Genomic DNA, 72,089 nt, shown 5'->3' with positions numbered 1-72,089 from the left:
AAGTAGAAAAAACCTATTTTTTCTAATATAATTAAATATATACATTGTATAATATGAATGAAATTAATAGTATATGTTTATGTGTTTATTTAATATACCACATCTATTCTCTCACATAAATGTATGTAGATGCAGCAGCCCCTATAAAACCAGCCCTATACACTACACGTAATATTCCAATGTTATAAATTTTACCATGTTGACACAATAAAAAATAAAAAGGTGTCTACAATTCTCTGAAATTTGCAAATCAATTTCATAACACAGCATCTCTAAATGGATAGGTGGTCATTTAAATTTGCTTTATCTGTAAGACACTCATTTCTCAGTATATAGACTCTTCTACTTATTTCATCAGTAGACTTGATCTCTTGGTATATTCAAAATACACCAATAGATATAAATGAGAATGAATCTAAATGTCTAGTTTCCTGGGGATAGCCATTGCTATAGGCAATAGCCATAAAAGCAGAATGTAGCACCACTGATCATTGTGAGTGACTGAAGGAAAATTTTCCTACGGCTTCATACACAGATTCTTTTTACACAGAGAAATATCTTCTGAAGTTAGATATTGGCTGTCCTTAAATCTGCATCACTGAATATGGGTAACATTACTCCTAGTGTAGTGTCAGTTATAACAAGGAGGTTGCTACATCCAAACATATAATTAAATATACTAATTTGAACTACACTGATTTGGATTTATGATTATCTTAAAAATGCTGTGGTTGAAGGTTACCTTTAAAAAACATATTCCCTATGTACATATTTGCTACATTAAAAGGACAAGTATTGCATATTTAGGATAAGTAAATACCCTCAATACTCCTAGGCACTATCATAGGACACATGCACACTTGACAGCAAACAAGTGCTGTCAAGCACTTGACAGCTGGATATGTGCTTACCTCCATGGAAAAGTCTATGAAAATTCTGTGTATAGTGCTAGACAATTTGGAATCATTATATAGATGAACACGAAATTACAGAGTCTATTTGAAGTCTTCTACAAATCAAATAGTCAAAGCAATCAAACAACATCATAGTTAGTATTTTTCTAGGAGACACATGGAGGATATTAGCTAATTATTCTTTGATGGTAGATGCAGAAAAGAACTTGAATAGCTTTATGAAGGGATTATTTTGGCAAAGAGAAAATGAATAAAAGAGGAAACTCTTAGTTCACAAGGTTGAAAACAATGAAGATGAGTATGATTGTTGCATTCTATTCCAGTAACTATGAAAACGATTCAGCTACCTTTTATCAAGGATGTGGGTCACTTAAAAGCCAGAAAGATGACCTGAGTAATATCACAAAGTTAGTCCTTTTGTAAGTCTGATGATTGGATGTAGCCATATGTACTCTGATCAGTTCAGTTCAATCGCTCAGTTGTGTCCAACTCTTTGTGACCCCGTGTATTGCAGCATGCCAGGCTTCCCTGTCCATCACCAATTCCCGGAGCCTACTCAAACTCATGTCCATGGAGAGGGTGATGCCATCCAACCATCTCATCTGCTGTCATCCCCTTCTCCTCCCTCCTTCAACCCTTCCCAGCATCAAGATCTTTTCCAGTGAATCAGTTTTTCGCATTAGGTGGCCAAAGTGTTGGAGTTTCAACTTCAGCATCAGTCCTTCCAATCAATGTTCAGGACTGATTTCCTTTAGGATGGACCAGTTGGATCTACTTGCAGTCCAAGGGACTCTCAAGAGGCTTCTTCAACACCACAGTTCAAAAGCATCAATTCTTCGGCGAAAGTCTTAATGATTGGATATAACCATGTGTTTTCTGATAGCCACGGACAAAAGACAGAGTGGAAATACTTCCCTTGAATGGTCTGTCCAGATTTATTTTCTATGTTCTTTCTTTCAGCTGTCTCCACTTTCAGTGATTTCGATGGTTAAAAACACTTTTAAATTTCCAAGTATCCAATACATTTATGGTGTTTTGGCTGAGACCAAGTGTATAAAAAAGCAGGCCAAAAGTATTAAGCAAAATTTTGTGGAATTTTTATAAGTTAAAAGAAGTTAGAATATTGGTAATTTCATGTTTTAATCTAACATAATCATGGAAAAATTTTACTCTTTGAACTGAAATGTTCACAAAGAAAATATCATGTGAAATTTTCAATTTCCAGTGGGAAAAATGAGTTCCATCATGACATGACTTGTCCAAGGTAACAAAAGAAATGATTGGCATAAATGTTAATTCTGTTAAGACAAGGAAATAAGACAAGGCCATAGCATTCATTCTAAACAAATTAATCTCTTTAGAAATAGTTTAGACAATGTTTATTTGTTTATGAAGTGGTTTCTGTTATGTGGTTTTTCTATAATGGGTATATGGAGATAAAGTATATGCTGAATATATTTATATGGCTTAAAATATGCTTAATATATTAATTTTAAGTACAGTAATTTGGAAAATGTGATCATTAGTAAAATGTTAATATTGTGTATTTCCTCCTATACCTTAAATCACATAATACAGGCATTTTCAATTTGTTCCATTATGCTAGCTTTTGAGTTGAAGAAAATATATAATTTATACAGCTGATATTTATTTATTGATGCTTATTAGCAAATAACTCCACTAGGTGGTATGGATAGAAAATTATAAAAATTGTCCCTAGCTCTTAAATAACTACTAGCATGTGTTTTTGTTTGTTTTAAATGAAGCATTCTATTTTTCAAAATGTGAGCTTATTTAGTGAGATAATTAATACTTAAAGGTGTAAAATAAGCCAAATTTAGAAGAGGGAAATTGATACACATGTCTGGGTTAATTCCTCTGATAAAGCTAAACAGCTTTTCATAGATCTTTAAAAGTATTTTTTATTTTTATATAGCTGTTAAAGGTTATTTTCATTTACAGTTATTATAAAATATTGTCAGTGTTCTTCATGTTGTACAATGCATCCTTGAGTCTATTTCACATACAGTACTTTTCACTTCCCACTCCCCCACCTACCTCTATAGCTTCACTCCCCTCCTGACTGGTAACCACTAGTTTGTTCCCTATATGTGTGAATCTGCTTCTTTATTGTTGTCTTCACTAGCTATAGTTTTTTTAAGTTAGTGTAAACTGTTGACTTCTTTCCTCAGAATCACTATAACCAAAGACTGAAATCATGGCAATAAGAATAAACTGAGCTAAAGCCTGGGAAATATCTGTGTATTTTTTGAAATGTTGCAACAGGGAAGATACATCAATTAGAGAATGGACTAGATATATCCATCAGAGAATGATACAGGAAATGAACTTCTAATTCTGCCTACACTTCTCTCCTACCTTGTTTTAGGATAGTGAGAGCTTGTCTTTCAAGTGCCATTTTATCCTTCTGTTTTTAGAACAGTAAACAGTTAAAATGAGGAAAACTTAGAGTCTGGAGAAAATGAGAAATGGAAAAGGAATTTGTGGATTGAACTAATCTTAATCATGGACAGTGATTCTTGCACTTGGATGCACATTGACAGTACCTGGAAAGTGGTTTTGTTTGTTTGTTTTTTGTTTTTTAATCCATACAAATCTAAAAGAACAAAATGAGATCACAGAATCTCTAGATGAAATACTATTATCAGTATTGTTTATACTTCTCCAGGAAATTCCTTGGTGGTCCAGGGATTAGGACTTGGCAATTCCACTGCCAAGGACCCGAGTTGAATCTTTGGTCTTGGAACTAAGGTCTCATAAGCCTCACAGAGTGACCAAAATAAAACAAACTTTCCCATACAGTTCCAGTATTCACTGGAAATTTGAGAAGCACTTATAAGAAGTGCCTCTTCTTAATGTTCTTTCTCCCTGGGAAGCTGAGTGTAAATCTCCCTCTCAAGAAGTTATTATGTGATATGAGGAACAGTGAATATTTTTACTTTGTGCCTATGGATCTTTACCCTAGAAGCTATTTTAACCAAGCTCTTTCTTCCCGGCTACAGGCTTGATGCAAACTATAGTGTATGCTTTGGACCTTAACTAATCTCACTGCAAGAAATAGGAGCTTATAAATAAATCTGTAGGCTATCTAAGGTATACTTTTGTTTCAAAAGAAATCAGCAAACTGATCACACATTCAGTGAGAATCAAATGTTTTGTTATTTTGAAGAACAAATAATAATAAATCTTCATATATTAAACACAATAAGAAAGATACATGAATTAATACTATCATCTATAAACAGAAGAAGAAAAATAATAGATATCAAACCAAAATACATGGGGCAAAAAAAGAGCTGAAATAAACAACACAGTAGATAGGGCAGGTAAAGACTATGTGTCCATGCATGGAAAACAAACTTGAAAACTGGAAGAGCAGAGAATTGAAAAATTGTTGCAGAGTAACAAGGAAAGATCAATCAATAAAAATTATATAAGAGAATTGAAGGGGAATAAAATATAAGACAGAAGTTTTGATATCTGGATTACAGGATTTATAGAATGAGAGAAAAAAATGGGACTCAAAAGGCTTTGAAATAAATGTCCCAGAATAAAAAGAAATATAATATACTTATAAACTTTCAAAGTTAAAGATGCCTTAAAATACTAAAGAGGAGTGATAAGGAACATTTCAGAGCAAATCACTGTAAAAATTTAAAATATCAATGACAAAAATAAAATTATAAAATTTCTTTTTATGTGAGAAAATAGTATTTTTATTAAACATAAATCAAAATTAGAATGTCATAAGATTTTTTAGTAACAACATTAACCAAATGAGAGCAATTGTATAATTATAGGAGAACAAGGTTTTAATAGAACTGTCATTTAAATATGAGGTTATATTAAAAGTATTTTCAAGCCTATAAATTGTAGAATATTTAATATATATGAACAATTGTTAGAAAGCAATTTTAGACATTTACAAAAGGAGATAAATATTCAAGAGATACTTGAAGTAAATTGATCACAAAATTTGTAAGCATAATGATCAAGCTAAAAAAAAAGCTGACATTCTAGAAAAAATACATAATAACAAAAAAACAAAACTAATACATATCAATCTGTATCAGTGTCTGGGAAAAACAAAGGATGTGAGAGTATGTTAATTTCTTTTCTGGAAGGTAGAAATAAAAATATGTAACTTTTTTAAAACAGAAAACAATTAATATTATTTTGTAAAGTTAAAAAGCACATACCTGTATCCAGCAATTCTTTATCTGATGTACATTCTAAACAAGCTTTCTTAAGTTCACCAGAAAGCTTGTAAAAGGGTGGTTTTATAAATACTGTTCCCAATAGCAAGACACAAAAAGAGCACAAATGACAAAAGACTATATAAGTATGTCTCATTTCATTCATACAATTGAAAATGATAAGCTGGTGAAAATAAACAAAAACTAAACACTATAGTCAGCAGTATAGATAAGTCTCAATAACTTAATATAGGGAAAATAGAAAACATATTGCAATACAGTAAGTTTGATATGATTTTGTTACAAAACCATGTACAACTGAACAATATATTGTTTAGAGACATAAATGTAAGTGAAAATGCAATGGATAAAATCTAGGGAATGATAAACACAATTATGGGATGGGATTACTACTAAGGAATGAGGAAGGTAGGCTCCTTCAAAATGATGGGATTTCTAACAATAATGATAAAAGTTTGTTCCTTGGGATAAGTTGCATTTATTAATTTAAATTTTGATGTACTTTTATCACATGTATTTTAAGTCAATTGAACAACATACATGGAGCGATATTCTTTGGAAATCATTCAACAAGAGAAGATGTGAGAAAAATATAATAAAAATATAAAATGCCTATCTATTCCTTGTACTAAGACTCAGTAGACATTAATTAGTCTTCTTCTTCATTTTCAAGGCGGACTATGGGCACGCAGTATTACATTCATTTTACCGAATCACTGTGAGTTAAGGACACAAAAACACTATTTTTATTTTACTACATTCTGAGTCCGAGGTTTGGGGCTCAGAATGGAAGTATGTACTTGGGATATAATTATGAGTTTACAAGTTTTTCAGTGTGGGCCACCTATGAATATTAGCAAGGAAAGCCACCATCAGCAGACCAGTGATGTAAAATATAAAATAAACATTAGGAAATTTTCTCCAGGCTGCATTGCTGGTTACTGTACTTCTTTCACATATTTACTGTGTTCCCTGCATATACTTATTATTGCTCATCCTATTTATTTTGGCTTAGGTAAGACAATCACTGTTTTCATAGTTTTTTACAGTGTGCTCATTTATTTTTATTCATAATTTCCTAGGACATGTTTAAGAGGAAATAACATAAAATCACATGCAAAATAATCTTTTAAAAAAATGTTAAATACAAATTAAGCTTTCTAGGACTTCCACTGTGGTTCAGCTGGTAAAATGAGGGAGACCTGGGTTCAATCCCTGGGATGGAAAAATGCCCTGGAGAAGGGAAAAGCTACCTACTCCAGTATTCTGGCCTGTAGAATTCCATGGACTGTATAGTCCATGGGATCACAAAGAGTCAGACACGACTGGGTGACTTTCACTTTCAAGCTTTCTAAACCAAAGTAAGTTGGTAAGAGGTTAATATCATCAAGGACTTTATTTTTAATTCAATACTTAATGAATTTCATAAAATAAATGAAATATGAATTTTTATGTCACCTAACATATTTTCTTGAAATAACTCTAATTCCTAGAAATATTGTGATTAAAATTATTTTTGCAATTAATTTTACTTTAAAAATAGCATGAAATTTAATCACAAAGCAATGTTTTATTGGAAGGATTTTCATGAATTAACTGTCATTTAGATATTGAGTATGAACTGTGGTGTTGGAGAGACTCTTGAGAGTCCCTTGGACTGCAAGGAGATCAAGCCAGTCAATCGTAAAGGAAATCAGTCCTGAATATTCATTGGAAGGACTGATGCTAAAGTTCCAATACTTTGGGTGCTTGATGCGAACTGACTCATTTGAAAAGACTGTGATGCTGGGAAAGATTGAAGGTAGGAGGAGAAGGGGATGACAGAGGATGAGATGGTTGGATGGCATCACTGATTCGATGGACATGAATTTACTAGAGTTGGTGATAGATAGGGAAGCTTGGCATGCTGCAGTCCATGGGGTCGCAAAGAGTCAGACATGACTGAACTGAACTGAACTGAGCTGATGTTTTATAACATAAAATTAAGCTTTTACTGACTTCATAAATGATTACTGATAAGCAGAGTCATGTGTAAGATATTCAGCCTGTGGTGAAATTTTAGAGTTGCTGGAATATAGACGAGTCACCTAGCATACAAGCTCTCTAATGAAATCAGCACATCTAGAGAAGTCACAGCATTTGACCATAGTGTTTCAAGATTTATTACATTAAAGTGAAGGTGGAAATAATAGTGGTGTGTGTGTGTGTGTGTGTGTGTGTGTGTGTGTGTAGTCAGAATAATGGAGAAGTGAGAAAGATGCAAGTAATCAATTGTTCATCATCTGAAGATTATTAAATTTTCTAAAAATTACTCATAAATTTTCAATTAATGAGAAAGTTAAATGACATGTGAGGATACTATAAATGTGTCTTTGACCTGTGGTTTATGTTCATCAAACTGTGAGGTGACATCAATGAGAATAACAGAATAAAGTAGTCCAAAATCCTGTCTTTCATAAAAGGATGAAGACCAATGGAAAAATGGAGAATCACTGTTTCCAAAATTCTAGAAATTAAATGAAATCTTGTGGCAGTCTGGGGAGCATTATCAAGAAAAAACAGTAATAACAGCAAGGTACATGGCATTTTACCCTGCCATATTCCCATTCCCTCAACCCTAATTACACAGTAACTTGAAAAACAAAAGCAGATAATCATGGTGAAAACCACTGATTTGTGCAAGAAGGCCACTGATACAGCACAATTGGCTAGAACTTCTTCAAAGCCCCCATTTCATAGAATAATTGTTTCACCTGTTTACTGGTTTTCTGAATGACCTCACATCTATTACTCTTTATTTGACTGCATGAATGGGTACTAAGTCACTTCAGTCGTGTCCAGCTCTGTGCAACCCTACAGACTATAGCCTGCCAGGCTCCTCTGTTCATGGGATTCTCCACGTATGAATACTGGAGTGGGTTGCCATGCCCTTCTCCGGGGAATCTTCCCCACCCAGGGATTTAACCCACATCTCTTACATCTCCTGTATTGGCAGTGATTTCTTTACCACTAGCACCACGTGGAAAACCCCATTTGACTGATTAGATCTTGCCAAATATAACATTTCACCAGAAGGCATTGTTGAAAATAAGAGACAATTGATTTATATCATGGCTGCCTGAGATAGCAGACAACAATTTGTTTGCCATCAAACTGGCTAATCAAAATACTTAATAAGAAATACCAGGTAAAAAGCAAGAACCACAATAACAGGCATTTCTCCAAAGAATTGACACAACCACTATAGAAAACAGTATGGAGAACCTTAAAAAACTAAGAATAAAACTATCACATGACTCAACAATCTCACTACTGGTCATATACCCTGAGAAAACCATAATTCAAAAATACACATGTACCCCAATGTTCACTACAGCACTATTTACAATAACTAGGATAGGTAAGCAACCTAGATGTCCACTGACAGATAAATGGATGAAGAAGCTGTGGTACGTATACACATTGGAATACTGCTCAGCTATAAAAGGAACAAATTTAAGTCAGTTCTACTGAGGTGGGTGAACCTAGAAACTGTCATACGGAGTGAAGTAAGTCAAAAAGAGAAAAATGAACACAGTGTATTAATGCATATATAGGGAATCTAGAAAAATGGTACTGATGAACTGATTTGCAGGGAAGGAATAGAGACAGACAGAGAACAGACTCGTGAACACAGCAGAGGAAGGAGAGAGTGGGATGAACTGAGAGAGCAGCCTTGAAACATACACTTTACTGTATGTCAAGTTGAAATCTAGTCAGAAGTTGCTATGTAACACAGGGAGCTTCATCTGTGATCTGTGACTGCCTACAAGGGTGGGACGGGGTGGCAGGTGAGACGAAGTTTCAACAGGGAAGGGACATGTGTATACTTCTGGCTGATTGATGTTGTCATATGGCAGAAGCCAACACAACATTGTAAAGCAATTCCCTTCCAGTTAAAATAAATAAATAAACAAATAAACAATTAAAAAAAGAAATACCTGGTAATGAGATACTCTTCAGGGGCTTTCAAACCTCGGAAATATTCCTGTGAATCTAGAAAGTCATTATTATTAACAGCTGTGATCTTAAATAGAATGGTGCTCATGCTTAGAAAATCCAGAACAGTCCCTAAATTCTTACCTCTGGCTTGATTTAAGGGTCTGTAAAATCACAAAGTAAATCTAAGGCAGAAGGGTAAATTTCTTGCCCGAGTGTAAAAGGTGGGCCTAACAAACAAATTGAGACCCTCAGTTTCTAAGAAGCTTACTGATGCCAAACATTTGAATGAAATCCCTATCTTTAGAAATGGACATGGAACAACAGAAAATTGGAAAAGGAGTATGTCAAGGCTGTATATTGTCACCTTGCTTATTTAACTTTTATTCAGAGTACACAATTTGAAATGTCAGACTGGATGAAGCATGAGCTGGAATCAAGATTACTTGGAGAAATATCAATAACCTCAGATATGCAGATGGCACCACCCTTATGACAGAAAGTGAAGAAGAACTAAAGAGCCTCTTGATGAAAGTGAAAAAGGAGAGTGAAAAAGTTGGCTTAAAACTGAACATTCAGAAAGCTAAGATCATGGCATCCAGCCCCATCACTCAAGGCAACTACATGGGGAAACAATAGAAACAGTGACAGATTTTATTTTCTCAGGCTCCACAATCACTGCAGTTGGTGACCACAGCCACAAAATTAAAAGACACTTGCTCCTTGGAAGAAAATGCATGACCAACATAGTCAGCATATTAAAAAGCAGAAACATTACTTTGCCAAAAAGCTCTGTATAGTCAAAGCTATAGTTATTCCTATAGTCATGTATGGATGTGAACTTTGGACCATAAAGAAGGCTGAATGCTGAAGAATTGATTTTTTTTTTTTTTTTTCAGCCTGTGATATTGAAGAAGACTCTTGAGACTCCTTGGGCTGCAAGGAGATCAGACCAGTCAATCCTAAAGGAAATCAATCTTGAATATTCATTAGAAGTACCGAGCTGAAGTTGAAACTCCAAATATTTTGGCCACCTGATGTGAACACACAACTCATTAGAAAAGACCCTGATGCTGAGAAAGATTGAAGACAGGAGAAGGGGACGACAGAGGACAAATGGTTGGATGGCATCACTGACTCAATGGACATGAGCTTGAGCAAGCTCCGGAAGATGGTGAAGGACAGGGAAGCCTGTCATGCTGTGGTCCATGGAGTAGCAAAGAGTCGAACAGGACTGAGAGACTGAACAAAAACAACCTTTTCACTGGCAGACTACTAAGCTAATCGAGAGACTTTTAGTGACCTGGGTTGAGAAGATACCCTGGGGAAGGAAATGGCAACCCACTCCAGTGTTCTTGCCTGGAGAATCCCAGGGACAGAGGAGCCTGGCGGTTGCAGTCCAAGGGGTCACAAAAGTCAGATTTGACTGAAGGGACTTAGCACTTGCACTATGCAAACAAAAAATAACAACTAAGAGCAACCATAGAAAATCCTGATTTGCAGAGGGGTCACATTATAGCATTTTAAATGTCTAATTTTCAAGGGAAAAGAAAAACTACAAAGCAACAAGAAAATAAGGCTATATATAAGGACAAGAAATAAACCATTCAAGTCATCAGAGCAAATCCCTGCAAAAGACCAGATATTGGACTAACTCTGCAAAGATTTGAAATAATCTGTTTTAAGTATTATTGAAAAAACAAAGGAAGCCATGTCCAGAGAAATAAGTTATGTATGAGACTATCTCACTAAATAGAGAATATCAGTAAAGATGTAGATAGTATAGAAAGAAATAAAATTGAAATTATGTAATTGAAAAGTACAATAAGTGAAATGAAGAATTTATTAGAAGTTCAACAGCAAATATGACCAGACAGGAGATAAAATAAGCAAATATCAGATTGAAGATCAGTTCAAATGATCATATCTGAGGAGGAAAAAGAAGTGAAGAAAATGAAAGGATCCCTGAGACTTGTGAGAAACAATGAAGCATATTAATTATATAAATTGGAAGTCTCAGGCAAGGGGAAATTAAAAACAAAAGAAAGAATATTTGAATAAATAATAGCCAGTCTGAATTGCAAGTAGAATAATTACACAGATATCCACACTTAGATATGCCATAATCAAAATTTGTCAAAGTACAAAGAGAAACTTGAAAGCATCAAGAAAGAAATAATTCATTTTGTACAAAGTATTCTCAGAAAGGTTAACAAAGATCATTTTCCAAGAAAGACTATATGTTAGCTAACAAAAACTATTAATATATGTAAGGGAATTAAATTAGACAAAGTATGTTCTCTGATCACAATGAAATTGAATTAGAAATATAAAACAAAGAGATATAGATTGACAAATATATAAACACTAAACAATACTCTTCTAAATAACAAGTATAACAATAAATGACAAGGAAAATTGTAAAATATTTAGAGATTAATGAAAATGAGTAGAGCAAAGGCAAAAAGAAAAATATGCCCATCTGAATGCAGACTTCCAAAGAATAGCAAGGAGAGATAAGAAAGTCCTCCTAAGAGATCAATGCAAAGAAAAAGAGGAAAACAATATAATGGGAAAGACTACAGATCTCTTCAAGAAAATTAGAGATACCAAGGTAATATTTCATGCAAAGATGGGCTCAATAAAGGACAGAAATGGTAAGGACCTAACAGAAAACAAAGACACTAAGAAGAGCTGGCAAGAATACACAGAAGAACTATGCAAAATAGATCTTAATGACTCAAATAACCATGATGGTGTGACCTAGAGCCAGACATCCTGGATTGTGAAGTCAAATGGGCCTTAGGAAGCATCACTATGAACAAAGCTACTGGAGGTGATGGAATTCCAGTTGAGCTATTTCAAATCCTAAAAGATGATGTTGTGAAACTGCTGCACTCAATATGCCAGCAAATATGTAGAATTCAGCAGTGGCCATAGGAATGAGAAAGGCAGTTTTAATTGCAATATCAACAAAGGGCAGTGCCAAAGAATGTACAAGTTCAGTTCAGTTACTCACTTATTTCTGACTCTTTGCAACCTCATGGACTGCAGCACGCCAGGCTTCCCTGTCCATCACCAACTCCCTGAGGTCACTCAAACTCATGTCCATTGAGTCAGTGATGCCGTCCAAACATCTTATCCCTATTGTTCCCTTCTTCTCCTGCCTTCAATCTTTCCCAGGATCAGGGTCTTTTCCAATGAGTCAGTTCTTCACATCAGGTGGCCAAAGTATTGAAATTTAATTTCAGTATCAGACCTTCCAATGAATATTCAGGACTGGTTTCATTTAGGATGGACTAGTTTGATCTCCTTGCCATCCAAGAGACTCTCAAGAGTCTTCTTCAACACCACAGATCACAAGCATCAGTTCTTGGTGGTCAGCTTTAAAAGTGTTCCCTGATGATAAATCAGTTGGTAAAGAATCCACCTGCAATGTAGGAAGCACTGGTTTGATTCCTGGGTGGGGAAGATCCCCTGGAGAAAGGAAAGGCTCCAGTGTTCTGGCCTAGAGAATTCCATGGACTGTATAGTCCATGATGTCACAAAGAGTTGTACACAATGAGTGACTTTCACTTCATTTCAGCTTTCTTTATATTCCAACTCTCACATTCACACATGAACTGGAAAAATCTTTGACTAGATGGACCTATGTTGGCAAGGTAATGTCTCTGCTTTTTATATGCTGTCCAGGTTTTTCATAGTTTTTCTTCCAATTTCTTTTCTTTTAATTTCATAGCTGCAGTCACCATCTGCAGTGATTTTGGAGCCCCCCAAAATAAAGTTTCTCACTGTTTCCATTGTTTACCCATATATTTGCCATGAAGTGATGGGACTGGATTCCATGGTCTTAATTTTTTGAATGTCAAAACTACTGTACCTTTATAGTCATTTCATATACTAGCAAGGTCATACTCAAAATCCTCCAAGCTAGGTTTCAACAGAACATGAACTGAGAACTTCCAGATATACAAGCTGGATATAGAAAAGAGAGAGGAACCAGAGATCAAATTGAAAACATCCATTGGATCTTAGAAAAAGCAAGAGAATACAGAAAAACATTTATTTTTGCTTCATTGACTATGCTAAAGCCTTTGACTATGCAAATCACAACAAACTTGTTCAAAATTCTTCAAGAGACGGGAATATCAGACCATGTGTCCTACCTCCTGAGAAATATATATGGAGGTCAAGAAGCAACAGTTAGAACCAAACATGGAGCAACAGACTGGTTCAAAATTAGGAAAGGAGTGTGTCAAGGCTGTATATTGTCAACCCCCTTATTTAACTTATATGCAGAGTACATCATGTGGAATGCCGGACTGGATGAAGCACAATCTGGAATCAAAATTGTCAGGAGAAATATCAATAACCTCAGATATGCAGATGACATCACCCTTTCATCAGAAGAGGAGGAGGAACTAAAGAGCCTCTTGATGAAGGTGAAAGAGGAGAGTAAAAAAGCTAGCTTAAAACTCAACATGCAAAAATGAAGATCATGACATTGGTCTCATCACTTCGTGGCATATAGATGGGTAAACAGTGGAAATAGTGGTAGATTTTTATTTTCTTGGGCTCCAAAATCACTGCAGATGTGACTATAGCCATGAAATTAAGATACTTGCTCCTTTGAAAATAAGCTATGACAAACCTAGACAGGTGTGTTAAAAGGCAGGGGCATTACTTTGCTGAGAATGGTCCATTTTGTCAAAACTGGTTTTTCCAGTAGTCATGTATGGATGTGAGAGTTGTACCATAAAGAAGTCTGGATTCTGAAGAATTGATGCTTTCAAACTGTGGTGCTGGAGAAGACTCTTAAAAGCCCCTTGGGCTGCAAGGAGATCAAACCATTAGATCCTAAGGGAAATCAATCCTGAATATTCATTGGAAGGACTGTTGGTGAAGCTGAAGCTCTGATACTTTGGCCACCTGATGCGAAGAATGACTCACTGGAAAGGACCCTGTTGCTGGGATGATAGAAAGCAGGAGGAGAAAGCGACAACAGAGGACAAAATAGTTTGATGGCATCATGACTCAGTGTACATGAGTTTGATCAAGGTCAGGGAGATGGTGATGGACAGGGAGGCCTGGTGTGCTGCAGTCCATGGGATCGCAAAGAGTAGGATATGACTGATTGAGTAACAAAAGTGAAAATGAAAGTACAACATGGCCAACTTATGCAGTAGCTGGGTAGTATTTATGGAAAAAACTATATTTAAACAGAAGAAATATGTCCATGAATGACCTAAACTTTTACATTTAACACATTATTTTTAAAAGCAGAGTAATTACAAAGCATACAGAAGAAAGGGAAAAGTAAATAATAGAACTTACACAATTAAAGTATAGAATGTAAAGATTAATAAATGAACCAATACAACCTGGCTCTTTGAAAAGATGAATAAAATTGAATATGAATTCACTGTGAAAAATTATATGACAAAAAATTAGATAACTGAGGATATTAAAATATTCCTATAAAGACTCAAATTATTAAAATGGCACCAAAAAATGAAAAATTTGGATAGATTTATAACAAGTAAAGAATTAGAATTAGTAAGCAATCTTCTTTTCTTCATGAATAAAAGCACAAAGCCAGGTGGATTCCCTGCTCAACTCTTTCAGTAAGTCCAGTATTACTCTGATACTAGAAACAGAGAAAGATGTTACAAGAAAGGAAAGTGATGAACTGGTATCCTTCATGAAATTAGATATAAAAATACTAAACAAAATATTAGCAAAGTGAATCTAGGGACACACAAAATGTCTTATTTACCATGACCAAGTAGGATTTACACCAGAGATGCATGTTCAATGTATATATGAAAAGCAGTAAATAAATATTCCATATTATTAAGATAATTATTAGAAAAAAGACATAATCTTCTCAATAATTACATCAAAATTAGGTAAAATGTAGTAATTTCATTACCAAAATAAGCACTCAACTAGGAATACAAGGAAGTGTCTTTCTCTGATACAGTGTACATAAGAATACCCTCAGCTAATATATTACCACATGGTAAAAGGTTGAAAACCCTCTAAGATCAGTGTCTGCATTCACCACTTTTATTTAATATTGTGCTGGAGATTCTATTTGGGATAATAGAGCAAGAGAAAGACATAGAATTCATCTAGATAGGGAAAGGAGTAAAATTATCTCCGTCTGTAGGCGCCATTATTTTTTGCATGGAAGATACAAAAGCATACACTAAAAAATACATAGCTAGTACAAATGCTCAATAGCACTGTAGGGTACAAAAATAAATATATAAAAATCCACGCTGTACATGTGGTGGTGGCGGTGGTTTGCTCGCTAAGTCACGTCCAATTCTTGTGGCCCCATGGACTGTAGCCTGCCAGGTTGTTCTGTCCATGGGATTTTCCAGGCAAAAATACTGGAATGGGTTTCTGTTTCCTTCTACAGGGGATCTTCCTGACTCAGAGATCCAACCTGAGTCTCCAGCATTGCAGGTGAATTATTTACTACTGAGCCATTGGGGAAGTCCTTGTTTGTATGTACTGTACTAGCAGTGAAAAATGAAAAAATAAATTTAGGAAATTATTTAAAATGCCCCATTGGATGGCTGACAGGTCCATCATGGTGGCCACACTGCCTTTAACAACAACAAAAATTACTATAGCAAAACAGTGTAAGATATTTTGGAATATTTTAATGAAAAGTACAATTATTGTACACTGAAAACTTCAAGATCATGTTGAAAGAAATTAATATTTTAATAAATTCAAAAATCCCACATCAATGATTTGGCAATGTAACATTGATAAGATAGCAATATTCTCCAAATTGAACTACAGATTCAAAGCAATCTTACTCAAAATGCCAAATGAATTTTTTGCAAAAATTGAAACACTGATTAAAAAAAATCTTATAGAAATGCAAGGGACTCAGACTAGTCAAAAAATTATAAAGAAAAAAGTGTTAGAATACTCTTACATTTTTCTTATTTCAAAACTTAATATAAAGATACATTCATTAAGATGAAGATAGATACAAATGACCAGTAAATATATGACATGCTATATACCATTAATCATTTGGAAAATGCAAGTCAAAATTATGTGATGCCACTTTACATCTATCAGGCAGGCTATAACAAAAAATGTCAAAAATAATATTCATAGGACTTTAGAAAATCTGATCCCACATACACTAAAGGTGGAAATGTAAATTTTCCATCTGCTTTGGAAAACAGTTTTGTAATTCCACAAAAAGATTGAGAGTTATCATAAGTCAACAATTCTACTCTTAGTTATGTACTCAAGATATGAAAACATTTGTCCATGCAAAAAGCTGTACCCAAATGTCCATAGAAATATTATTTATGATAACAAATGCACAAACAACCCAAATATTAATTGATTAGTGGATGAGAAAGGTGGGAAATTAAATGGTATATTATTCAGACACATAAAAGGATAAATTGGATTTTCCACCTGAATGAACTTTGAACAGTATGCTATTGAAAGATTTCAGATACACAGGCCACTTATTCCATTATTTCATTTATATTAAGTGTTCAAAATAGGCAATTCTAAAGAGACAGAAAATAGATTACTAGTTTCTAGGGGAAGGAGGAAGTGGTAATAGGTGAAACTTCCTATGGGTTTAGGATGATAAAAATATTCTGTAATTGCAAAACTTTGCAAAAGAAAAAAAAATTTTAAATAAAGTCATTTTAAAGTTCAATATTATAGTATGCAATTTTTTTTTCAATTAAAAAAAGGGGAAGAAAGAATTTCTGACTGCTGAAAGAAAATGAATTCTTAAGGTAACTTTCTTTCATTAAGCTATTTGAGTGGTATGTTAAACAATCTACACTCTGAGAGGCCATCAAAGAAATAAATTAATGGTAATACACACTTAACACCCAATGATATTGCCAGTAATTAAACATTGTTTGGTTGTTTTCTTACAGTTGTAGAGGAAGAAAAATAATACTTATTTATTTATTTACTTTTATAAGTTTTAACATGTAAGTGGTTATTAGCATTTCTATGTAGTATTTTATATTAAAATCGCATTTTACTGTTTACATGTCAGTTTTATGGGAGCTACTCATTTAATATTTACAGCAACCTAGTAAACTAGAGGTTATTTTTATATTAAATGATTCTATTGAAACACAAACTCATATTGTCTGCTTAAAGTCCACCAAACACACAGTTGAACTGGCAGTCACAAATTTTACTGTAGAGCAGGAATTTTTTTTTTAATGTATTTTTATTGAAGGATAATTGCTTGACAGAATTTTGTTGTTTTCTGTCAAACCTCAACATGAATCAGCCATAGGTATGCATATGTGCCCTCCTTTTGAACCTCCCTCCCATCTCCCTCCCCATCCCACTCCTCTATGGTGATACAGAGCCCCTGTTTGAGTTTCCTGAGACATACACAAATTCCCATTGACTATCTGTGTTACATATAGTAATGTGAGTTTCCATGGTACTCTCTCCATACAGCTCACCCTCCCCTCCCCCCAGTACATACGTCTATTCTCTATGTCTGTTTCTCCACTGTTGCCCTGTAAGTAAATTCTTCAGTACCATTTTTCTAGATTCCATGTATATGTGTTAGAATGTGGTATTTATCTTTCTCTTTCTGACTCACTTCACTCTGTATAATAGGTTCTAGGTTCATCCACCTCTTTAGAACTGACTCAAATGTGATCATTTTTATGGCTGAGTAATATTCCATTGTGTTGCACCACAACTTCTTTATCCATTCATCTGTCCATGGACATCTAGGTTGCTTCCATGTTCTAGCTATTGTAAATAGTACTGCAGTGAACAATGGGATGCATGTGTCTCTTTCAATTTTTGTTTCCTCAGGGTATATGCCTAGGAGTGGGAAGAAAAGGAATATATATATATATATATATATATATATACATATATATATATACTTTAATTGCAAATCAATAAAGAGCAATAAAGTACTAAATTACCCTCAGAAAGAATATATATATCCAAACACCAGGCTCTGGCATTCTTTCTCAGTTTTCACTTTGATTTTTTTTTTTTTTCTATCTAAATGTCTTAGCTTCCCAAAACGTCAAAAATTCTAATTAGACATTTTGGGAGGTATATTTAAGGTGGTGGAATGAGTTGGTTTGAGTATATTCAGTGCCTACCTAGATGATTGAATTCCTGCAAACAATGCTAAATTATTAGTTTCTTCAGCACTAATGTATTGTCTAATTTCTATTAATAAGATGTTCAAAAATAAATAGAGAAGAAAAATGATCCTAAAGTTTTTCTTTAGGTGTTTCAATATATATTTTAATGGATGAAAAGAATATATTATATGATTAGAATTAATTCAACTAATCTTTACAAAAGAATTTTAGACATTCTTTGGAATTTTTAGTAAGCTGAAAAGCTAAGTATCAGTTCAGTTCAGTCTCTCAGTCATGTCTGACTCTTTGAGACCCCATGGATTGCAGCACGCCAGGCTTCCCTGTCCTTCACCAACTCCTGGAACTTGCTCAAATTCATGCCCATCAAGTCGATGATGCCATCCAGCCATCTCATCCTCTGTCATCCCCTTCTCCTCTTGCCCCCAATCCCTCCCTATTAGATACAGTTAAAATGAATTTTAGGAAATATCTAAATAAAATAGTGCTTTGAAATCAATGTTTTAAGTCCATGGAGCTTCAGGAGAACATTTTTCTTTTCTGTTGATGTATATATACTTTGTATGCTCTTTTTTTTTTTTTTTTTTTTTGATCTATCTACAGCATAGTCTTAGACAATATTTGTCAGAAATACAAAAATTTTAAAAACAAAAAAAAACATTGTTCAACAGTGTAAAACCTTTTATATGTAACTGTACACTCACTAGAATATGAACTTCTTTTTCAGATATATATACACACACACACACACATATATTTTTAAATAATAATGAAAATAGTACCACAGGGAAATTTGTGTACATGTCTTTGTACTCTTAAATCTGTGAATGATTCATATTTTTCATTTTCTATTAAACAAAGCTGCTAATGTTTACATTTATTCAGTAAGTAAATTTAATTATGGTCTCAAATTATTACCTTTCATGCCTTCTTAAATACTGAAATGCTTTAAATGAAAATGTAGCAGTATAGGCTAGTGAAAGAAGTCTAACTTAAACCAACAATTTTGATTTTGCTATCTTTGTTTTCCTTTTCTTTTTTGATGTGTGCATTCCTTTTTCTTTTTCTTATTTGGTTTCAAGCCCCAGACACATATTCCCTTTTTTTGTGTGTGGGAAAACTTTGTATGGTGATGAAATAAATCTGGCAAAATATACTTTTCTTTTATACTTACTAGGCAGGACCAATACTAGAATCCAGGTGTTTCTGGAAAAATATATATTGTTTTATCAGATTAGTTGAGCTTATTTTGTGTAACAACAGGTATCAGGTTAAAAGCAAAAAGGAGGAGAATGTTTCTATTTGATTTGGATTGTATATTCTATACTTTTCCCCCTAAAACGACTTGCACATTTATGTGCAGAAATTCTTAAAAAACACACACTTGGAAAATATTATACATTTAATAAAAAGACATTCAGATCAAATTTACGAATAGTAACAGGGGCTGAATACTGGATCCAAAAATGGTTAAATTTAAGCTGTTGTATCTCCAGTACCTCTCGTCTCTCAATCACACTATCTCTGAGACAACCATCAATATTCCCGTGTCTTGTATTAGAAATATTTCACCGAACAAGGAAATTGTATTATTAAAGTTATCTTTCATTTAGGGGAAAAATAATTTTACAATCAAAAGGAACTATGGGTAGGTACAATACTAAAAGGAAAAAGATATGAAGAATCCTAACTTATCCACACACACCTTTGCATTATGCCTACCTCCAACTATAATATAAATTCCATGAATACTCTGATTAATGAACTAGTGAGTTGCATGGAACATGAAAGTGACTTTAATAGGCAAACACTGACACATTAGCATTCAATATCTTCCTACCAGCAGAAACCTAATAAACAAAGGAGTATGCAGAAAGAAGATAAAAGAAAGACAGCATGCATTGAAACAATGCATTTTAAATCACTGGGAGATTTTTCTAATTCTTGCTTTCTTTAATGAAGTCAAGGAACTGTTGTGACTCTTTGCAAAAGAGCAAAAGTTATACTGGTGTAGAGTTATTTCAAATTTTATTCACCTACAGCAAGGTTTTGGAAACTAGTAAAACTGCTGCATCGAACCTAAGAAGACGATTTTCCTGTTACTAATAAATGTCATTCTTACAGCCTTATGGAATAAAATTCATCTTTTCAGGAATAAAGTAAAAGTTTATCCTACAGAAATGTGCTTCACAGTTTTTTGGTGTCAGAGAATGCGTGTGAGTATAATATAAATAAGGCACAAGATTATATATATATATATACATATATATATATATATATAATACTATATATAGTATAATAATTTCATTATATGATTTTTTATTAAATCCTGACTATTTTGACAGACATTTCAAATTTGTCTCATTTTAATGATGCCTCATTTTTCAGTGACCTTATAATGTCATCATATTTTGTTAGCCACTTTGCCTCCTTATGTTTGACATAAGGCTCGCAATAAAATCTGCACCTCTTCTTGATTCCTCTCTTACACATCGTTGGGTAGCCACCTGAACATGGCTCTAACCTTGCTACAAACAGGGCTTTTCTTTCACACAGAGTGTTGCTGTTTGTGGAAGACTTTCTCTGACGATGTTACTAATCTTTCCACAGCCTAATAGGGATTTTCATGCAATCTTTAATAGTAGCTGTGTTTGCATTTCTGTGAAGTGGTTGTGGGGGTTTTTGTGGCATGCCTGCATGTATAATCAGTGTATGATTCTGATATGGCTCTTGGCTGTAAGCCAAAGGGTACATAAGCACATTCCAGCACTCCAAATGACTGAAGCTGGTGGAAGAGATCCACTATCCTGAAGGCTGAAACTCGGGCATATATAAAGTGCATACATCACAGTAGGCTGGCTGATTGTCTTAAGATACTGTGGTAACAGTCTTCTCTCAGTTTTGATGTTTTCAAGAGAATCTATTAATCCAATGTGTATTTGTTTTCATAATATTTAAAATGACAAACCCAGACAGTGTATTAAAAAGCAGAGACATCACTTGCCAACAAAGTTCCTTGTAGTCAAAGCTATGGTTTTCCCAGTAGACATTTATGGATATAAGAGTCCGACCATAAAGATGGCTGAGTGTCGAAGAATTGTGCTTCAAATTGTGCTGGAGAAGATTCTTGAGAGGCCCTTGGACAGCAAGGAGATCAAATTAGTCAACCCTAAAGGAAATCAACACTGAGTATTCACTGGAGGGACCTTTGCTGAAGCTCCAGTAGTTTGGCCGCCTGATGTGAAGAGCCGACTCACTGGAAAATACCCTGATGCTCAGAAAGATTGTGGGCAGGAGGAGAATGGCGACAGAGGATGAGATGATTAGATGGCATCATCAACTCAATGGACATGAGTTTGAGCAAACTCCGGGAAGCCTAGTGTACTACAGACAATGGAGTCGCAGAGAGTCGGACATAATTTAGTGACTGAACAACAGCAACAACAATATTTAAAATACATTTTGTATGTAACAAGTATGTGTGTGTTCTTATCTAAAAAAAAAAAAAAAAATAGAATGTCTATATAGACAAAGTATATATGCTTGTCACTCAGTCGTGTCTGACTCTTTGCAACCCTAAAGACTATAGTCCACCAGGCTCCTCTGTCCATGGGGATTCTCCAGGCAATAATACTGTAGTGGGTAGGCATTCCCTTTTCCAGGGGATCTTCCTAACCCAGGGATTAAACCCAGCCTCCCATATTGCAGGAGGATTCTTTATTGTCTGTGCCACAAGGGAAGTCTAAAAAAAATACATGTATAGGCCAAATATAACATGTGAGCTCCTATTTGTTATTTTTCCTTTAAGATGTATTGGATAACTTCTATTTTATCAAGTTCAGAGAACCTTTTTTGATATTACATTGAGGTTCTCCATGATGACTCTGCCAAAGATTGCAAATTCATTTTAGCCAAAAATGTAGTATTAGTTCAGTATTAAACATGTGGGCTAAAGTCTAAGATGCTTGGATGAAATAAATATATCTGTAGATCATTTTCATAAATTCTCTCATTTCATGGTTTCCACTAAATAATATGTTTGCATCTTAATGCAAAACTAACACTGACATTACTTACACTGATGAACCTAAGATTCCAGGAGGATAAGCAGCATTTATCCTTTGTGTCACACAGCATCTGACACTGTACAAAGAACTTGAATATGACTTGGATCTTACTTAGTTTGAGGCAATGGGTCCCATCTACCAGGTGATATCATAATTGCCATTGTGTGCTCTGTGAAATGTAAGCCATATGTATTAATTGCAATAAAATACCAAAGGGCAAACCTTGACATGTTTGGATAATAGGTCAGGGATCTTGAATAGCACAAAAGTAACTGCAGTTTGCCCATTCTAAAAAGAAAATTGCTTCTGGCTCACAGTACAATCTCTGAAAAGAATCCACTGGCCAAGAATAAAGTTGGGAAAGAGTCCCAGTAGCAACCGGAAATCATAGGCAACTTTTACTTTACATCAATCCACCCTTCTATTACTGAAATAGTGTTACATTGATAATTTAGCTATATAAAATCCCATCTGTTCCTACAATGCTCAGATCTCTGAAAGCAGTACTACATTAAAATCTTTGGTGTGTATTTTTTCTTGGTTTTTCATATCCAATTACTTTAAGAATCCCTAAAGTGATGCCTATATGCCAAGAATTTCAAATGACATCTTTAAGAAAAGTAAAAATCAAGTTTCTCATTACTTCAAATTTCAATTGAACTTATTTGGTCAAAAACATCTTGTTTACAGACAATTGCAAGATAGAAAAAGTGCCTTGAGGACATAGCTTCAAAAATTTATTTCAGTCCAGTCAGTGAAAATTCTACATTTTGACTATAGCAATGAGTCCTTCAACTATTCCACTACATTTCCTCTTCAGAATTTCCATTCATGGGAATATTAATATAACCTGGGAAAATTACAATAGAATATTTAATGTTCTATCAATTAAACAGGTAAGTATCACCTATAAGCAGTCATTGTTTCACTCTAGTTATACCATTACCAAGATTCTTTCTCCATCTTTTTTTGTTTTGTTATTTGTTCTCTCTGTTTGTGTATGTGTGCATGCGTTGAGTTCCTCAGACGGGTCCCACTCTGAGACTCCAGGGACTGAAACCCGCCAGCCTCCTCTGTCCACGGGGTTTCTCCAGACAAGAAAACTGGGGTCAGTTTCTAGGTCCTCCTCCAAGGGATGTTTCCAATCCAGGGACTGAACCTAGGTCTCTTGCATTGCAGGCATATTCTTTACCATCTGAGCCACCAGCAAAGCCCTTGTTTGATTACAGATACAAAATCCCTCCTTTTTGTGAAGCCTTTTAGGGTGTGCCTATGAAGACCACATTAAAAGATTGCATATTTAGTGTAAAGCAAATGAAAAGCAAATTAAAATAGGCTCAAAGAGTATGTGGTACTAACGAACTTTCTAGAATCCATTTCATCCGTGGCTGTGGGGATAGGGAAATCTCAGGAAAGGGGTTTAGGGAAAATCTGGCAACTTAGAAAATGTCTACTAGGAAATACAAAAACTAATTTAATGTATATAGTTGATTAAGTGTTAAGTAAACACTGTATAGAATGTGATTCCAGTGTTAGTTTGCTTTTTCAGTTCATATTGTTTCAATTTATCATCCTTGAGTTTAGTAATAGGTGTAAATTTGTTCCTGAGTAAAAATTTTAACATTGTTGAAACTTCATTGATTCATTAATTTTTTCTTTCAAACATTCTCATTCTGGAGGATGCAAAAAGCTTAGATGCCAATTTTTCTCAGACAAAGAGAATACTGGATTCTAATGACTTGCAGTCCTTTGCTTAAGCTAGAAACTTGGCTACATTTTATCTATTAATCATTTTTGTTGTTATTTTGTTAGCTAAAAAATAGGTAAGCATATGTGTAAAAAGTAGTTTCTAAGTGGTACCTATTAGAAAGCTAAATTAAATGTTAGCAATACATTTGTGGAATTAAAAGTAATTTAAAATAAATTCTAGCATGAGTAATGCTGCATAATCTCAATTTAGCTTTTGCTTTCAAACTAGTCATATGTATTAGTACTTACATGTTGAAATTCATACATTTTCTTTAAAATGAATGTTTTCATTAAGTATTATAGTAAAGCACCAATAATTGAATAAGTTAAGCAAAATAAAAACATTTTTTATAATACTCTACACATCTATCAATTATCTGTGGGAGTTTATTAGAACTGAAATGGAATGGATAGCGATGCCAGAATAAAATAAAGGTAGACATGCGTCCCCCTGAGTATAGAAGAAATAATATTTGATGTAAAAATCTTAGGTGGGAACCAATATTTCATATAAAGGCTATCATAAGAAATAAATTAAATGGAATCAAGTTACACTGAAACTGAATGAGAAATGTATTTTTCCAAAACTTGTACTTTCTGTTGATTGCACTTGGATTGTACTTCAAACCATACTTTTCCCTCATACAATTAGATGAAAAAAGAAAGCTTACATACATTTCATAATTTGGCCAAGTAATATCTTTAGAAATGAAATCAGAGCAATCCAAATATGTGCATTCTGGTCCCTAAATATTTAAGAACCATGTTGATATAGATTTTATTTTGGAAGAGACTAAAGAACAAGTGTTATGAGTGTAAATTTTACCTTAAAACTAAAAATACCCTGAAGTCTCACCAACAGAAGACTATGTCAGAATGAAGTACAATGAATTATAATCGGTTATGATCACTAGTACAAAAGTGCTACAATAAAATCAATTCAAATATTCTTATTAGGATTCTAACATTATGTGATTTTAATAAGCAGTCTAAATTAAATATCCTGTTATTTAATGTTATATACCTTTCATTATATTAAAAAAAACTTCCAAGAAACCACAGCTAATTATGCATATACATAAAGAAGTATTCATGGCATGGGTAGGGTAAGGGAAAAAAATGTGACAACAATTTCAAATTTTAAATTGAAAACTCCCTGGAATATAATGATATTGATATAGTCATATATACATCTAAAATTGCATATGCACCTTTGTTTTTCTCTATATCTGCATCTACTTTTTATGTAAACATGTATATGCTTGAATATATATACACATAGAAACATATTTTACAGCTTTGTTTCACAGTATTTCCAGTTCTGTATACCTATTTTTCTTTTCCTCAGTTTTCCTTAACTTTCAAATATCTGCTTCCATAAAATCAATTTTATTTTCAATGAATATTTATAGATAAACCTAATTATTATGTTTCCTGCTATTTTAACTGTTAGATTTTAGTTGTCCAGTCACTAAGTTGTGTCCAACTCTTTGTGACCCCATGGACTGTGGCACACCAAACTTCCCTGTCTTTCACTATCTCCTGGAGTTTGCTCAAATTCATCTCCTTTGAGTTGATGATGCCATCCAGCCATCTCATTAACTGTCATCCCTTCTCCTCCTGCCCTCAAACTTTCCCAGTATCAGGGTCTTTTCCAATGCCCCAGCTCTTTGCATCAGGTGGCCAAAATATTGGAGCTTCAGTTTCAGCATCAATCCTTCCAAAGAATATTCAGGATTGATTTCCTTTAGGACTCACTGGTTTGATCTCCTTGCTGTCCAAAGGACCCTCAAGAGTCTTCTCCAATACCACAATTCCAAAACATCAATTCTTCCACATTCAGCCTTCTTTATGGCCCATCTCTCAAATCCATCCATGACTACTGGAAAAACCACAGCTTTGACTATATGGACTGTTGTAGACAAAGTGATGTCTCTGCTTCTTAACGTGCTGTCTAGTATTGTCATAGATTTTCTTCCATGGAGCAAGTGTCATTTAATTTCATGGCTACAGTCACCATCTGCAGTATTTTAGAGCCCAAGAAAATAAAATCTGCCACTGTTTCCATTGTTTCCCCATCTGTTTGCCATTGTGATGGGACTGAGTGTCATGATCTTCATGCTTTGAATGTTGAATTTTAAGCCAACATTTTCACTCTCCTCTTTCACCTTCAAGAGGCTGTTTAGCTCCTCTTCACTTTCTACCATATGGGTGGTGTCTTCTGCATATCTGAGGTTATTGATATTTCTCCCAGGAATCTTGATTCCAGCTTGTGCTTCATCCAGCCCAGCATTTCATATGATGTACTCTGCATGTAAATTAAATAAGCAGAGTGACAATATTCAGCCTTGACATATTCCATTACCAATTTGGAACCAGTCCATTTTTCCATGTCTGGTTCTTACTGTTGCTGCTTGACCTGCATACAGATTTCTCAGGAGGCAGGTAAAGTGGTCTGGTATTCCCATCTCTTTAAGAATTTTCTACAGTTTGTTGTGTTCCACACAGTCAAAGGCTTTAGTGTAGTCAATGAAACAGAATTAGATTTTTTTTTTTTTTTTAGAATTATCTTTTTCTATGATGCAACGGATCTTGGCAATTTGATTTCTGGTTCTTCTGCCTTTTCTAAGGCCATCTTTTACACATGGAATTCTCAGTTCACATACTGTTGAAGCCTAACTTAAAGGATTTTGAGCACGATCTTGCTGGCATGTTAAATGAACACAAGTGTATGGTAGTTTGAACAATTTTGACATTGCCTTTCATTGGGATTGGGATGAAAACTGTAAACATATTATCTACTATTTTCATTAAAATCTTCAAATGTGTATTTTACATAGAAATATAATATAATTTTAAATGATACATATTTTTTCTCACCATTTGCTTTGTGGAGAGACTAATCAGTTAAATTCAAATGAAATTCTTGGTCTTCCCTGGTGGCATGGTGAATAAGAATCTGCCTGCCAAAACTGTAGACATAGGTTCGATCCCTGATCCTGGAAGATCCCACATGCCTTGGAACGACTAAGCCGGTGTACCACAATTATTCAGCCTGTGCTCTGGAGCCTAGGAGCCACAACCTCTGAAGCAAGTACAATTTAGAGAATGTAGAGTCTCTGCTCCAAAATGAGAGAAGCTAGCACGGTGAGAAGCCTGCACAGTCACTGGGGTTAGCCCCTGCTCATTGCATACAGCAGAGACGACATGCCACAGCCAGAAATACACGTTTTTAAGAAACAAAAATTTATATGTGCTAAATGTTTGTGTCCCTTCATATCCATATGCTCAAGCCCTAACCCCTCAATGCAATTGCATTTTGAAATAGGACTTTTATGAAAGCAATTAAAATTAAAGGAGGTCACAAGGCTGGAACCCTGATTCCAAAAGATCAGCGTCCTTATTAGGGACAGAGAACTCACTTGCCCTCCCAGGGTACAGAAAGATGAGGTCACACAGGAAACCATAGCAGCCTCCAAACCAAGAGAAGCCTCTACAGAATGAAATCTTCCTTGGTGGTCTTGGATTTCTCAGCCTCTACAAGTGTGAGAAATTAATTTCTGTTTGTTAAGCCACCCAGTCTATGGCACTTTGCTATGGCAATCTGCGCAGAGTAAAACAGAACTACACATAAAAACATGGGATTCCAGCACTAGGAAAACTGCCTTCCCACACCAGACCCAGCTCACAGCCAGGGCACTGTGGTCTTTGAAGGCAATTGTAGACAAAGAGTCAGATTCTTTCTACCGGCCATACTTTTATGTATACCTGAGCTTCTGAGCTCAGATACTTTCATCCACAAACTTCTTTATTCAGGCCCTTGGAGGAAGCCTCTCTTGTGCTTCTGCCAAGATCTTTTGGGAAGGGAGGAGATTTGAAGACCTTTTTCTCCCTAAGAACTGGTACATTACCACTCCCAGACTTTCATTTCTCTCTCCCGTCAACCCCCAGGTACACGAAATAGCAGATGACTTTTGTTCAGAGTTCCCTTGAGAGGAGACAATCTCCCCAACATCTCCCACCCCATCTGTAGTAATAAATCTTACTTTCACCTGCACCCTTCTTAAAAATTGGTGAAGCTTGCACTTTTTCTTCTTGCTTATATCATTGCAATAAGGGATTTAAGTCTTGATGTTGACTTCAATTTGGTCTGTTATTTTAACTGACTAATCAACACCTCTTTGCTCAGCTCTTTCCAGTTTAACTCAGCTCTTGACACTGTATTTCTTTAAAAGATCCTTGTGTGTGTGCATGTTAGTTGCTCAGTCGTGTCCAACTCTTTGAGACTCCACAGACTGTAGCCCGCTAGACTCCTGTCCATGGAATTCTTCAGGCAGGAATATTGGAGTGGACAAGATCCATTTCTCCAGAGGATCTTCCCGATCCAGGGATCGAACCCAGGTCTCCTGCTTTGATAGATTTTTTACCATCTGAGCCACCAGGGAAGTCCAGTTAAAAGATCCTTAAATAACTTCAAAAAGCATTGCTGAATACATAATCTGTTATAACAAAGAAGTTTGATGACAATTTTATGGATTAAAAAATATATATATATGAAAAACCCCATGATATTACAGTGAAAATAGTAAGGCAAATGGCATATTAAAGTTTCACTTATACAATGATCAAATATATACACTCAGTTATGTTTGAAGTTTAATAAATTGATGTTTACTAAATAGCTAATCAATGTACTGATTAATAAGACTACACATGGTAGAGAGTTAAGTTTTCCCTGTTCCCTCTTAAAGAAGTCAGTAAAAGAAGATAGAATTTGTGGTCTTTCTTTGACTCTTCTTTCAAACTGAAAAGAATATAGATGTGTTGGTTGATGACTGAATTTGAGTCGCCATATTGAAATATGAGTGTCATTATGATATGCTAGGAACAAAGGCACTGATTAAAAAAAAAAAATGTGATTCCCTAAACGTTTAGTGAAACTGTCAGGAGCATTGGACTACATAATACCCACAACTCAACATTTTAAGCTATAGAATTAAATGTCATTTAAAAATCACTGCTTATTAGGAATAAAATGAATGCAATCCTCTCTCCTTGCTATAACTCTCTCTCTCTCTCTCTCTCTCTCTCTCTCTCTCTCTCTCTCTCTCTCTCTCTCTCACAGAGTAAATTTATACACATCACAGTTTCGGTACTATATTTTGCAACTTATTTTATTTTCTGTTTTTAAGTTATTAGAAAAACAAAAATTGTCAGAGTATCCGTGCTTAAATAGTGAAAGAACTAGACATACTAGTTATTGACTTTTCAATATATAAATTTTTCACTAGTAAATGGCTGGATGGGAGCATGCTAAGTTGCTTCTGTTGTGTCTGACTCTGCGAGACCCCGTGAACTACAGCCCACCAGGCTCCTTTGTCCATGAGATTCCCCAGGCAAGAATTCTGGAATAGGTTGCTGTGTCCTTATCCCAGAAGATTTTCCCAACCAAGGGATCCAACCCAAGTCTCTTACACCTAACCTGCATTGACAGGCTGGCCCTTTATTACAAACACCCCCTGGGAGATAGAATCAAAAATGGATTTCAATGAAAGTTGAAAGTTCAAACTAATTAATATGTGTGTTAATAAAATGAGAAAACTGTCTATGATAGCCAACTTTAAAAATTCTTTAAAAATAAAATAAATGTTATCAAGCCCATTCACTTTATTTTGGAAAGTTGAAACTTTTCTTAATAATAAATTAACATAAGATTTTAAAAAGATTAGGTCTATGAGTGAGAAACAGCAGTGTTGCTTATGTTAGACATTTTATCAGTTGACTCTTCTGTGGTTGTAATGCAGTTCCCATCTTTACATATACTGGATATTTTAATAAAAATATGTTGAAAAGGTGACTTTACAAATTGTTTATGCAGATAATCCAATCATAAGTGGTAAAAGCTATTGTTCCAAAAAGGCAAATATAGTAAACACTATTTATTGTTAAAATGTTTTTTTTTTTGCAAAATTTTTATAGGTTTATTCATAATAAATAAAATGCCTAAACAACCCAAATGCCCTTCAACAGCAGAATGAATAAATTATTATATAACAATTACTATATTATTACATTTATGTGAAGAAATACATGCATGTGCTCAGTCACTCTGTTGTATCCGACTCTTTTTTTTTTTTTTTCATTTATTTTTATTAGTTGGAGGCTAATGACTTTACAACATTGCAGTGGTTTTTGTCATACATTGAAATGAATTAGCCATGGATTTACATGTATTCCCCATCCCGGTCCCCCCTCCCACCTCCCTCTCCACCCCATCCCTCTGGGTCTTCCCAGTGCACCAGGCCCGAGCACTTGTCTCATGCATCCAACCTGGGCTGGTGATCTGTTTCACCCTAGATATACATGTTTCGATGCTGTTCTCTTGAAACATCCCATCCTCGCCTGCTCCCACAGAGTCCACAAGTCTGTTCTATACATCTGAGTCTCTTTTTCTGTTTTGCATATAGGGTTATCGTTACCATCTTTCTAAATTCCATATATATGTGTTAGTATACTGTAATGGTCTTTATCTTTCTGGCTTACTTCGCTCTGTATAATGGGCTCCAATTTCATCCATCTCATTAGAACTGATTCAAATGAATTCTTTTTAATGGCTGAGTAATATTCCATGGTGTACATGTACCACAGCTTTCTCATCCATTCATCTGCTGATGGGCATCTGGGTTGCTTCCATGTCCTGGCTATTATAAACAATGCTGCGATGAACATTGGGGTGCATGTGTCTCTTTCAGATCTGGTCTCCTCAGTGTGTATACCTAGAAGTGGTATTGCTGGGTCATATGGCTGGCAGTTCTATTTCCAGCTTTTTAAGAAATCTCCACACTGTTTTCCATAGTGGCTGTACTAATTTGCATTCCCACCAACAGTGTAAGAGGGCTCCCTTTTCTCCACACCCTCTCCAGCATTTATTGCTTGTAGACTTTTGGATAGCAGCCATCCTGACTGGCGTGTAATGGTACCTCATTGTGGTTTTGATTTGCATTTCTCTGATAATGAGTGATGTTGAGCATCTTTTCATGTGTTTGTTTGCCATCCGTATGTCTTCCTTGGAGAAATGTCTGTTGAGTTCTTTGGCCCATTTTTTGATTGGGTCATTTATTTTTCTGGAGTTGAGCTGGAGGAGTTGCTTGTGTATTTTTGAGATTAATCCTTTGTCTGTTGCTTCATTTGCTATTATTTTCTCCCAATCTGAGGGCTGCCTTTTCACCTTGCTTATTGTTTCCTTTGTTGTGCAAAAGCTTTTAAGTTTCATTAGGTCCCATTTGTTTATTTTTGCTTTTGTTTCTAAAATTCTGGGATGTGGATCATGGAGGATCCTGCTGTGATTTATGTCGGAGAGTGTTTTGCCTATGTTCTCCTCTAGGAGTTTTATAGTTTCTGGTCTTACATTTAGATCTTTAATCCATTTTGAGTTTATTTTTGTGTATGGTGTTAGAAAGTGTTCTAGTTTCATTCTTTTACAGGTGGTTGACCAGTTTTCCCAGCACCACTTGTTAAAGAGGTTGCCTTTTTCCCACTGTATATCCTTGCCTCCTTTGTCAAAGATAAGGTGACCATAGGTTCGTGGGTTTATCTCTGGCTTTCTATTCTGTTCCATTGATCTATATTTCTGTCTTTGTGCCAGTACCATACTGTCTTGATGACTTGACTTTGTAGTATAGTCTGAAGTCAGGCAGGTTGATTCCTCCAGTTCCATTCTTCTTTCTCAAGATTGCTTTGGCTATTCGAGGTTTTTTGTATTTCTATACAAATTGTGAAATTATTTGTTCTAGTTCTGTGAAAAATACCGTTGGTAGTTTGATAGGGATTGCATTGAATCTATAAATTGCTTTGGGTAGTATAGCCATTTTGACAATATTGATTCTTCCAATCCATGAACACGGTATATTTCTCCATCTGTTTGTGTCCTCTTTGATTTCTTTCATCAGTGTTTTATAGTTTTCTATGTATAGGTCTTTTGTTTCTTTAGGTAGATATACTCCTAAGTATTTTATTCTTTTTGTTGCAATGGTGAATGGTATTGTTTCCTTAATTTCTCTTTCTGTTTTCTCATTGTTAGTGTTGCAAGAGATTTCTGTGTGTTAATTTTGTATCCTGCAACTTTGTTAAAATGTTTTAATTGAAGATTGTTGTTGTGTCTAGACTATATCATTACAAACATTGAGTAAATAAATTTATTCAATTAATTCGACTCTGATTTATATAGCAAGTGCTTTTGAGTCTCTATTATTAAATTATTTTGAATAAATATTTAAGAAAATGTTACTTTAAAATAGTGTCTATTTCATTGATGTCATAATGATACACATATTAAAAAAATTTTAATGAATACTGAGTATTATACTAACTTTTATTATGGTATTTGCAGTCTACACATCAATTTACTGAGTTGTTTGCCTATTGCTCATCTAGTGAACAATATATTATTTTATACAGAAAAGGTGTTAACTTGTTAACTAATGAAATGTGATCATTTACTAATTCATTGTCTAAAATATTCTGGTTGTTAAACCAGGGGTTTTAAGTATATAAAGAAATCAAGAAATGTTTTAACTATATAATTCACTGAGTGATATGAAGGATAAAAATTAGAAAGGAAAATGAATTAATAGTTAGAAAAATCTACAATGCCATTTATATAAAAATAAATATGATTTTATCTAGCTGCTCAGAAATCACAATATAAGAAACAAATTAAAAATTTTGTCCAAAGTTTAGTCAAGAAGAAGTCACACCATTTGATTCTCATAGATGTTTGTTTTGATTTAAACTACATAAAATTGTGAGGTGAAAGTTTCAATATGTAACAGATATCTGGATATGTAAAAGTCTACATATGTAAATGGTATTTAACTGATCAAAGCTACTAAAAAAAATCATATACTAATGACGCATGGTTTATTTTGTAGAATATGAAGATATTTTCCCTTTGATATAAAAATATTGTGAGTTGACATGAATCAGCCATGGATTTGCATGTGTTCCCCATCCTGAACCCCCCTCCCACCTTTCTCCCCATCCCATCCCTCTGGGTCATCCCAGTGCACCATGTCAATGTATGGTAAAAACCACTACAATATTGTAAAGTAATTAGCCTCCAACCAGTAAAAATAAATGGAAAAAAAAAAAAAAGAGGATGAGAGTGTGATGTATACAAAAATAAAAAGATACTTTAACTTGCATGATTATTATGAGAATTAAATATTAGCTCTTGTAATTAAAACACTTGGCATAGTGCTCAGTGACTGATAGTTTTGTTATTATTGTGAAATAAACTGAAAACTGAGAAAAGATTTTGGCATGAAAATAAAAAAAATATATTGTGAATTAAATGAAATCTTATAATATTTAGAAGTGCTGAAATGTTATGAACTACTGTGGGAATGACTTAAAAATTTAATCACAATTACTGAAAGTACCAACATTTCCTTTACATTATTTCTTGACACACTAACTAAATTTTATGCTCCATCTTCTTGTCCATATATCAGTGTATTTACAGATAATATTTGTGTACTTTCTGAGAATAGAATTTGTAACTCAAATGATTAAAGGAACCATGTATGCAAGGCATTGAATGAAGATAAGAAGGTTGATTAAGAATTATAAAGTCTTACTTTTGCTCTTTTAAAGCAGACACATTATTATTATTATCAGTAGTAGTAGTAGTAGTATTTATACAAGCTAAGCATATCTGAGTATCTTACTCTCCCTGAGGAAATATTATACCCCCTTTTAAAATTCTATAGACTTCTTGGTCTATGTGTTGGTTTCAAATTTTGGCAGAGATTAAGTACAAAAATATTTCACTTTTCTCTAATTCGATTAGGATGAAATATATCAAATGCAATGATGAATTTCAACTGAATTTATCATCAGGTTTATCAAATAGTTTGAAGAAGTATGATGAACTAGAGATCATGCCCTGTTTATGAGGGGAAACTATTAACTCGACTCTTACCAATTATTATCTTTAAAGAATATTAGACCAGTGTAGTCAGATAAACCTATTTTACTTTTTCTTTTTTCAGATAAACCTATTTTTCAAGAAAATCTAGAAAGCTTGATTCTTATGGGATATATCTGAAATGTAACATTGGAAAATGTTTAATTAATCACTGATTACTAAGCTGCCAATATTCTACCGTTGACAGAGCACATGTGACTGGATGCTCAGTTCTGCTGAGAAAAGTGTGACCTCTGTGTCAAGGCTGCAAAGTTTATTATCCTTTATCACCTTTTAGAAAAAACCCTGACTTTAAAATTTTTGTTGATTACTACACACTCTTTAACCTCACCCATGATGTTCATATTCTGAGATGAAAAGACAATAAATAAATTCCCTAAGATTATAAAATATGTAAACTGTGGAGCCAAGACTGAATAAAGTCAATTTTCCTGATTTCACAGTCTTTGATTTCCCATTGAGATGTGTACTTCATTCAAAATATACTTGGCTATACACATTCATTTATTTAAAGATAAATTGAGTGAAATATGTCAATTATTTCTGTTCCCAGGGATCTTCACTATCAAGCATTTCAAAAAGTACACCACTACTAGTTCTAAACTAGAACTACTAGTTCTAAAGCTACACATACTACTTTAAATAATTATGCCACAGAATTATTAATATCTTATGGTTTATTTCTCTAATGATCATTAATAATACTGTAGTTAGCAAAATTATTATAACCATAAAACTGGTACTCATTTATATATTGGAAACACATGAATGCAAGCACAAATATTTGTATATACTATGATAGCATCTACACATGTATTCAGTGCTATTTAGGTGGTGCTATGTAATGTAAATAAATTATTCCTTAATTCTCATTTAATCCTTTAATATAATATATATATGTACATATATAAAATTGTACATGATTATATTTGTCAGAAAAAGAGATAAAGAGGAGGAGAAGGTGAAGAACTTAACTATTTTTCAACTCGTCTCTTTGAGTCCATGTGACAACAAAGAATTTTTACTATATTGCACTCAATATTTTTACTGCTTGATTCATAACTTGAGAACAAGTTTTTGTAGGATAGATTCAAACTACAGTATATTCTCCTCATGTAGAATGCAATCCTTGACTTTTTTTTTAATTTAAATGTGGTCAAGATACTTTAACAGATATGTAAATAGCTTCATTTTGAATAAATGATATAAACTGTTATCTTTACTTTCTAGCCTTTGAATTTTAATAGCATACAAATGTATATTGTAGCTTTCACAGATATTTCCAACGGCCTTTGGAGAAAACTCTGTGGAAGAATTCTTTACTGATTCTTGATGAAGTTCAACTTACAGGCTCTTCTCTCTTGAGTTCACAGACATTTAGACATTCCACAAAAACTGCAGTATTTATTAATCATATTGCTCCAGATCTTCAAGAAAGACAATTTTGCTGCCCCTGAAGTAATATTGGGCACGGTTTTTCTCTGGTGTGACTCAGAAAATTGACCATGTTCTGAGAGAATAGCACTGAAACAAGTGTGTTATCAAGGGTGAAACAGATCATCAGCCCAGGTTGGGTGCATGAGACAAGTGCTCGGGGCTGGTGCACTGGGAAGACCCAGAGGGATGGGATGGGGAGAGAGGTGGGAGGGGGGATCGGGATGGGGAACACATGTAAATCCATGGCTGATTCATGTCAATGTATGGCAAAAACCACTACAATAGTGTAAAGTAATTAGCCTAAAACTAATACAAATAAATGAAAAAAAAAAAAAAAAGAAATTTGAACCACGCTTTTATATTATGTTTGACATCAACTTTAAACAATTTTGAGAATAAATTTTTAATCATACTCTGACTTTTTGAAGTTCTACCATGCCACGCATTGTTTAGCAACTTCTCTTTTGACTGAGGCCAAATTTCTGGCATTGTTTCTATTCGCTCTTAATCTACCTTCTCTCCCTGTTATTGTGCACTTTAAAGGCTTATAAAAATAATTTGTCTCTTTGACATCATGAACAAATGTTAATTTCTTTATGAGAAATGTCATTATTTTAACATAGCAATTTATTTGTTGTGTCTTAAAAGAATGTTAATTATAATTAGAATACTTTTAGTAACCATTCATTTTTTATGTTCTTCTCTCCATTATAGTTTAACAAACTTATAGTTAAAGACTCTGTATTATTCATTTAAGCATCACCTTAGGCCAGTATCTAATGGGTTTTCAATAAATGTTCCTTTAATTTAATTTGGGTTTTTCTTTTAAAGATATTCCTTCATTGGATAGGGGCACAGTTCACAATTAAGTTGTTCTAGTATAAATTGGAAATTAACAATACTTTTTCTTTTAATTTGAATGTCATCTTATAGGAAATAATGAAGTTTATTATGAAAAATATATAGGTCATTTAATGAGTGATCTTATTTGAAAAACTAATAATAAAATAAAATGTTCATATTATTAGTACACAACCAGAAGATCCATGTACTACTACACTTTGGTATTAACCAAGTATATTTCAGAATTGAAATGAACTTTTGAAGTTTATATTATTTTCTTCTATGTTACAGTCCTATACCTTTTTCAGTAAAGTTTTTTAAATAAAAACTTCTAAAGAATAGGTGACAATTTGCTCACTGGATATTTTCACAGATTAAAAATTGTAAAATTTGTTAGGAAACCATTAATATCTTCTTTTGGATTAATAGCAACCCATTATTTCTTGACAAGGTATACACTTACTCCTTTAAGTAGAGGAAATGACTTAACTTGTCCTATATGTATGTAAAATAATGGTACCAACAACTATACACAAACTCTTAATTATTGGGACATTTCAAATCTTATATTAATAATTACCATGCTCAAAATATTTACTGAAAATAATGTCAAGGATCAAATATATCACAAAAGTTGTACTTGATCTTATAAAAGCTAGTAATTTTCTAAAATTAAAATTTGCATGTGTGCAAATATTCAGTATTTTATATTAAGTTGAACTTATATAACGTGAATATTTGCTGTACACATTTATTTTATTATGAAGTAAAAATTAAAAGAAACAAACAAGAAAATGAAGCCCAGTGACAGGAGATGTGAAAGAGAGTAACTGGAAAAGTAAAGGAAGAAGATGTTTTCATTATCAATTAACTACTAATTCAAAACAGAAGTATGTTTCATATATAAATTTAACATGAAGTGGAAGACTGCACTGCAGCTTCCTAATTTAAATCTATGAAGGAGGAAACTTTCCTGTCTCATCATCATCCCTAACACAGGCTTGCAAATCAAAATGAATCTGACATTGTGTGACGTTCTTTTTAATCTGTGAAAAGAAATGTAGGATGAAAGCAATATATAATGCAAGCCAAATTTTGAGGTCATCCACACAGTTGTACATCTAAGTATCCTAGCACTATTAACACTTTGTATTGTCACAAACAGCAAAAATCCTATGATAAAAATTATTAAAATAGTCCTTGAAAATTTTGCTCAATAAAAAATTTAAAAACATGAGATAAAATATCAAAGAAACTAAAATAAGGATGAAAATGTATAACAAGTGCATGCCACTTAAATTTGATGTTTATTCATATACTCATTATCATCTCAAAAGAAATTGCTCATTTTATAAGCTATTATTAAATGTCATTAAAATCAGAAAGTGTGAATCTTTAAATATGCTTCTATGATGAATATTTCAACTGTTTCTCAAGTCTGATTTAAGTATTTTTTTATTATTATTTAAGAACAAAAGAGAATAGCTACTTGTTGAATTAATAAATCATAATATTAGTAGGTTACAACAATACTTATAGAGTTAATAAATAACTCACTCTTCCCATTACATTAAACTCAGCACTACGTTTTTATTTTAGAATGTTGTTAAATCTCATGAGCTACCTGCAAGTTTATATGTAAAGCATTTTTGAAATAGTTATAAGAATATACACATCTCTTTTATTCACATTATTTTCCATTAAAATTGTATATCTGATTATACCAACATACTCAAATTTCATTAAATGATTTTTTGAATATGCATTTCCTACATATATCACTTTTAATGGAAGGAATTCTCATTAAGATGAAACTGAGATACCCATATATATAGAGAGAGACATTATATAGAGAGGACCAAGCAAAGAAAATCAGTCTTGAGATCAATATTTATTATTTTACTGCATAAAAAGGAAAAAATTCATACTGTTTAGAGACTACTGATTTTTGCTCATTCTATCATAATTTCTTTTGCAAAAGTTTTAGCAATTTCTCCTTATAATAGCATTTGTTATTAAGGCTTCTAACTCCAAGATATAGTTGTATACCAGCCAAATAGAATGTATTCTAGTAAATTTACACTTATAACCATAATTATCTAGATTATTATTTCTCTAATATTTGATCTGTATTTTCTAAATATGACATAAAGCAAAATATAATGTACAATTTCAAAGAAAATACAAATGATAAATAGTCTTTGCTAAAAGATTGGTTGAAAAAAGATCTAATATACCTCAACTTTATTTGCACATATTTATTTTCTAAAGGAAGATATTAAAAATAAGTGGTACTTTTTATATAGCAGAAAATGTATTTTCATGAGTTATTGTAGCTTGTCTAGAATTTTTATATCACAGTCATATTTCTCTCAATTATCAATGTTTTCTGATTTGAATCATAGTAATTGGTTTGTTTTTCTACAGACTGAATATAAAGAATTTGATGTGTTAGCTATATTGTGACACTTTGCAAAAAATATATATATTTTAAGGTAATCCAAAACACTGTCAAAAATAGTAGAAAGAAAATCTATGTATTGAGTGTTTTCTCAAGAATTCAATGAAAATTTGTTCTTGGAATGTTCTTTTATTTTGTGGAAACTAAATTAATTTTGGCAATCATTTTACTGACTAATATTAAAAATATAAACATGACTAAAGATATTTCAGTATTAAAATAAATCAAAGAAGAATCTATTTTACCCTTAAAATTTTTCTTTCTTAAACGTTAAGTGGCATTTATCAATGTAGAAATTTATTCTGCCTAAATATTGCTTATTTTTAAAACCTGCCAAATACTTTTAAAAACTGTAGACGTTATATTTGGATAACAAATTCTGAAACGCTTGTAAGGTGCGAGAAACTTGAACTACTTTAAGGAAACTAAGTGTCAAAAATTTTTATCAGAATTTTTTGGGAGGTGAAGTAATTTTATTATAACACACTAAGGTACTGTTAGGGGAAGCACAATGATTGAAACCACCCACCCTGGCCAGGCACCATAGTAACCATTTGCAAGAGTTGTTTTACAACAGGAGGTCCTGATAAGGAACAGGGAACTAATACGCCTCCACCAGCCAGAAGAGTTCAGAAAAGGTCTAAAGGAGACATCACCTGTCTGACCACCTCCCAGAATCCTCTCTGGCATCCATCTTGGCTGAACAAGGCTGCATCACCAGGAAGGACTCTGAGTCAGAATGATTGGCTAAGGACAACCCGGAAACTAATCCCATCACCATAATACCCGAGACTGTGAGCCATGTGACAGAGCTGTTCTCCTGGGTTCCCTTACCTGCTGCTCTCTGCCCGGGTGCCCTTTCCCAATAAAATCTCTTGCTTCGCCAGCACATATGTCTCCTCGGACAATTCATTTCTGAGTATTAGACAAGAGCCCAGTTTCAGGCCCTAGAAGGGGTCCCCTTTCCTGCAACAAGTGGCAACTCTGGTGGGGACTCTTCTTCACTGCAACTGACATCTGACCACTCGGGGTACTCAGGGGCCAGCTTGCCTGCCAATGGACCAGACCCAGTGGCCGCAACTGGGACCCTTTGGTCCCTGGTCTCCTCCTGACGCGGACAACTGGCCAGAGTGCCCCCAACCAGTAAGGAACAAGAGACTGTATTGACCTCTCTCCCCTGCCCTCTCTCTTTCCCCTTCTTAGCCCTTCCTATCCTTCCCCTTTTTTCTAGTCCCCCGGTTCTGGACGCAGGAATCTGCTCAAAGGGCCTCAGCTTGAGCTGAGGATTGGAGGCTGATCACCTCCTCTTGGCAGAGAACTCGAATTCTGGTTCTGTTCTGGTCTGGTTTCTGGTAGGGCCGAGTTCCAGTCCTCCCTTCTCTGGAGGCCCAGGGTAAAGTCCCATACTGCCTGGGTATCTGCAGGTGGCAGGAGATGTCTGTAAGGCCACCTCTTTTGCCCCCCTTTCCCACCTCCTCCCCCTTCTCCTTTCAACCTGGCTTCCTTTCCTCCCTTTGAAATCGTTGAAGACCTGAGATATTTTCCTTTACTCTGTTAGTACTTGGATCTGAAGTGCTGTGTCTTTAAGAGAGGTTTTCTGAGACACTGTATTCTTGTATTTAAGGGAGTATCTGATGAAGACTGCCAAGTCTATATGTGTGTTTTAACTCTGTGTTCTGTGTTGTGATATTTGGTGGCCATTTTGCTTCGTCTGGCTACCATTTGGTTTAGACCTCCTGACATTTTTTTAGAACTTGATTTTCTTTCCCTGTGCCTTGAGACCAGGGTTCTCAGGAACACTTATCTAGACCATCTCTAACTCCTGACACTGAGAAAAAATAGAAAAAAGCCTTTAAAAGTTTTATTTATTCCAACTGTTTTTTATAAACTAGTGAATTTTATATTGTAATATCTAATTCATGACTAAACTTAGAAAATGAAGCTAGATCTTGTGTTGTATCTGTCTAAATATGTCTCAGTATGTCTTTATCTCTAGATAATATTTTTGAGATAAATTTGTAAATGAGATCTATTTAATTGACTTAAAGAAAGGTAAATGCTTACAAATCAAATAATTCTAAATGCCAGGTTCATGTGAACTGGTAAATATTTAATATTAAATATATGATATTTAATATTAAATACATGTTGACCTATCTAATAGGGATATGTCTTAGAGTAATTATTAAATAAAATATTTTCATTGTACCTAGGTTTAATATGTTAAATATTATCATATCTGTTACAAGTTTGTCAACAAGGGTATTATCTCGAGTTAAAAAAACTCCTAAAAAATGTAAATGAAACATGAGCTTTTAGATAAGCTCTATTACAAATAATTATGCTTTAGAGATATCTGTATAAAATAGTCTCTCCAGATTGGGGTAACTTGAATTTCTAAAGGTTGTGCTAAACTAAGTATTGGAAGTCTATTAAATATTAGGTCATTTGCAAATAAAATAAGGTTTTGAAACATTTACTATTAAACACTGATTTCCTTTTACAGGAAAACTAAAGAGATTTGGGACTATAAATGAATAATGTTTGGTGCCATCCTAAAATGTTTTAAGAAAGCAAGGTTTTAGAAATTATCACTGGTATTTATGCTCACCAATCTATAAAGTGCTAGCATAAAAGTTAGTTCTTGGTTGCTAAAACAAAGTAGAAGGTGTGTTTTCAATAAGAAAAAGAAAAAGTATTTTAAAAACTACTAAAAAAAATTATGTATGACCAGGATTTTCTAAAATTGGATTACAATTGGTTAGATAAATGGATTTTGTTAGGAATGACACAGCCACAAGAAAACTAGGTCCAAGAGCTGACTTTCACTAGACCTTGAGCCTTGGTATTTATGCCCATTGTGACATATCAACAAGCTAAATGATACACCCATCAACATTGACTAAATCTGACCAAATGTTCTAAACCTTTTTAATTTATCTTTTCAATAAAACTTCCTAAATCAAATTATTTTGAAGTTCTTTTGACCTCTAGCTAAGATTGGGGTGCTTCAGAGGGCCCCTGAGACATCCCAAAGAGAGATATTACACTGTGTTTATTTGGTTGGTTAAATTACATGAAAATGATTATCAAATGAGTAGTAAATCTGCTTATGTTATAATGTATGATAAAATTACTAATACAGATATCCTAGAAATTATATGGAGTTCTTAACATTCTGATATGTCCTGGTATTCTAATGGAAAACCTGATGACTTCACAAAGGTTAACAAAAGGACTGAATGAACCAGCTAATATGCTTATAACTTTTGTGGTTTCTATCTGAAAAATTACAGGTTTGAATCTTGTGTTTTCTGGGAGTAGGAAAACCCTTCCTCTCAAACTAATTATGAAAATAATTTGGAAAAAGTATACCTTATAAACAAAGCAATTATATTTTCTCTCTATCTGACTCCTCCAGAAATTTGAAACTTTTAGGTTTCCAGTAAGTTTATCAAATGAGCTAGAAAGGTTATCTCACTAACAGGTACAAAAATCTCAAGGAATTTTTGAGACCTTAAAAATAGAATTCACCTAGATTTGTTAGGTAAAATCTGTGATAAGCCTTTGGTGTGAGTTTCCCAGCCCTGTTTTATTTTAAAAGTTCAATCTGAGATTCTATAAATGTTTTAGCAAAATAAAAAGTCTATGATCAAGTATGGTTATATAAATCATAAGACCAAAATTAGTAAGAACAGACCTATTTTGCAAACAAGCTAGCCTTAATTTGGTAATATTTGATAAAAATGAGGGTAATTTTAGGGGGAAAAAGGATGTTTCAGTAAATGTTAAATCCCAGTTTGTTAATGGAGGTCTGTATATAGTGAGACTCATTTTTTGGATAGTTCTTTGCTGTTATGTGATATTAATGTAAAATTTAATTGAATTTGTAAAGAATACCCTAAGTGTGTTTCTGAAGTTTATCTCTGTAATCTATCTTTGGATTAAGATCAGATGCCTCATGACTTGCAACCAGGACTGAAAAAAGACATAATTTAAGCGACTGTCTCCAACCTAGATGGAAGGACTTTTTTTTATCAGATACTCTTAACTAGCTCATGCACAATGAAATTGAAGAGAAATTAGCTCTTATATTAATTCCCACTTCCAAAGGCCCCTACACTGGATTGGTCTATAGAGAAGACAGCTGACCTGATCTCACCTTAAAATGATGCTCAAACAGAGGAGAAACTACACTACACCTGGATAAGATGATGACATCAAAGGTAGACAGCTTGCCCAAGATGCTGGACCTGATTTGTATGATCATTTATAATGTTTTCTTGACTTCTTAGACATTTGCATATAAATCAAATACTTTTCTATCATAGGCCTGATCCTGTGCTAGTTTTAGAAATCAATCCAGTTGTTGGGTTTTTGGCCAATTACCTGTGTCTAATTCTAGGTTACCCTGGTAAATTTCTCTACTACAAGACTCTAACCTGTTGGCCCTGAAAAAATTTACTATTTCACCTGTTTTACAAAATTGTTGTTTCTTGCACTACCAAATGTGCATCTGACGCCTTTGGTAAAATAATATATAGTTCCATATGAGATTGATGATGGTAACAGTGTAACTCTAGATATGGCAAGAAGCAACAAGACGAAATATTTTCTTGAACCAAGAGGCTAGTAAGACAGGTGGTCCAGAGAATTTTGGATACTGTTTTATGGCCTAGTCCAGTAACAGCACATTGAGTGGCCTGTCAACAAAATCTTTGCCAAACCTGAGAATGGACATTCTCAGCACCATGGAATAAAATGGTCATGAAATGCCCCCTCTCAAAATCATGATCAAGTTTATGAACAAAAAGGGGCTCTGTCAACTGAAGACTGACACTTGCCATCTACATCTACAAAGATTAAATCATGGCCACTGCAACTGCTGACTTTCAATGCCCCTGAAAGGAGCTCAGGGTGAAAACCAGGATGAGACACTGTGCTCTGGGAAAAACTAGCAGAACAGCCTTCAGATAGTTAGATCTTTTCAGGAGAAGATTTTCTGAGTTCCAATTATTGCATCTTCTCATGCCTAGAGAAACACTGACGTCATTAATGATGACATCTGCTTTGGCTATTAAGAAAAATTTTACAATTAAAAGTCAAAATAGAGTAGCTATGGTTCAGATATCCTGGGAAATAACTATTTCCCAGACAACTTGAAAAATCATATTATGGGTGTAGTTTCAGATTAGACATTGTATTGCTAAACGAGTTTTCTGAGTCACGTCAGGCCTAGATGCCACCATTCTCAAAACAATGTCTGCAGGAAGCTAGTGACTGAAACCTTACTTTTTATAAAACTAGACAACTGGCTACCTGGTCCCAAGTCTCCCTGAAAGGGCCAGGTCCAGACTTGGTTTCAGGCCTATTGTTCTAAAAAGAAAGAAATGTATTTTGTCTATTAAAATTCCAAAATAATAATAATAATAATAATTAAAAAAGAAAAAAACTTTAAAAAATAAATAAATAAAATTTCAGTTGTCCCTCTTCCAGCTACTTCTAATTGGGTCTGTTACAACAAAATGGCAGACCAAGAGATTGAGATTTTAATCATATAAGGCTCAGATCTAGGATTTGGACCTCAGGAATACTTCCAATTCAGTGTCTCTTCTCCAAGCTGAGGCAGTCCTATGCCGCATTTTGACAGGAAGTTATCACAGTCATAGTTCCCAGTTCCCTAAATTAAAACTGAGCAGGAGTGGGGCTCTGGAGCACAGATCTGCTGTGTGTTCTCCATTTCTTATCTGTAAGATATAGGCTTCATTCAGCCTCCTTGGCCTTCCCTGAGTTCTGAAGGGTGGATTCAAACAATTGCTAATCAAGGAAGGGAGGGGATTCAGAAACAGAGGAGAAACAATCAAATGGTGGTACAGCCTTGAGACAGGGTCCCGGTTGCTACTCAAGGAAATATGCATAACAATGTCTTTGAGTTCTTCTACTGAACTGGAGCCCCCACCCAGGTGGAGGATGGTAACTCCAGACTAAACACAAGATTCCTGGAGCACACCTCTATTGCTTCACCACCAACCAATCGAAAAAATAAAAAAAAAAAAAGTCACAAACCCTGCAGCCCTCACCCCAAATGTTGCCTCCTGTTTCTGGGGACCAGTGATGACCATCCTGTTAGGTCTCCTGTTTGGCCCCTGTCTATTTCATCTCTGAGAGGAGCCAACAGTTTCAAACTAAACTGCTGTTATTACAAGGGTGAATGCTGGTTACAGGCAAAAAAAAAAAAAAAATAACTTGGCTTAGATCAGGTGGAGGGAGACTTCTGCTCTGCTAGACAGGCCTATGCCCATGCACAGCAGAAAGAAGTTACAGAAGAAAGAGACCTCTGCCCCAATTCCCAGGAAGAATCTTGAGTATGAAGTCTCTCAGGGGGGAGTTGTCAGGGGAAGCACAATGATTGAAACCACCCACCCTGGCCAGGCACCATAGTAACCATTTGCATGAGTTGTTTTACAACAGGAGGTCCTAGTAAAGAACAGGGAACTATTAAGCCTCCACCAACCATAAGAGTTTGGGAAAGGTCAAAGGAGATACCACCTGTCCAACCACCTCCGAGAAGCCTCTGTGGCATTCATCTTGGCTGAACATGGCTGCACCACCAGGAAGGACTGAGTCAGAAGGATTGGCTAAGGACAACCCGGAAACTAATCCCATCACCACAAAACCCGAGACTGCAAGCCACGTGACAGAGCCGTTCCCCTGGGTTCCCTTACCTGCTGCTCTCCGCCCGGGTGCCCTTTCCCAATGAAATCTCTTGCTTTGTCAGCAGATATGTCTCCTCAGACAATTCATTTCCGAGTGTTAGACAAGAGCCCAGTTTTGGGCCCTAGAAGGGGTCCCCTTTCCTTCAGTAGCATTTCATACTCTTTCACTCCTCACAAATAAACTTTTGGGATGATGCAGAAAGGATCAAGAGCAAACAGATGTCTTCAAGGAAATATTTTGGTTTTAAAGTTTTGAAAGGTGCAAAACACTACTTCCAGCATGATCACATTTAAGTAAAAATGTTAAAAAACCCAGTTGTTCAAGAATAGGAATAGAAATGATGTAGTGGAAAGGGACAAAAGGGAGAGAAAAGAAGGGTCTGATGGTGCATTAGTTTTATTTGTAACTTTTCTTTCAATGTAACAATATTCTGGGAAAAAATGAAATATTTATATCACTTAAGCTTATGTTGTATTAGTTTTATACATCTCTGTGTTTGAAGATTTTATTTTAAAGAGAATAATTTTTAAATGGTAGTGCAAATTTTTAAACTATAAACATTATAAATAATATAAGAACTTCCAAGAGTAGGAGCATTATTTTTTAATAAATGATGGAGCATTTACTTTCCAAAAGGAATTTTACTAAACACTTTACTTGCATTATTTATCAAATCCTTTCAATAATTACATGAGGTAGACACTATTATAATACCTTTTACTGATAAAGATTTTGAGGGTTAAAATAGGGACCTTCTCCATCTTGCTAACTGTTATGTAACCCTGGTTACATCCAGCTTTTAGGAAACTGATAAATATTTAAATTCAACCACAAATATTTTATAAAACAAATGTAACAAGACATAATTCTAGGGATATAAGAGTGAACAAAGCAAAATCTACTTTCTTAGATCTTGTGAACTGGGGGGAGTGACAGACAACAAAATTTGATAAGTGCCATGCAGAAAAACAAAGCAGGTTAAAGAGGAGAAAAAGTGAATGAATAAATAAATGAATGAAAATCATTTGCGTATCAATGTGTTTGAAAAGACAGTACTCTTTGGGTCTTTGTGCTCTTACCCTTCTGCCAGGTATGCCAAATTGCAAGCCCTGATTGCTTGCCTATTTCTCAGATTTCCTTTTCAAGGTTGAGAGCTAAGGAATCCGTCTCCCAGCCCTTCCTTGAAAGAAACACAGACTTGCTAATCGACTGCTGTAAATGTAGTGGGTTCCCTGGACTGCGTGCTCCTCAGCTGTGATGCGAACTCTCTGCTTAGCATCCGTCCGGGGTTATCACACTGTCCTGAGACACATGGGTGCAAGAAGAACCAATGTAAATAATAGGCTCCTTTCTGTACCGTGAGGAGTAAAAGCTACTCTTCTTCCCCCGAGACTCTGTGTTCTGTTGGCATCTATGAAACTGGAACAAGTTAACCTAGCTTGTAAGCCCAGTAAAGTCAAGTCTCAGACTTAAAGGGTACAATTCAAGCTCTGTCACCGGGAGGATCTCCTTTCGTCACTGCCTTTCGTGGTCAAAGTAGAATTTTAGGTCCTTAAGGAATGAACTGGGCTTCCCTGGTGGCTCAGGCGTGAAGACTCAGCCTACAATACAGGATCCTCTGGTTGGATCCCTTGGTCAGGAAAACACCCTGGAGAAGGAACTCCAGTATCCTTGCCTGGGGAATCCCATGGACGGAGGAACCCGGCGGGCTACAGTCCATGGAGCCACAAGAGTCAGGCATGACTTAGTGATTAAACCACCACCACCAGGGGATGAATTGTATCTCTTGATGTACTCCTTACAACTACCTGCAAGTAAAGTACTATGTGATTGTAATTGTATTACACGATTGTACATATATGATTGCAGACAGTGAAACACTATTTTCAAGTAAAATACTATATGACTGAAAGCACTTTAAATTGTAATTTTAAATTTCTAACTGGCAGATTTTCAAATAAGGAATTAATTTATTAGTTTGGCAGATTCCCAATTCAGCTTTTGTTAACAATGTTTCTTTTGCCTGGAAAGGAAGATAGTCAGAATTTTAATTTTACACTGATTCCTAGACTGTGATTAATGCTTTGGCTTTTAGTTAGGGATTTGGATATCAATGGAGGAGCGTGAATATCATCCAAAGACTGTATTTCCTAGGGAAAGGCTTGTTATGCTTTTGATTGTATGATGGAAATTTATATCTTGTGGAAGTATTCATTTGTTAGTGTTTATTTGGAGATGAGGTACTATTTAAAAAGAGGTGTGAATGAGTGCCAAACTGGAAAGCAGTGAGCTGTTTGTCAAAGTAACTAGGTTATCCTCTGTTCCTTAAGCTCTCTTCTTAGTATGTCTGGATAGAATAAGCTAGAAAAGATAGCTTCTTGTAAGTGTTGGAGGATAAAAGGGAATCAATCAGTAGTGTTTGGTAGCACACACATACCTCCCAGTTACTCAAAAACTAGTGTAATCATTTCTAAGAAGGGATTGTGTTTTTTAGTGAAACTAAACCAGTTTACAGATATTGTGGGTTTAGTTTTAGACCACCACATTAAAGTGAGTCACATGAACATTTTGGTTTCTCAGTACACTTAATTTTTTTTTTAATTTTTAAAATTAAAAATAATTAAATACCTATACTATATTGCAATCTATTAAATGTATACTGCCTTTATGTCTAGAAATGTACATATCATAGTTTAAAATATTTTCTTGCTAAAAAATGACAACCATTATCTGAATCCTCAGTAAGTTGTAATCTCTATGTAATACTGCTATCAAAGATCACAGATTTCCATAATAAATATAAAAATAATGAAAAATATGTGAGAATGACCAAAATGTGACACAGAGACATAAAGTGAACAATACTTTTTGAAAAATGTCATGTGATGCACTTGCTTGATGTGGGATTTGTGGAGTCATTGCAAATCTTCAAGTGGTTAAAAAAAAAAGCAGCATGTGTGAAGCACAATAAAGCAAAGTTCAATAAACCATGGTATGTCTGCATTTTAAAATAGAGAGATTGTCCTGGGTGTATCTGTTTCAGTTATACATTTTAAAAAGTGTGAGTAGGCCCTTCTCATAGAGGAAGAGAGATTCTCACCTGATAAAACAGTTTTAGCCTGTATCTGTGTGGTTCCAAAGCCGGGTCTTAACATTTCCAGCTTTAGCTGAATTTTGATAACAAAAGTGATTCCAGAGGAACAGAATCTTAAGTGAATGTTATTATAAAGTTTTTGTATTTTTTGAAATGGACTTTCTAATGTGAGTAGATTGAAAGACAATAAAGTCCCTATTTCCAGTGGTAAAGAGAACATTGATAGTCCATGGTGTGATATGATAAAGGAGTTACTCAAAGCATTGCCTCTGGATCCCTGTAACTGGTTACCTACAGAAGACAGACTTATGCGAGACATTTAAAAGAGAGGCTAGAAATTCAAAATGGAAGAAAACTCAAAGAGATTTGAAATAGGATAGATATTTTTCTTTTGGATTTGAAGGAGGAGGCTTTTATGTTGTAGAGAGAGACACATGGGAGGATCTCAAAGCTTCCTGGATCTAAGCACCCCGGTCCTATAACCAAAAAGGAGTTACTGGCTATGTTTAAGCTTTGAAGAGACCCCCAAGCCTCAGATGAACTTGCAATCCTTTCCAAAGTGTTGATTTCAGCTTAACGAGACTATGGGCAGAGAACTCATCTAACTTGTACCTGAACTATTGACATAAACTGTGAAACAATACATTTGTATTATTTTTATTTTAAGCTGTTTGGTTTGAAATAAGCATTATACAATAATGGAAAGCTAATATTAAGGATGATATGTGTATATTATCAATCGAATATTATATGCATGATTAGGGCAATAGTATATATATGTATATACACTATATGATTGCATGATATAGTATATATATATGTGTATAAATAAATACACATATGACACACATATATTAGCAGAGAAACACTAACTATGCACCATTTATATGTTATTTAATTTTAAATATTTATATAAATTTATATACTTTATATAATATAAAATATATATTTTATACTTATATATAAGTATAGTATATTTGTATTATATTTTCTGCTCCTGGTGAAACAAGTAAATTGCATTCCCTAGTATTTTGCAGTATGTGGAGACTATGCAGCTGGCTTCTGCTCAACAGAATATAAGAAGCTGTATATGCAATATCTAGTTGTGGCCATAAAAAAACATTTTGAGACAAAGTCCCTGACGTGGAGGAATAACACAGTGTAAGAGCTCTAGAGCTCTAGATTATCGTTTGTAGCTCTCAGCAGTGCATTCTCAGCTACAAAGGACTGGGGTTTGGGGAAAATACAGTCTCTAAGCACATTAAGTCACAGAGAGTTGGGTTTGTTTGTTGTAGAAGCTAGCATCAATTTATTCAATCTACTATTGTATACACATTACCTGAAAGACAATATGATACATAAAATCTGATTCTGAAATTTAAAATTCTGAATGAAATACAGGTATTCTGTTTGCTAAATGTGGGACTTTGTACATGGTGTTACACGATTACAAATTCTGTTTTCTGGAATATTTTTCATTCTCCATCTCTCCCACTCCTTTTGTTCCTCTTTCTCTTCCTGTGCCTTCCCCTCCCTCTTCCCCTCCCCCTCCCTCTCCTCCTTTGTATCCACATCTCCTTCCTATTCTGCTGCTTCTCCTCCTCTCTCTCTCCCCCCCCTCCTTCTTTCTTCTTCCACACTTTGTTCTGTTTGTTTGCATGCATGTGTTCTAAATTGCTTCAGTTGTGTCCAACTCTGTGCAACCCCTATGGACTGTAGTCTTCTATGCTCCTCTGTTTGTGGGATTCTTCAGGCAAGAATAATGGAGTGGATTACATGCCCTGCTACAGGAGATCTTCCCAACCCAACGATCCAATTGACTGCATTGGCAGTCAGGTTCTTTACCACTGGTGCTGCCTGGGAAACCCATTTGTTTCTGTAAGTTTTATCAACTTAAAGTTCACTGATTCTCCATCCTGAACACATTAAATCCATGGCTTATTCATGTCAATGTATGGCAAAAATCACTAATTTAAAAAAAAAAAAGTAAAATAAGTAAATAAAATATAACTGAAAAAAAAAAAAAAAGTTCACTGATTCTTTTCTCAGTCACATCATCCAGAAAGACATTCTTCGTGTTTTTCTACTTATGTTATTTTTCTTGTCATTTGAAGATTAGTCTATTATTCCTCAAACTTGCATTTCCTTGTTGAAATTTATCATCAGAATGTGTGTTATTTACTGTTACATCAGAGCTTTTACTATATTATGTAATGTTATTTACAATTTTCTATTTAGTTACATCATCAGTGTCATAGCTGAATCTGGCCCAATGATTACATTATTCTTTCAGTTCAGTTCAGTAGCTCAGTCATGTCCGACTCTTTGAGACCCCATGAACTGCAGCACGCCAGGTCTAACTTTCCATCACCAACTTCCGGAGTCCACCCAAACCCATGCCCATTGTGTTGGTGATGCCATCCAACCATCTCATCCTCTGTCGTCCCCTTCTCCTCCAGCCCTCAAATCTTTCCTAGCATCAGGGTCTTTTCAAATGAGGTCAACTCTCTGCATCAGGTGGCCAAAGTATTGGAGTTTCAGCTTCGTCAGTCCCTCCAATGAACACCCAGAGCTGATCTCCCTTACGATGGACTGGTTGGATCTCCTCGCAGTCCCAGGGACTCTCAAGAGTTTTCTCGAACATCACAGTTCAAAAGCATCAATTCTTCTGTGCCTGGCTTTCTTTATAGTCCAACTCTCACATCCATACATGACAACTGGAAACACCATAGCCTTGACTAGACGGACCTTTGTTGGCAAAGAAATGTCTCTGGTTTTTAACATGCTGTCTAGGTTGGTCACAACTTACTTTCCAAGGAGTAAGCATCTTTTAATTTCATGGCTGCAGTCACCAACCGCAGTGATTCCGAAGCCCCAAAAAATAAAGTCTGACACTGTTTCCACTGTCTCCCCATCTATTTCCCATGAGGCGATGGGACCAGATGCCATAATCTTAGTTTTCTGAATGTTGAGCTTTAAGCCAACTTTTTCACTCTCCTCTTTCACTTTCATCAAAAGGCATTTCAGTTCCTCTTCACTTTCTGCCATGAGGATGGTGTCATCTGCATATCTGAGGTTATTGATATTTCTCCCGGCAATCTTGATCCCAGCTTGTGCTTCCTCCTGCCCAGCTTTCTTATGATGTACTCTGTATATAAGTTAAATAAGCAGGGTGACAATATGCAGCCTTGATGCACTCCTTTTCCTATTTGGAACCAATCTGTTGTTACATGTCCAGTTCTAACTGTTGCTTCCTGACCTGCATACAGATTTCTCAAGAGGCAGGTCAGGTGGTCTGGTATTCCCATTTCTTTCAGAATATCCCACAGTATGTACTTTTTCATATGTTTCCTTTTTGTTGTTGTTTTAAAAACAAAACAGCTTGTAGAAGAGAGTAGTGTGACAATTTTTTTTAATTGAGATATAGTTCACATATCAAGTAACTTATTCATTTCAAAAACATGGTTTAGTGGTTTGCGTTAACTCACAGTGTTTTCAGCCATCACTTCTCTCTAACTCCAGCATGTTTTTATCACTTGAAACTACCAGACCCATTAAGCTGTCACCATTCTCTCCCTTACCCTGTGCCTGAAGCCAATAACCCACTTTCTGTCTGTTGTTTTGCATATTTTGGGATTCTTTATTTAAATAGAGTCATGTAATATGTGCCTTTTTCTGTGTCATGCCTCTTTTACTTAACATGATGTTTTTAAGTTGTAACCACGTTGAAGCCTCCATGAGTACTTCACTTCTTTTAGTGGGTTACCATTCCATACTGTAGATAGACTACCTTTTCTTTATCCATTAGACTATTGATAAGCACTTGAATTGTTACCACTTTACGGCTAATATGCTTAATGCTTCTCTGAACACATGTACCTATTTCTTGTGTACAACAGGTGGACACACATGCTCATTTTTTTCCTACATATTTATTTGGCTGCATCAGGTCCTAATTGTGGCACAGGGGATCTTCATTGTGTCATGTGAGATCTCTCCATTGCGGTGCATGGGGTCTCTGGTTGTGGTGTGTAGCCTCAGTAGTTATGGCGTGTGAGCTTAGTTGTTCTGCTGCACGTGGGATCTGAGTTCCCCAGTCAAGGATCAAACCCACATCCCCTGCACTGCCAGGCAGAGTCTTCACACTGGACTTCCAGAGAAACCCTTGGACACAGTTCTCAATTCTCTTGTGTTTATGCCTAGGAATGGAATCTCTGGGTCACATGATAACATTTCTAGCAACAGTTGTCCAAGGCAGTTACATCATTTAATATTCCCACTTTGTACATTTTACTTTATTTACATTTCCAGGCAAATTTTCAAATTAGTTTGTTAATTGCGGCAACAAAGACATTTTGGATTTTGTAAGAAATTGTGTTGAATCTGCAGGTCAATTGGGGTAGTCTTACATAGTTAACAATATTATTCAGATTTATAAATATGCAATATCTTTTCATTTACTTGTTTTAATTTCTTTCAGCAATCTTTGTAGTTTGTGTTGTATGCATTGCATTTCTTTTGCTTAATTTATTCCTATTTCATTATTTTTGATTCAGTTGTAAATAAAGATGTTTTCTTGATTTCATGTTCAGATGTTCATTACTAGGATCTAGAATTAAAATTAAGTTTTAAGAATTGATCTAGCCTGTATCAGTACTGAATATGCTTAGATCTAATATTTGTTGTATGCATGCAAATTCCTTAAAGTTTTCTCTATATACAATTATATTATCTGCAAATAGAGTTAGTCTTACTTTCTCCTTTTCAATTTTAATGCATTTTTTTTTCTCTCCCCCAATTCTTTTGACTAGAACTTCCATTATAATGCTGAAAAAAAATTTCAAGGGTGGACATTTTTGTCTTGTTCCTGATCTTAGCATGAGAGCTTTGAGGCTTTCACTAGTAAGTCTGATATTAGATTTGGTTTTACATATATGCCCATTATGAAGTTCTCTTTTCTTCTCTTCTGAGAATGTCAAATATTTTTTTATCATGAAAGGGCATTAGATTTTTTTCATATTCTCCATTTCTGTGTCCATTGAAAAAATCATGTTATTTGGTGTGTTTTTATTTTCTCCCAACTTTGATATCTGCATACAATTTGTTTTATTATTCTATAGGACAACAACAAAAACTGTCTGCAACCTTACATGAGTTAACTCTTATTTAAACTTCCAGTAATTTTGAAAATCTTACCTTAGACCCATTTTGTGGTAAATACCATGTATATATTATCTTCTTAGGTACTGTTTGAGATATTAAGAAATAGAATATTATTGCTTCAGTAGAATTATAGTTAACAAATCACTTTGCAAATAGAGAACAAGTTATAAACGAACATTCTTTTGATGCCCAAACCCATAGTTTCTTCCATTCTATCAAGATTTTCTCTATTGCATAATTTCTTTTCATTTTATATTTTTTAAAGTACTTTTAAAACAATTGAAAAGATCAATGTGACTAAAAGCTGGTTCTTTAAAAAGATAAACAAAATTGACTAACCTTTAGCCAGACTCATCAAGAAAAAGGAGATTAAACCTTCAGAATTTACTTGTCTACTTTTATAACCTTAAATATTCCCCCAACCTCCCGCAACTTCAAGTCCCTGGTAATCACCGTTCTACTCTGTTTTTACTGGTTCAAGTTTTTTAGATTCACATATAAGTGACCTCATCGAGCATTTGTCTTTGTCTGACAAAGATTATTTAGCATAGTATCTTCTAACCCATTCATTTTGTCTTAAATGGTAGGATTTCCTTCCTTCTCATATTTGAACAATATACCATTGTGCAGCATATATATATATATATATATATATATATATATATATATGAATATATACAGTTTATATAGGTGTGTGTGTGTGTGTGTGTGTATATATATATATATATATATATATATATATATATTCCTCATTCATTCATCTATTGATGAGCACTTGATACTTAGGCTGTTTATATATTTTGGTTATTGTGGATTATGCTGCAATAAAGATGATTGGTATATAATACATATTGATCTTTACACTTTTGAAATTTTATTTAGCACTTATTGTCATCTGAGTTGGGAGTGGTCACATATATTTAAAATACATTTTATCTTGCTATATGATTTCATCCTTGTGTTAAGTATTTGCATAGTAGGAAAATGTTTCTTATAAGCCTGGTTATTTGAGCTAGCATTTCTAAAGCAAAGCTCTATTAGGTGGAGTCTTAAGTACAAGGGATTCAGCTACACTACTTATTTATTCCTACCATGTACTTGGAGGTTGGGCTTCCCAGGTGGCTCAATTGTAAAGAATCCATCTGCCAATGCAGGAAATGCAAGCTGGATCTGAGTAAAGAAAATCCCCTGGAGGAGGAAATGGCAACCCACTCCAGTATGCTTGCCTGGAGAATCCCATGGTTAGAGAAGCCTTGAGGGTTGCCATCCATGGGGTCACTAGGTGTTGGACACAACTAAGGTGAATGAGCATGCACCCACTTATGGATTAGAAATTACTAATAGCTTCTTTATTATATTAAAATCTATGATTTTTTCATTGAAGAGTTAATTTTAAAAATATTAATATATATTATTATTACTGTATCACTAGTTTGACAGTATAAGAAAGAGCAATTAATCAATATTTATATTTCTACCACAAGAAAATTTAGCTATTTTAATAATTGGTTAGCTGCATTTTATTTTTATGTTTAATATAGCAAATTAAAAGACTGAAAATCTGTGTAATTATATTCTGTAAATTGAATATCTTCCAGGATATCAAGTGAAAAACATGAAATTTTGGAGACCCTTTCAACCCCATTTGTTATTTCACCTTACATAAGAGACTATCAAAAATTCTCAAAAGAGGTAATAAGAATGAAAAGGATGATTCAAGCAGATGTGTTTTAGATGACTCCTCTTTTGCAAAAGAGATGTTCTTAAGACATACACCAAAATAAGGTAAAATGTTAAGATAATGAAACTTAGAGGAGATTAGAAAATGCATTTCAGAAAAATGTTGGATCACATACAATGAAACACATCTTCAGTTTTAATTTTGGATTAAATTTAGACTAAATCATGCTGCTATTGCAGAAATCACCCACTGAGTGAATACTACGCTGTGTGCTCTCCCATCACCACCATCCCACAAAGTGCGGAAAAGCACTATTTTTTTTTTTTAGATTATTGAACTTTCATTTTTTCACACCTCCTTCATATGCAGCTGGAGTGGCTTAAAGTCTCAGTAATAGGTTTGATTCATCGCTGCTGCTATAAAGACTTGATTTTCAAATTTTAGATTTTCACTTGCAGGGATAAAACATATTAAGAGTTTATATATTTCAGAAGGCATCTTACAGTATTATTGATCTTTTAAATATCTATTTATCTTTATTTAAAATATCCTTCCATGGAAGCAAAAATGGTCAAGTAATGTATTATATTGTACGTTATTTGTATATATATGGTGTGTGAGTATGTACCCACATTTTAAATTTAATATTCTACATATGTATGCTCCTATGTTGTATTATATATGTATGTCAGGTCAGTTTATTCCTCTTTCTCAATTCTTGTCTCATTACAAAAAAAAAAAATTTAGAACAACAAATTAAAAGTTTTAAAGCAACAGACATGCTATAGGTCGGTTCAACTCAAGCAGACGGATTTTTTTTATTAGACAGACAGTCCCAAGACATAGGGAGCACGCCAACCCCAAAAGAATCATCCTCCTATTAACAATCCCTCTTAGCTTCTACCTTTTGTTACTTCCATCCCTTTTTGGTTGTTCAGTTCAGTTCAGTTCAGTTCAGTTGCTTAGTCATGTCCAATTCTTTCGACCCCATGAACCACAGCACGCCAGGCCTCCCCGTCCATCACCAACTCCTAGAGTCCACCCAAACCGATGTCCATCAGAGTCAGTGATGCCATCCAAAGAAATCATCCTCTGTCATCCCCTTCTCCTCTCACCTCCAATCTTTCTCAGCATCAGGGTCTTTTCCAATGAGTCAGCTCTTAGCATCAGGTGGCCAAAGTATTGGAGTTTTAGCTTTAGCATCAGTCCTTCCAATGAACACCCAGGACTGATCTCCTTTTATTTTATTTTTTTTTTTTTATCTCCTTTAGGATGAACTAGTTGGATCTCCTTGCAGTCCAAGGGACTCTCAAGAGTCTTCTCCAACACCACAGTTCAAAAGCATCAATTCTTCTGTACTCAGCTTTCTTCACAGCCCAACTCTCACATCCATACATGACCACTGGAAAAACCATAGGCTTGACTAGACGAACCTTTATCAGCAAAGCAATGTCTGTGCTTTTTAATATGCTGTCTAGTTTGGTCATAACTTTCCTTCCAAGGAGCAAACATATTTTAATTTCATGGCTGCGGTCACTATCTGCAGTGATTTTGGAGCACCAAAAAATAAAGTCTGACTCTGCTTCCACTGTTTCCCCATCTATTTTCCTTTTGGTTGTGCCCTGTGCTAAGCAGGGCTTGTAGCCACCACCAGTCAATGCAAGAGAATGCAAATGGCCAATTGACAATTGCAAATTATATAACAGCAGGTTCATTTGTGTATGTCTTCTCACAGTTTAGTCTGTTATAATCAGATGTATACATGTGTAGAATATTTATGAACCCCTAATGGACTTAATGGATACAGTGATAGACTTTATTTTCTTGGGCTCCAAAATCACTGCAGATGGTGATTGCAGCCATGGAATTAAAAGACACTTACACCTTGGAAGAAAAGTTATGACCAACCTACACAGCATATTTAAAAGCAGGGACATTATTTTGCTGGCAAAGGTCCATCTAGTCAAGGCTGGGGTGTTTCCAGTAGTCATGTATAGATGTGAGAGTTGGACTATAAAGAAAGCTGAGTGCCAAAGATTGATGCTTTTGAACTGTGGTGTTGGAGAAGACTCTTGAGAGTCCCTTGGACTGCAAGGAGATCCAACCAGTCCATCCTAAAGGAAATCAGTCCTGAATATTCATTGGAAGGACTGATGCTGAAGCTGAAACTCCAATTCTTTGGCTACCTGATGGGAAGAGCTAACTTATTTGAAATGACCCTGATGCTGAGAAAGATTGAAGGCAGGAGAAGAGGATGACAGAGGATGAGATGGTTGGATGGCATCACCGACTCAATAGGCATGAGTTTGAGTAAACTCCGGGAGTTGGTGATGGACAGGGAGGCCTGGCGTGCTGCAGTCCATGGGGTCGCAAAGAGTCGGACACGACTGAACAACTGAACAACTGAGCAACTGACCTGAAATGAAATGAATGGACTCCTTGCTGCCTAAGGTTAAGCCCCTGTGGTTAGTTTGTATCGACTGTGTGCCTAGAGGGAATGTACAGGAGTTAGAAAAGTCTCTGTGTTTATTTTGCAGCATATCTTTGAGCTCTCCTGGGTGTGTCTGGGGTAGGCTTTGGAGAACACCTTGCATCCTTTTGGACTAGACCACCCCTCCTTGCTTATGACTAACTTCCTATCTACCATGTATATGTGTGTATGTGCTCAGTCTCTCAGTTGTGCCTGACTCTTTGTGACCCCGTGGACTATAGCCTGCCAGGCTCCTCTGTTCATGGAACTTTCTGGGCAGAAATACTGGAGTGGGTTGCCAGTTCCTACTCCAGGGGATCTTCCCAATGCAGGGATCAAATCCAGGTCTCCCACATTGCAGGTAGATTCTTTACCAGTTGAGCTATCAGGAAAGCCCTTAAGCAAATATTAATCAAATATATAAAATTGTACTCCAACCAGCTACAAGTCTACATATAGGTATGAAAGTGAAAGTGAAGTCACTCTGTCATGTCCGACTCTTTGCGACCCCATGGACTGACTGTAGCCTACCAGGTTCCTCTGTCCATGGGGTTTTCCAGGCAAGAGTACTGGAATGGGTTGCCATTCTTTCTCCAGGAGATCTTCCCAACCCATGGCTGAACCCAGGTCTCCTGCATTGTAGGCAGCCGCTTTACGTTCTGAGCCACCAGGGAAGTCTTTATACATATATGTATACAGATACAAAAATAAGAATTAATACAGTGTGGGGTAAAAGTAATGGATTTTTTTTCTTTTTTATCACAATTTCTTAACCCCATAATCTAAATATTTGTCAGTTACAAATGAATAGGATAATCAAGGTACAAAGTTAATGATTATATTTTTCTGTTCCATCAATGCACTTATTAATATGGAAATTTTGTCTCTTCTGGAAGCATTCATAATTTATCTTCTACAAATGATTGTGACTGAAGACTTTCCTAGCTAACAATTTCATTTAACATTAAATTTTCATTCTGATTTTAGCACCCATATACAAATATTAAAACTAAAACTCTACTGAGAGAATGATGTTTTTAACTATTTGATCTAAAATGTTACTAACCTAATTGTATTATGAACCTCAGCTGAAATATTCGATCAGGTTAACATTTATGAGCTAGATTACATTGGAATATTTTCTATAGTCTGTGACTTCTATCAAATTATTTCATACAAATTATTTTACACATGGATTCATATGTTGAAGTGTGTTATCATCACCCTACAAAGGTGGGATGAAGACCCACCATGCAAATTTAAGCTCAAATGTCAGAACTGATGATGCTACATGCTCACCACGAAATTATGAAGAGACTGCTCACATATTACGATTTCCTGAGGAGAACAGAACCAGCTCTTAAGCCACACTGAAAATGTCTGAGAGAGCCGGGAAGATCAGTTGGCTTTGGCTTTTGTTGCAGTTACGGGGGGATGGGGGCTGACCTGAATTCCTATTGAGCAGAGGGCTGTGTGTGTGTGCTTCGTTGCTCAGTCATGTCAAGCTCTTTATGGTCTCATGGACTGAGGCCAACCAGGATCCTCTGCCCATGGAATTTTACAGGCAAGAATACTGGAGTGGGCTGCCTTCTCCTACTCCAGATAATATCCCTGACCTTGGGATATAATGGCATCTCTTATGTCTCCTGCATTGGCAGGTGGATTCTTTACCACTAGCACCACCTGGGAAGCCTGAGCTGAGGCTTGCATAGTTTCAGTTTCCCACCGGTGACATGAGTTTGAGCAAATCCTGAGAGACGGTGAAGAACAGGGAAGCCGGGCGTGCTGTAGTTCATGGGGTCACAAAGAGTCAGACACGACTTAGAGACTGAACAGAAGCAACTGGTGCCCAAAAAAGGAGCACCCAGGCTCTCTTATTAGCTTTGCTAGACGTGGGAAAGAAGAACAAAAATAAGTGATGGGGTGTGAAGTCTGTCAGCAGTCAAACATCAAAAATGGAGGCAGACTCTACTGCAGTGTGATGTAAATTAACTATCTGTGATTCAATATTATTTAAATTTATTCAATATTATTTAACAGAAAATTCTTTCTCAATTTAACTACATAGAGCATTCTTTAAAATAGTTATTGATTCAAAATATATAGCTATATTCCTTGTAATGAGTAATATAGGGTAATTTATGGATTCCATGCATCATATTTTAAACAAATTTGGTTGAAGAGCTCTGTCTATCACTGTAAAGCTCTGTTTTTAACATAGACAATATGTCTGTCTTGTTTGCTGCCAGTCTGCCTGGCATTTTCCAATTTTCATAAGCATCTTTGAGTTTTGTCCTTAAGAAATAAAAGTTTTATTATTCCAGTTTCTTCAGGGTATCACCATCAAATGGATTTTCATTCTTATCTATGGGGCTTCCTTTCAAAGCAGATGCTAACACCAAATACATTTTCTCTTCAACCTAAAATTATTTTTCTTGTCTTTTCATGTCTTTCATAGACCTCCTAATAGGATAAAAAATTGCTTTACCTGATGGATACTCACAGTGATGTTTCTGCTTCTTCAAGATATGCCAGGCATATCTTGCAGACATTGCAAAAAAAGAAACAAGAAAATGTTATCCAAGATATCAGAGTTATTGTACTTATTCGTGACTTTTTTCTTTTTCAATCTTCAAAATATATTAGATGTAATGTGGCTTTTTAATATACCACTCCCCTTAATTAGGCTGTCAAACACAGGCTGTGAAATTGATATGTTTATAAATGCATAAAATTATCATAGTAATAATTTTAATGAACCTGAACAAATTATTTATAGTAACATTAACTGTTAAATTAGTAAAAACTGTCAAAAGAGACACTCAGAGATAATTATCCTATACTCTCATTCTTATAAGGTTACTGTTTCTTAGACATATTTCCTTCATAACTTGTAGACCCATATATGTTTCAGAAAAACATTAAGGAGATATTACCCACTTAAGCCTTATGTTGTTAATAATAATAATTCTAATTTTTATCAACTCTTCACCTGAATTGTCTTTAATTAGTATGAGAAAACTGATAATTTTTAGATTAAGAGCAGGTGTTGTTGAATTATCTTTTGTTGCTTTAGTCAGGGAGAAGAATAATTAACTAGACATGGAAAAGACTAAAATAAGCCAGTGAATACTTCTGACTTTCTAAACAGGGGGCTTCAGGACAATGTTCTATTTGAACACCAGGGAAGATAGCACTGGTGGAACAGTCCTAAACTTATGTATAGAGGGCAGTCCTTTGTAGATAAAATGACTATTTGAGATAGGAGAAGGCAAGGGCATTTGTTAAGATTATGAAATAAAAGGGTTCTGTATGAGAAAAGCCTGATATTATTCAACAATCAGTACTGCAACAGGAAAATTCTCAGTATCATTTATGCTAAATAGAAACCTCCTCATTTGTTCTTTCCAGTTTACTCCAATCTCCCTAAAAAGGGACTTTAACAGGTATGTTGGATGAAATGGATCTGGTGTCCAACCAAACCTAAATATTTCTATAATTTAATAGATTTTTATCAGTATCATGGGGGAGCATGGTTTTAAGAGGTTCAACAGTTCAGTGAGGGAAATGAAGGCAGAAAAAAAGTTTTTATTTTTCTCACTTTTCTTCTTAATTAATCAAACATCACTTTAAATGGAAAGATTTAGGGAATTTGAACTTAGAAATTTCATGGCCTTCTGCCTAAAAAGAGACCATTAGAGTAGACATTTCCTTCAAGAACCCACTTCCTTCTTCAGTTAGTGTTTTCCATTTATATATGTTCCAAAAAGCTAATGATTTCATATATGATATTCATCCTGTGATTTAAGCTAATTGGTCCAGGTGTTAGCAATACATGTGAAGAGAGGGACATTAATTTGCTTTACTCAGATTTTAGCATATTGATTTAATAATGTCTTTTTTAGTGTTTCATTATGACATAAATATTTTGGGAATAATTAAAAATTATTTTTCTGACATGTTCAAAGTCAGAGGAAAAATGAATGAAAGTAACAATTAGTTCAGAAGTGTAAAAATAATAAGATGGTTATCAAAATAGAGATATATATTAATATCAAAGTGAGGGGATAGAATAAACAGATAGAATGGAAGATTACTGAGCAGACAGTGTATTGGCCAAATTTTAAAGAATGCATATGCTTTTGCTGAGGAAACAAGAGAGACAGAGAACAAATTATTTACCAATATAGGAAATTATGATAAAATGCTGTATATTCACAAGTAGTTTAGTATTGCAGAAATAAGAAATGTGTTCAAAGAAGTGACTGGAATTAAAGTCAAACAGGTAAGGAGCTTTGACACTTTAAGTGAACCTGTATGAGAAGTAAAAAAAAAAAAAAAGAGAGAGAGAGAGAGAAAAAAAGAAATCTTTGCATTTACCTTGAAATGAGGAATGACATAAAAACATCGCACGTGACAAATATCTTACACTCAAGGACTGAAAATGATTAATTGAAATATTCTTAAAGAATAATATTCCATTATAAGTAAGTGATCTGGGGATAGAGATGAGGAAGGCATTTTAAACACTTAGAAAGTCACAATTTGGAGGTTTTATTATGTGTTTGTACGTATGGAATTAAGATACAAGATGAGATAGTTGATATAAGAGGGGCAGATAGAGAAGAGGGGATCAGAGGATGAGATGGCTGGTTGGCATCACAGATGCAATGGACATGAACTTGGGCAAACTTCGGGAGATGGTGAGGGGCAGAGAAGCCTGGTGTGCTGAAGTCCATGGGGTCGCAAAGAGTCGGACACAGTTGGGTGACTGATGAACGCATCAACAGTTTGCATAATATTTATGATTTTGGTACTAAAATTTTAGAAATACATACAGTTTCTAATCATGAGTCCAATGTTGGACATATTTAACTTTCAAAGTCAAAGTGTTAGTGGCTCAGTCTTGTCCAACTCTTTGCAATCCCATGGATTTTAGCCCACCAGGCTCCTCTGTCCATGGGATTTCCCAGGCACTAGTACTGGAGTGGGTTGCCATTCCTTTCTCCAGGAAATCTTCCCAACCCAGGGATTGAACCCAGCTCTTTGTGTTGCAGGTGGACTATTTACTGCCTGAGCCATCAGGGAAGCCCATGTTTAACTTTAATACCCACTAAGGTCTCCAGAGGAGTGTAATGCACTCCTTTCATGCTCATAACCTTTGAATTAGAAATTTGTAACAACTCCAACTACTGCAGTTTTGGCACAGTGACATTTGTGACCAGAATATACTTTGCTGTTCATGAGGCATGAGAGTGTCATGCCTCTGCATTATAGGATGTTTGGTGTCTTCCCTAGTCTCAATGCTCTAAGTCCCAGGAGCACTGCCTTCCGGTTGTGGCAAAATGAAAATATCTATAAATATTGCCAAATGTCCCCAGACATTCCAAAATGTTCCTTGCAGGGAGGGGGAAAAAAACATCTTTGGTTGTGAACCACTGACTTAGAGTAACAGCAAAGGCCATAGACCTATGGATAACTGCCACATCAAGACTATAAAATAAGAAGAGTATATATCAAAAGGCAGAACTCTGAAAAAAATGCATAGAATGGTAAAGAGAGGTGTCTTAGTCTGTTCAGGTTGCTATTAAAAAATGACATAAACTAGGTGTTTGTAAATAGCAAAAAACATATTGTTCACTCTTAGCGGCTGAAAGTCTAAGACCAGAATGCCACTGTGGTCCGGCTCTGGTGAGAACCCTTTTTCCTGCTGCAGACTACTTGCAGGCTCAGTTGCTCAGTCGTGTCTGATTCTTTGCAACTTCATGGACTATAGCCCCCGGGTTCCTCTGTCCATGGAAACTTCCAGGTAAGAATACTAGAGTGGGTTGCCATTTCTTAATCCTGGGGATCTTCTCAACTCAGGGATTGAACCCATGTCTTTTGTGTCTCCTGCACTAGAAGATAAATACTTCACCACTTTGCCACATGTCCTTACATCCTTGCATGGCAGAAAGGACAAAGGAACAGTCCAGGGTTTCATCCTAACAGAGCTAAAGTTAATTCAGTTTATGAAGACTCCACCCTCATGAGACAATAACTTCCCAAAGGCCCACCTCTCAACACCATCACTTTGGGCATTAAGTTTCAACACATGGATTTAGGAGGAACACAAAATTTCAGTTTATAGCAACAAGGAAGAGAAATCTGAAAGACTACTGAAAACAAGTAAATAGTCATCTGAGATGGTTGAAGACAAAGAGATAACACAAAAACCAAAGGTTTATGAGAGCCAGCAGGAGACCAAAAAAGAGCTACATAAATATTAAGTTAGAGATAAGACTCTGATAAAGTATTTAATGAAAGTGTAACTTCAAAAGATATTCTATGTGCATAACTTTCAGTCTCTAGATGTGATGATGGGGTTCCCTGTGAGGAGGTAACCTGTGCTGAAAAGGAGGAAGAATTCTCAAGATTCTCAAGATTATTTTTATAGCTTTGAAATGCTTAATTTATAATGTTTAGCTATTTTAGTGACATTTTAAAATTCTTAAAAATATCTGCCTTATAAGAAGAATAATGCTACTTAATAATATACTCAGAAACAAGTGGGAGGAAAACATAAACAGCTTCAGTGAACATTTAGGTAGCATATAAAAATGAGTGGATTTTTTTTTTCAAAGTGTTGAATTGATTTTTAAAATTAACTTCAATTGAAAATAACTAAAATTGAATACATAAGCTAGAAATATTTCAGGTGACCATGTTAAGTTATAAAAGACATAGCTTTGAATATTTATATCCAGACTATAGAAGTAGGTCTCTTAGAAGGAAATCCAGGAACATTTCAGTATATCAAGCACATTAAGTGACATTGGAATATGTGTTTTTATACTATGCTTTGTTAGAATCAATTTTATTGTTTTAAGAGAATAGGAGGAAAAAAACAGTTTTCTGCATGAACTATCAGAAAGAGACAAAACTAGTTAAATAGCTTCAGCATCTCTATTCATAGCAGGCAGTGAAGTAATGGGAACATCAGAACTTGCCATAGCAGTCTCCTCTGATTTGAAAAGGAATGGTCCCAGTAAGGTGTCTGCCTGCTTATTTGGCACGAAGCAGAACCTGAATCCCAGATTTCCCCTTAGCCCGTCTAATCCTACTTAAAGCCCTCACTGTTGGGCTTCCTAGGAGGCGCGGTGGTAAAGAATCCATCTGCCAACTCAGGAGATTCAAGAGATGTGGGTTTGAGTCCCGGGTCAGGAAGATCCCCTGGAGTAGGAAATGGCAACCTGTTCCAGGATTCTTCCCTGGATAATTCCATGGACAAAGGAGCCTGGCAGGATAGAGTCCACAGGGTGACAAAGAGTCAGACACCACTGAGAACGCAGCACCACGCAGAGCGCCCACTGTGAGATGCTGAAATATATTTACCTAGGTGGCCTAGCTCTTCTCCCCACATTTGGCTGCATGCTTAGTATTGGTGGTCGTTGGAAAAATGTATATTGTATATAACTGTACCTCTTCTGCCCATGAAACAAGTGATTAAAAAGTGACTATCTCACATGAAAATATGTTTGTTTACATTGTAGTAGATAATCTGCCATTTTATTTATGTGTGGCAGGGAGGAAGCTCTATCTTTTGCTTGGATTACATAACTATGCATCTGGGGACTTTCATGGTGGTCCAATGGTTAAGACTCTGCACTTTCACTCAGCGAGTTCAGCTTCCATTCCTGGAGAGGAGCTAGATCCCTCATGCTGTGCTGAAGAATCAGAATCAGACTTGATCCCTGAGTCAACTCTACACCCCTCCCACCTTTTGTGGAGGAATTAGAGAAAAATGTCCTGGACCAAAAAAACCCCCCTCCAAACTAGTATATCTTTTTGCCAACAGCCCCAAACCACCATTGCCATTTTAAGTACTTAATAAAACTTATAGTGGACATTCTGTTAAACATGGCAGATTGAATGTGTATATTGACCTCCGTGTGTGTGTGACTCCTAAGTCACTTCAGTCATGTCCAACTCTTTGTGAGCCTATGGACTGTAGCTCACCAGGCTCCTCTGTCCATGGGATTCTCCAGGTAAAAATACTGAAATGGGTTACCATGTCCTCCTCCAGGGGATCTTTCCCACCCAGGGATTGAACCTGTGTCTTCTATATCTCCTGCATTGGCATAGAGGTTCTTTACCACTAGTACCACCTGAGAAACCCACATTGACCTCCACTGCCTGCCAAAAGCATAAATAAATAAATATGTTCCCAACATTATTTAAATAATGTGAGGTTAATGAAATAGTATATAATTTAATTTTTATACTGAAATAGTTTCAGATTTTTTTGGTCATCTAATGGGCTTTAAAGTCAAGTGAAAATTATATTATTTTATAGTCAGTTTTCCTGTTCTAACATAATATAGATCATTTTCTTAGGACTTTGGTGGGGTGGGGATTCTTAAGACTATACTGATTCATTATATCACATTAGATTTAGGAAGTTTAAATCACCATAAAGTCCAAAGCAACTAAAATTGGAATATCAATTAGACTGGATGAATACAGCAAGACTTGTACTGGGCTATGACAGGTGTGTAATTACCAAAGAAATAAAATGCAGAATATGAGAGTCAGTGTATACGAAGGACTATTTCACTCCACCTATGAACACTTGGGAGTATTTGAATGACTGTTGAAATAGATTTTGTATTATTTTTAGTTTTGGTTATGGATTATATGGAACAGATTTTTGATTCTGTTGAAAAATGATTTTTTAACAGAATCAACAAAATGTTCATTAACCATTTTATGGTTTTTCTCTTCACCTTCTTTGCCTACTACCTTCTTGTTTCTTTGAAGAGGTCAGCTAATTTTACTAAAGCTAGGTAATTTACACAGGCCAATCAGAAAGAAAAATAAATAAATAATTTTAAGTGAGGGTAATCTACATAAGCAAAGAAACATCATAAGTGTTGGGCATTGCATCCTAACTGAATAGCATTGATTTTGGTCTGACTAGAATCAATAATTCCATTGAGTTCAAGTTAGAGGTTATTAAGGTCTAGAATAGTGTGGTAAAATTAGTATGGCCTCCTATAAACATATCCCCATCCTAATCCATGGAATTTACATATTATTATATGAATAAAATGAAAAAGAAAAAAAGATTTTCAGATGTTAAAGATACTGATATATGGAGATTATCCTTGATATATGAGTGGATTCTGAGTGTAACCACATATATACTTGGAAGAGGAAGATAGAGTAGTATTTGGTATTTAGGAGAGGAGAAGACAATGTGAACACAGGAGCAGGAAGCAGAGAGATGTTTTCTCTATAAGAGAAGGAAGAACTCTCCCTACAACCTCAGAAGAAACCATGGCCCTGCTAATGCCTTGATTTTGACCAGTGACACTTATTTGGGGTTTTTAGCATCCAGAATTGTGAGAATAAGTGCCTGTTTTTTAAGTTAGTCATGTATGGTAATTTGTTAGTCATTACAGGAAACTGATAACAATAAGAGGGTTATTTAATTGCTCATGCAGAAACAATATTCACAATCTCTTATGGCAACTACATCATTAATTAAGTACTAAGGCATTCAAAAGTGGATACTTTAAATATATCATATATTTGAAAATCCCAACACACAACCTACCTTTAGAACTTGAGAGAGGTTGCTTAACGTCTTTAACTATTAGTTTTCTCAAATGTGAGATGGAAATACTGATCCTATGCTCACAGTATGTCAGGAAAATATATATATTCAATGTGCTACTGGAGATCAGTGGAGAAATGACCCTAGAAAGAATGAAGAGATGGAGCCAAAGCAAAAACATACCCAGTTGTGTATGTGACTGGTGATGGAAGTAAAGTCCAATGCTATAAAGAGCAATATTGCGTAGGAACCTGGAATGTTAGATCCATGAATCAAGGCAAATTAAAAGTGGGCAAACAGGAGATGTCAAGAGTGAACATTGATATTTTAAGAATCAGTAAACTAAAATACACTGGAATGGGTGAATTTAAATCAGGTGACCATTATATCTACTATTGTAGTCAGGAATCCCTTAGAAGAAGTGGAGTATCCATCATAGTCAACAAAAGAGTCCGAAATGCAGTACTTGGATGCAATCTCAAAAACGACAGAATGATCTCTGTTCATTTACAAGGCAAGCCATTCAATATCACAGTTACCCATGTCTGTGTCTTGACCAGTAATGCTGAAGAAGTTGAAGTTGAACAATTCTAGGAAGACTACAAGACCTTCTAGAACTAACACCCCAGAAAGATGTCTTTTTCATTATAGGGGACTGGAATGCAAAAGTAGAAAGTAAAGAAATACTTGGAGTAATAGGCAAATTTAGCCTTGGAGTAGATAAAGAAGCAAGGAAAAGGCTAATAGAGTTTTGCCAAGTGAATTCAGTGGTCATAGCAAACACCCTTTTCCAAAACACAAGAGATGACTCTACACATGGACATCACCAGATGGTCAATACCAAAATCAGACTGATTATATTCTTTACAGCCAAAGATGGAGAAGCTCTATACAGTCAGCAAGAACAAGACCAGGAGTTGACTGTGGCTAAGATCATGAACTCCTTATTTCCAAATTCAGGCTTAAATTGAAGAAAGTAGGGAAAACCACTAGATTATTCAGGTATGACCTAAATCCAATCCCTTATGACTATTCAGTGGAAGTGACAAGTAGAGTCAAAAGATTAGATCTGATAGACAGAGTGCCTGAAGAACTATAGACAGAAGTTTGCGACATTGTACAGGAGGCAGTTATAAAGACCACTCCCAAGAAAAAGGAAATGAAAAAATGTAAAATGGTTTTCTGCAGAGGTCTTACAAATAGCTAGGAAAAGAAGAGAAGAGAAAGGCAAAGGAGAAAAGAAAAGATATACCCACTTGAATGCAGAGTTCCAAAGAATAGCAAGGAGAGATAAGAAAGCCTTCTTCAGTGATCAATGCAAAGAAATAGAGGAAAACAATAGAATGGGAAAGACTAGAGATCTCTTCAAGAAAATTAGAGATACCAATGGAATATTTCATGAAAGCTGGGAACAATAAAGGACAGAAATAGTATGGCTCTAACAGAAGCAGAAGACATTAAAAAGAGACAGCAAGAATACACAGAAGAACTATACAAAAAATATTCTTACGACCCAGATAATCATGATGGTGTGATCACTCACCTAGAGCCAAACATCCTGGAATATGAAGTTAAGTGGGCCTTAGGAAGCATCACTAGGAACTAGTGGAGGTAGATCAAATTCCAGTTGAGCTGTTTCAAATCCTAGAAGATGATGCTGTTAAAGTGCTGAACTGAATATGCCAGCAAAATTGGAAAACTCAGCAGTGGTTACAGGACTGGAAAAGGTCAGTTTTCATGCTAATCCCAAAGAAGGGCAATGCCAAAGAACATTCAAACTACCACACACAACTGCACTCATCTCACAAGTTAGTAAGCTAATGTTCAAAATTCTCCTAATGAAGCTTCAAGAGTATGTGAACCAAGAATTTCTAGATGCTCAAGATGGATTTAGGAAAGGCAAAGGAACCAGAAATCAAATTGCCAACATCTGTTGGATCATAGAAAAAGCAAGAGAGTTCCAGAGAAATGTCTATTTCTTCTTTCTTGACTATGCCAAAGCCTTTGAATGCGTAGATCCCAACATACTGTGGAAAATTTTAAAGAGATGGAAATCCAGACCATCTTACCTGCCTCCTGAGAAATCTGTTTGCAAGTCAAGAAGCAACAGTTAGAACTGGACATGGAACAACAGACTAGTTTCAAAATGGGAACAGAGTATGTCTAGGCTGTATATTGTCACCCTGCTTATTTAGCTTATATGCAGAGTACAAAGTACATAATGAGAAATTCTGGACTGAATGTAGCACAAGCTGTAATTAAGATTCCAGGGAGAAGTATCAATAAGCTCAGATATGCAGATGACACTGCACTTATGGCAGAAAGCGAAGAAGAACTAAAGAACCTCTTGATGAAAGTGAAAGAGAGTGAAAAAGTTGGCTTAAAGCTCAACATTCAGAAAACTAAGACCATGGCTTCTGGCTCCATCACCTCATGGCAAATAGATGAGGAAACAATAGAAACTGAAAGGCTTTATTTTTCTGGGTTCCATAATCACTGCAGATGGTGACTGCAGACATGAACTTCAAAGACACTTGTTCCTTGGAAGAAAAGCTGTGAACCACCTAGACAGCATAGCACCTAGAAAGCAGAGACATTACTTTGCCGCCAAAGGTCCATCTAGTTAAAACTATGGTTTTTCCAGTGGTCATGTATGGATCTGAGAGTTGGACTATAAAGAAAGCTGAGCATTGAAGAATTGATGCTTTTGAACTGTGGTTTTGGAGAAGACTCTTGAGAGTCCCTTGGACAGCAAAGAGATCCAATCAGTCAATCCTAAAGGAAATCAGTCCTGAATGTTCACTGGAAGGACTGATGCTGAAGCTGAAACCCCAATAATTTTGCCACCTGATGGGAAGAACTGACTCATCGGAAAAGAACCTGATGCTGGGAAAGACTGAAGGCGGGAGGAGAAAGGGACGGCAAAGGATGAGATTGGATGGCATCACTGACTTAATGAACACGAGTTTGAGTCAACTCTGGGAGTTGGTGATGGACAGAGAGGCCTGGCGTGCTGCAGTCTGCGGGGTGGCAAAGAGCTGCACACGACTGAGTGACCAAACTGAACTGAACTGATGCTCACAGTTTGTTAGGGAAATTTAAAAAAAAAAAGTCTGTTTAGATTTCAGAAACAAATCAGAGCAGGTCTCTGACCTTGCTTCTAACCTGCCTGGACACTGCCTTAACTGGGAGTGACTCTGTGACTGCCTGCTGTGAGTAGAAAACTTGCAGCACCATAGATACGATGGGGGAGAAATTTTGAGGTTGTTAAGCCCCTGGAGGGTGCCTGGCCAAACAAGCCCCAGAGAGAGCAACATCCCAAGTTTTGCACAACAAAACAAACAGCATTAACAGGAAACCGGGCTTGTAATTTGGTCACAGATTGATGATGATATCAGTTTGCCTCTGTCCTGCACTTATAAGCAGGAACACCTGAACTGCAGTCTTTGAAGTTTCACCCACGGGGTGGATGCACTGCCTGGGCCCTTGTCCAAACTGGGACTCTAGATATACTGTAACATGGGACTTCCCAGCATTGATTAAGTCTGAAAGTGAAAATCGCTCAGTTGTGTCCGACTCTTTGCGCCCCCATTGACTATACAATCCATGGAATTCTCTAGGCCAGAATACTGGAGCGGGTGAAGTGAAGTGACAATCACTCAGTAGTATAGAACTTTTTTTGACCCCATGGACTATTACAGTCCTTGGAATTCTCCAGGCTAGAATACTGGAGTGGGTAGCCTTTCCCTTCTCCAGGGGATCTTCTCAACTCAGGGATCGAACCCCAGTCTCCCTCATTGCAGGCAGATTCTTTACCAGCTGAGCCACAGAGAAGCCCACGAATACTGGAGTGGATCGCCGATCCCTTCTCCAGGGGATCTTCCCTACCCAGGAATCACACCAGGGTCTCCTGCATTGCAGGTGGATTAAGTTTGCATATTGATCAAAACTCAATTTAATGATGTATTCTTTGCTCTTTCTCTTTTATTTTACTGTATGTTGCAAATAAGATAGATAATTCTCTGATAAATATCTGTATTATTTATTTGTATATAACAAGTGACTTATTTTTTTAGCAAATCCTCTGAACTGGAGATGAAAGTGAAAACTTTTGATAAAACACAGTATTATCATGAAAAATAAATAAGAAAGCATATGCAACATAATTTGTAAAGTATAACTGTACCCCCAGGTGGTTAAATATAATAATTGTATTATTTTTTAATCTATTTGCACTTTTAGATGCTTAATTTCACAAGAGCAGAATTTAGCTCTGCTTTTATTTATGTTGATGTTCAATACACTTATTTTTTAATACAGATGAATAGGGAGAATGAATAACACACATTTAATTTTCTCAGAATTTGCTTACAAACTAATATCAGGTGGAAGGTAAATATTTAATTTAGCTTTTTTTCCATTTTGTTTTGCTTTAAAATATAGTTTTCTAATGATGGTTTAAAAAACTTTAATATTTCAAATTAACCATAGGGAAAGATTACTCTGAGTTCTTGGGATTTACTTAGTTTTGTG

The 72,089-nt window shown here is 35.3% G+C and overlaps 1 long non-coding RNA gene across 1 annotated transcript; it reads left to right on the top strand.

Moving 5' to 3' along the window:
• The first annotated feature begins 12,722 nt into the window (after window positions 1–12,722).
• Window positions 12,723–43,079, top strand: LOC139036209 (uncharacterized). Its single transcript, XR_011488910.1, has 3 exons — window positions 12,723–12,792; window positions 16,879–16,923; window positions 42,947–43,079. It is a non-coding gene; the product is annotated as an uncharacterized lncRNA (long non-coding RNA).
• The last annotated feature ends 29,010 nt before the right edge of the window (window positions 43,080–72,089 follow it).

This window comes from Odocoileus virginianus, chromosome 8 (genome assembly GCF_023699985.2).
Source record: "Odocoileus virginianus isolate 20LAN1187 ecotype Illinois chromosome 8, Ovbor_1.2, whole genome shotgun sequence".
In the NCBI taxonomy this organism is placed as follows: domain Eukaryota; kingdom Metazoa; phylum Chordata; class Mammalia; order Artiodactyla; family Cervidae; genus Odocoileus; species Odocoileus virginianus.
This window is presented reverse-complemented; position numbering and strand designations above follow the sequence as displayed.